The sequence below is a fragment of the Lycium barbarum genome, chromosome 1, assembly GCF_019175385.1.
Source record: "Lycium barbarum isolate Lr01 chromosome 1, ASM1917538v2, whole genome shotgun sequence".
NCBI classification, from domain to species: Eukaryota; Viridiplantae; Streptophyta; class Magnoliopsida; order Solanales; family Solanaceae; genus Lycium; species Lycium barbarum.
The window spans coordinates 123,807,318-123,879,406 of record NC_083337.1 but is presented as its reverse complement, the minus strand read 5'-3'; the positions used below and the strand labels follow the sequence as shown (position 1 = coordinate 123,879,406).

General features: G+C 38.2%; 1 protein-coding gene and 1 long non-coding RNA gene across 3 annotated transcripts; both read right to left on the bottom strand.

Annotated features, from left to right (window-relative positions):
* Positions 1-38,157: 38,157 nt before the first annotated feature.
* LOC132598520 (uncharacterized) lies at positions 38,158-45,498 on the bottom strand. Its single transcript, XM_060311486.1, has 2 exons — positions 44,947-45,498; positions 38,158-38,429 (listed from the first exon to the last, which is right to left on the bottom strand). The coding sequence occupies exons 1-2, from the start codon at positions 45,488-45,490 to the stop codon at positions 38,395-38,397; spliced, it is 579 nt and encodes a 192-aa protein (XP_060167469.1). The 5' UTR covers positions 45,491-45,498; the 3' UTR covers positions 38,158-38,394.
* Positions 45,499-53,784: 8,286 nt separating this feature from the next.
* On the bottom strand, positions 53,785-58,228 carry LOC132598455 (uncharacterized). Of its 2 annotated transcripts, none has more exons than XR_009566581.1 (3): positions 58,044-58,228; positions 54,863-54,937; positions 53,785-54,067 (listed from the first exon to the last, which is right to left on the bottom strand). It is a non-coding gene; the product is annotated as an uncharacterized LOC132598455 (long non-coding RNA). The 2 variants fall into 2 exon arrangements; XR_009566585.1 differs by lacking the exon at positions 58,044-58,228 and adding an exon at positions 56,349-57,551.
* Positions 58,229-72,089: the final 13,861 nt, after the last annotated feature.

Here is a 72,089-nt window from a genome sequence, read left to right as displayed (position 1 = left end):
TCTCCTCGTTGGAGTACTTATAGTACTTATCATTTGGTAACGAAATCGGGATCAAAAGATTCCCGTGGATTCAACTTCTAGTAAGTACAACAAGACTATAAGGAAAATCCGAGAGTAATGGGCCCACCTCGGGCCGGATGAGGTAGCGTATACTATTTGTATATGATACATGTCGTAACGTTACTTGTGAGGGTTCTAGGGTAATCGGGTCCCATTTGTACAAGTTCTAAGGGTGTAGGAGGTTTTTCCAACAATTGGCACACTTTCTAGTTCAATTCTATTGAACAAAAAGTGGAAAACTTTAGGTGCGGATTCCGGGAAACCGAGTTGTCCCCGAGGCTCGTACCCAACTTATTACAACTAAGACATGCCATAGAAAGAAGGGTGAAGCCTTACATACCTCTTTCCGCTCCTTTAGCTATTCCAAATTCACGTTGCAATCTCGTCGAAATCTGCAAATTGGTCATTTTTACCCAAAACTCTCATTAGCATACTACAACACATATAAACCATGTATAACACATAAAGCAAGATCAAACTCACCTTTCTTCTTCAACTTCTCACTTGCCTATACCTTGGCAACTTGTATGATAATGAGTCTTTCTTGCTCCAACAACAACTCCACCTTGTTAAGCACCCTCTACTTGGTAGAAAATGATTTTGAAAGAATTTTTATCAATTTTTCCTTGAAAATTTTACTATGGCCGAAGGCCTTGAGGGTTTTCTCCTTCTTTGTTTTGTTCTTATTTTCTTGAAAATTCTAGAGATTATGAGATAAAGATGACTTAGTCATCTTATTTATTGACCAAATTTAGTTCAATGTGGGCTTGGACCCTATGCATGGCCGGTTGGGCCTTCCATTTCTTTACAAAAATAATATGTCAAGCCCACTTTGTATTCTTGGCAAATTCTTTTAATTTATGAAACATTTTTCCAACTTCCAAATTTGCCCTTCGCCTTTCTCTATATTTCCACTTCTAGACTTTTCATAGGCAACTCACGTACCAAACAAAATAAAATATGGCCTTACTTGTTATCTTCCCGCGATTGTCTTGAATTGTCCGATTGCACGAAATGCGGGATATAACACTTAGGCCCAATGGGTGGGCTTGATTTGGACCCGAATGGTCATACAAGGAGGAGGAGGAAAGAAGAAAAGACACCGGTTAGTTTATAATCACTGAACTTTTCACTATAATAATCAACTATATATATATATGTGCACATATCAAACAAGATCATATAAAGTCTATACTTACCCCATACCAGTCCCAAAAATGGAGTTTTACTAGTTTGAGACTCGACATGGTATGAGGACTGGGTCCTTGCCCCGTATACCCGATGTCGTACAAGTTCCAAGGGGTTTCTAGGAAGCCCAAGCATGGCTAACACCGGGAAAGGCTCGGACAACCCAAAACTACCATGACTCATCTCAAAAACTAATAAAATCCCCAAGTGAGGCAGTAGAGAGTATAGATTTTTTTAGACTTAAAGGGACCAACTAAGATCACATATAGCAGAAACAACAACACTGGACAAAATACAAAAGGCATAATGTAAGGCATAACCATGAAGTGAGCTGACAAGGTTCAGCAGATCAGACAATGCCCAACATGATAGTGTTATAAGCATTACATAGCAGAGTTAAAAGAAGCAGGGACTACTGATAATATGGCTATATGGGTGAAACAAGATCAATACAAGAAAGAGAGGAACTCAGGCCCATTAATGGTCAGACATGTTTACACAGAGTTAAGAGGCATACAAGACAGTCCTCAGGAAGATTTCATAAGCAGAGGCAGTTGGCATCGGAATATATTTTAAGCAAGATAATGTAGCAGATTGTACACATAGGAACAACAGTAGTTGATCACATGAAAAGATCAATCCAAGAAGGATCACACATAGACAAGAGTCCAAGCATAATATTGGCTTGGGCAAATTGTCATTTTAAGATCAATAATCAGTCAAACAGAATAAGCATACTCAAGTGATATAGAAAGACATAGCACAAACAAAGATAGGCATCATACTGAATTACAGCAATCATCAGCATTCATTCAAAGGGAAATTCAGGCAAGCCGGGCAAAGTAGAGGGCTTAACAGAGAAGTTTATAATCAGCAGAGATATGCTATATGGTTACAGGTTCATCAAAGTCAAAAAGGTAATGTAAGTACCAGGTCATATGACCATTATACAGCCCGATACCAGCTATAATAACATGCAGAGGGTGGATACTCAAGGCTATATGATCAAAGTGGTACAGATGCAAGCAAGATGATGCACTCAAAAGAAATCAAGGGCCAAGAACAAGCTATATAGTATGATAGAAAAGGGGGGAAGGTTCATGGATACTATTACAATAGAGGAAGAAAGCCAACAGACATGGAGTAATGTTGGCAAGGGCAATGGTGGCAAACAGGCAAGTCATAATTCATGTAAAAGAACAGGTCATGGCAGCTTCTGCATAGGTAGATTAATGTAGGGAAAGACAAACAAGGATAAGGCCAATGCATATGATCAATTACTATAGCCAAACAAGGACTGTAATACGTCACAGAACTCAGAAAAAGGGGACTGATCATATGGTCATAAACTAGTAGAGATAATCTGCACACAGAGGAGTCAAAATTCCAAACACATATCAAAGCACTATCCTTTCCTCAGGTCAAGGTATAAACTGTAGTATGCACATATGGTTAAGCATGAGTCAAGTTAGAGTAACATAAGCATGGTCTGAAATCGGAAAGCTATGACATGGCTTTAGAGGAACAAGATTGGAAAGTAGTGATTAAAAGAGAAATATGTACAACATCTAGCAGAGCCAAGTAGTGTACAAAGGGAGAGACAGGCTGAGTGCATAGAATTCAATGAGAATAAAGGATGGTACAGACACATTGTACACACATAGTCAGGATGAGAGAAGGGAAATGAGAGTATGCCGGATGATTGAGGTTTTAGACAGGGTAAGGGTATACCTACACATATATTTCCCAGGCAGGCTAATCAAAAGAAGGAAATTACACACATGGACAGTGATATACACATAATGCACCAATTATCATTTCAAATTCACACACTAATGCAAACAGGACAAGGGAGGAAACTGAAGCAATCAGGTCCTTCCTGCTCTCAAAAGAGACGACTTGCACAAATTTAACCTCTTTCAACATTATATAGTAAACAGAGACAGTCATAGGTCATGATTTTAGCAAACTAAACAAGATTTTAAGCACTTCTCTACATATAACTGGGTGAAGGAACTCTGAACCAAGAGATATCATGCTAATACCAGATCACAAACTTTCATTAATGCTAGGATAGGACAAGAAACAAGCTTCACATTTAAATTTTTTGCTGAAACTACTAACACAAGAATATTAAGATAAGGCCTAGTTGAAACCATATAACATATATTAACATAGGTGATGCTATACCATGGACAAGAAATCAAACACATGAAGCAATATAACCAAGATGAAGGGCTAAGCAATATGTTCAGGGATCCAAACAACAACATAGATAACTAAACCCAGGTTCATTATTCTCACTCATGGGCATAAACTAAGTAAGACTACATTCTTACAACATTTAAATGGGATGGAACATGCTAGCATAAATGGACAACAGTACAATACATTATCAGAAACTAAAGCAACTCACTATACTGATCAACATTTAAGCATTTAAGGGATTTCATCACACATTGGCAGATCTGTAGCCTCACAACCAAACAAAACACATATGAACCACTAAATTTCTACATTGTTCTAAACTATCAATCCCAAACTTCAATCTACAGTTAATATCACCGATTAAACTATATAACTAAGCATATACAAAACTAAACTACATAACTAAAATATAAAACAAAATAAGCTAAAAATAGAAACTATGCAAAAATTAAAGGAGAAAAGAAATAAATAAGTAAAAGATTACCTTTTGTGGGTGCAACCTTGATCAAGAATTAACTTGCAAGCACTTCCACTCCGAACTCAGCCAAAATAAACAAGAAACAATTTTTTTTTTTACTTAAGAGCAGATTTTTGAAGCTCTAAAAATATACTAAAATTTTAACTAATGCTTTTAACTCAAAATTTCAAGTATAAAGCTTTGTTTTCCAGGTTTAATCACTTTAAACCTTTCAAAACTAATTGAAAACCTTCCTTTTTTTTTCTTTGAAACTTGTCTTTCAACTTACTATGGGGCTCTATTTATAGAAACCCCCAAAAATAACATACCCTCTCCACCCCGATGTGGGATGGAAGAGTTTTATCCTAACGTTAACATGGTCAAAGGTCAGATTTCAACAAAAAAAAGCAATCAATGGCTATAAATAAATGCAAACAACTGTAAAATGAAAGTTTTAAAGATAAATCACAAGGATTGTACCTTAAGGGTTTGTTTGGATTAGGTTTTGAGCAAAACATATGAGAAAAGGACGAAGATTTTAATGCTTCGTCCTCTTCTCACCACCCCGACGACGTCACAGTGTCAGCGTCACCAAGAAATGACAATTTTACCCATCAAGTAGAGGGGAAGGGGTAGGTAAAGTGGACGAGAGTAGTAGGGGGCGGCTTGGGTGAAAAGAGAAAATAACAAATGAGACCCTCAGTTGTAACGTTTTATCTAAAGGAGTATATCATGTTTCATGGGTTGGACCTGGTCCATGTATTTTAAAAAAAAAAAATTGAAGGCGTTTTTTTGTACATTATACGAATATATACGTGTATATCACGCGTATATACACCCGTAGGGGAAAAATGGGTATTTTCCTAAAATAGGCTAACATTTATAATAATTAGTCGTAGCAAAAAATAATTAAAACAAGGTAAAATAAATGGCGCAATTAAATCAACAAGCAACTTTAAAACTATTTTTTTTTTTGCAAGAAATAGCCTTTAATTGACCTCTAATTGAATGAGGGCTGCAATTGTGGCCAATCACTGTAATTAATCGCAGAAATACCCTTGCAATTAATCATTTGCAAACATAGCCTCACTTTGGTTTTAATTTAACCAATTAAGACTAATTTGCATTAATGTCCCTAATTAATTTGCCCATGGTTTGGACATTTCAATTAAAGCCATTAGGAATTCAGAATTTGCGAAATTGACCCCAGCTATCTTGAACCATGAATTGGTCAATTATGAGGCGGTCATTTATGCAAGAATACAAATGAGATTAAGCAAGATCACAATTTTAAAACAATTTTACCAAAATTGGCACATGTATGCACACATAGTAATAATTCAAAGCTTGAGGGGTAAAATTGTAAATTCTTTTAATTACTTAAATTCCTCTGATATAAAATAAAATAAATTGCTTTCTATCTAATTTTCTTTGATTTTGCTGGATTAAATGAACAATTGTTTAAAATTGTCCTATTGTGGACAAATTATAAAAACGCTGTAAGACGCTGTAAAGATGTCGATAATTTTTTGAATAATTAATAGAGCCTCGAAGGTTCCCCTATTAATTTATAGAAGTAAAATATTAACCTGAATAATTGTTTAAAATTATTCAGAATTTTTGTGAGTGTGCAAAATTATCTTATTTATTATCCAAGAACCCTAAGTAAATAAATAAATTACGGGAGGTTAAAATCAGATGTCAACATCCATCTTTTTGTAAATGATACAAAATTTGTCTTTTGATTAGAGATTATCCGTGGGACGAGGCCCAACATTTATTTCAAATAGTTGTAAAAAGAATCTCTTTTGTATAAACTTAAGGAAAAACAAGTTTGTTTGAAGAGGAGTTTGTAATCTTATTAAGCTCTAAAAAAATGCTTTTGTTATCAATAAATGGCTTTATCTGTTTGGAGTTTAAAACATCAAGTTATTTTAAAAGGAGTTTATAAAATCTCATTTTTTGCACTTAACCTCAAAAACTGTTGAATTTGCTCGGGGTTTTAAAAATTCGTTGGGGACCTAAAGTTATCTAAACGGTATAAGCATCGTTGTCCTAAGACCGCTAATTCTAACCATAACTTTTTCCACTATAATATGAGTTTGATACAAATTACAAGTACATCAAAAGCTTTAAACAAATAATGTAAAATGAGATTATAATGGAATAGAGTTAGACTAGGGGCTTACCAAGCCCCTAGTTTAACCATTTTCACCTATGGTTGGGCTTTCTGCGCGCCTCGCTATTTGGTTCGCCTTCGCGGACTCGATTTTGAATTAATTTCCTATTGGGACTTTGGCCCAGTAGATAGACATTGACTGGACTCGAGTGGCCATATGAGTGAGGAGAAGGGGGAAAAAGAAAAAAAGAGCCCAGTTAGTTTATAAACATTGATTTTATTACTAAAATAACAAAACTATGCATAGTATAAAACATGAAAAGTACTCATATTGTTCTATACTTACCCCATTTCTCCTTGAGTGGATTTACTTTGGTTGGAGATTTTGCAATGGCATGGGGACTAAGTCTTTGCCTTATATTCCCGATGTCGCACAAGTTTCAAGGGGCTTCTAAGAACCCCAGGCATGACTAACACCGAGAAGGCCTGGACGACCTCGAACTACCATAGTTTATCTCAACCAATGCATCCAAGAAAGAAGAAAATAGAGTGTAGAACTTAGGAGTGGCAACAAATTTCAAGCAGGCTGACAAACAAATGGCAAGCAAGTGTCATACTCTAAAAACAAACATTCATATCAAACATCGCAAATAATAACATCTAAGTGAGACTAGATAATCACCAAGTATAGAAGTAATAAGGGGGCAGACTCAGTTTCATGATTGGATGATAACAAAAGTAATGCACACAACTGCTTTAGAGGGAACACAGATAATGGTCAGCCAAGACATGGACTTGTTAAGACAATCATGGTAACATGAGGAATAAGCTGGAAAAATTCAGACATATCAAAGCAAATACAGTGGGGTTTATGGTCAAATACAAGCTTGTTTCTTTTCAGACAATCACTCAGCCCAGGACTCCCTATGGAAAATTCCAAATGTACCCATCCAGACAGCCAAACTTACTCATTTATTAAGGTTCAAGCCACTGCCTAGAGGAAACAAGACCTAGTTACAATAATTCAAGTGATGGCATTCACCCTATCCCAACTAAGCTCAAGACTAAACACCACCAAGTCCAAAAACAAGCACAGTATTCAAAGAAAAAAGGATCTAGGAAGACCTCACGGACAGCCAAGGCTCATGGCCATGTTTAGAACTTTAGAGTACACATTCAGAACTGGCATCCTCCAAAACTTACCCCTCTTTACTAACTTGAAGACACCACAAGCTGGTGCACAAATCAAGGCTATTAGTTAATAGACAAGTGAGCTTTGAAAACCTTTGTTAAAGAAAGGGAAATCCCAATGGAAAAGTCATATGGACACTCAACCAAAAAGCCTTACAATAATTTTTGTTCCTAAAGGCGGTCTTTCAACATATTTTAGACTAATTCAAGGCTTTTCCCAAAGAACAGAAGGGGAGGAAGAGAAAAGCGAGAAATGGATTTACAACATGATCATAGTTTTGGCAAACAGGGAAACCAAACATCACATAAAGAACAAGTCTAAATCAATAAACCAAGTGGCAAGTCTCAGACATCAGTTATGGATGAACAAGTTAGGAAAAATGGACAAAGACACATGGTCAGCAGTGAAAGTAAAATGGCACATAACGCACTTGACCCTCAGTTTGCTCATTGGTGAACTTATGCCTATATAATACACTCACTAGCCCCATATTCCCTTACACACAACTAACTCTAAACAATAAGGCTTAAAACAAACAGACCCCTCAGAAAAAGAAACTCTTAGAAGGCAAGGTAGGAATCATATAACACCTAGGCTTTGACAAGTATTAATAGTAGCTTATTTGGTTCTAGGTGTATCTTTCCCTCCCTTTTAGACATGGTTAGACTGTTCTTCTCTACCTGAGACTTTTATGAGTCCCAATATCATGAAGAGAAGGTCAAGAAGATGAAAGAAAAAGTTTCAAGCCTCTGGAAGGGAAACGGGATAGGGTGGGGTCATCACCTCACCATCTCCTTTTCCTGAGTCTCTTTTAAGCAAAAAGGGTTCCCGGGCCCCACTGGTCACTACCTCCAGTTCATGCCTAGGCTCACCTTTTCCTCTCCTAAAACCCTTTCCCCTATCCTATGGCCTCACCCTAATCATCTAGTGACACACTAGTGGTCCTAGGCAGATTCACAACCATCCTACTCTGTCATAACTTCTTTTAATATATTCATGAAACTAAAGTCCAGCCTTTAAGACTCTTGTGCCCAAAATCAGTTGTAAGTACTAGGGACAGACCTCCCATAAACACCTATCAAACAATAGCAGGCTAGTTGAACTCGTGAAGACTATGTCCAGATTATAAAAGTAAACCTTATTATCAAGTTCAAATGTATCAAGTTCAAATGTGATATAATGGGAACAGGCCCACTCTGAACATATAAAAAAAAACAAGCTAGTGTTTCCTGAACAACTTCAATACTGAAAATTATGATCATAAAAAGGCCTTTGTTTTTAACTACATTATATTTCAAAAGAGAAAGAGAGCAGACTCCCCTATTCGATCAGGGTTAGCCCACACAAAGAAAACAATCAACAGACTTCAAACACCATCATTTTAGCCTTATCACCACTCTTTTTAAACAAACTTAGCTCTCAACATCAAAGGGAAACACAACAGTCTCTAAGAAAGCCACACGAGGACAAGCTAAGCAAGACTTATAACAAGGACCCCATTATCCTTCCTTCTTTTATCCTTTCCTTACCTATTAGTATAACTAGGTGATAAGTCCTCAAAAAAAGAAAAAGGTTTTCCTTCACACAGACATGACTCATGGGCAACTTCTACATATGAGGAACCAAAAGACTCACACACATACACACTCCTTGCCAAACTACCAGTCTTTAAATCTTTCTTTTGTGCCATTTTTTTATCAGAATAGACATATTTCATTTCTAGGTGAGAACAAACATGACAATCACCTCTTAACCAACCTATTAGACTAGGTCATTTGCCCCTTTTTCTTAATCAAACCTAGACCATCTTAGAGCTGCTCTGAACCTAGTTTATTATAGCAATATTAGAAACCTTTTAGACTCAAACACTTCACAACCACACACTCCACATGTACTACTCAGAGGCATTTTAACAAATTCCCACACTTACCACAAGCAGGACAATCAGACAAAAGGCAGAGCCAAGTGAAATACTGTGGTTAAGTTAAAATCCTTCCCCTCCCCGGGATTATTTTAAAGACCTGTATCTCAATGTACATTAATGTGACTCAAAATGCCTAGTTTTCAACCAAATAGGCATGACTTAGCAGGGATCAGGCCAAACAAAGGCACTTGATTCCATTGTGACCACCAACACCCTTAAGGCCAAGCAGGTTACCAAGTAAAACAAGTAGAATTCCACAAAACACACAGTATACTTTCACTTTCTAGAATCAAAACACCATTAGATAGGACAGACATGATCAGGCTGGGTCGAGTACATGAAAGGCTTCAACTGCCAAACAAACAACATGTTTAAGCAAGACAAGTAATGACCAGACTAGGTCTAGTTCCTATTAGACCTTCAACTTTTCAAACAAGTACATGATCAGGTGAGACAACAATAACCAGACTGAGCTCAAGACTTTAAACTTCCAAATTAACACATGATCACATAGGACAAACAATAACCAGACTAGAGTTCAACATAACAAGACTTCAACCTCCCAACTGATACATGATCACAAAGACGCATAGGACAGACAATAACCAGACTAAGGTCTTTCATAACAAGACTTCAATTTCCCAATTGACACATAACCACATAAGACAAGTAATAATCAGACTAGGTCCGACATAACAAGACTTCAACTTCCCTAAGACAAACGTATGATCAAATAGGACAAACCATGATCAAATTAGATTCAAGACTTCAAACTCCCAACTAACACATGATCAGGTAGGACACACAATAACCAGATCAGATAACATACTTTAAACTGACCTCTTGACCCCTTCCTTAATTGACCTCCAGACCAAGACATACCTCCAAGTGAACAATAACAAGAACATAAGGCAAATCAGTCATCCGAAGAGTTTGTGACATCAAACTAACCCTATGAACCAAGCTTATCACTTGGGACTAGACCACTCATGACTTTAACAGACCTACCTTGACCCTAATTCAGAACACAGGACTTTCATCAAGCTAACATATTAACTCGAACTACATCCCAGACCCTCACATAGAGCATTTAAGGGTGTTTAGACAATCATGATAGAACAGAAAGTCCAGGGGAAAGTCCATATCAAACAAACTCCTCAATTCAAAAGCCATAGTCTAAACCACACTTAGAGACTCTTAGTCACAACTAAACAAGCAGGGGGCACAAACAGGAAAGCTAGGTGGAAGTCCAAGTCAAGCAAGTTCATCAGCTTAGTGCTATAGTCTAAATTATATGTAAAAAAACATAACTAGTCACAAGGCATGAACAGAAATTCTGAATACAAGATTGAGTCAAAACAACATATCAATTTGAAGCTACCCTTTAACCCACATGAAACACCTTAAATAAGCACAATGCAGACAGAATCTAAAAAGGAATCACAACAAGCATGTCAGGTTTGAGCTTTGTCCTAAACCACAAACAATCATATTAACCAACATAGTATGGACATAAACTGAAAAGAAAGGTAATAGACCAGCATAATAACTCAAACCTCTATCCTAAACCTCACACAATCAACTTGACTAAGTATAATGTAGACAGAATCTAAGTATAGAAGCAATAAACTAAAACACTAGCTTACAATTCATCATAAAACCACACATAATCTTATTAATTAAACATAGCATAAGCAGAATCAAAGTATGAAAGCAATGAACTAAAACACTAAATTAAACCACACATAATCTTATTAGTTAAACATAACATAAATCAGAATCTAAGTATAAACACAATGAACTAAAATACTAACTTAAAGCTTCATCATGAAACCAACATAATCTTATCAACTAAACATAATATAAATCTAGATATAAAACAATAAACTAAAAGGCATTTACCTTTTGTGAGTGCAACCGGGGTCAAGCAATGGACTTGGAGGATTTTGTGCTCCAATGCCAGACTCAAACCACAAAAACACCACACAAACAAATGAAAGACCAATTTTTAGAACTAGAAAACTGAAACCCTTGGGTTTAAAACTAATTTTTTTTTAATTATGGGACTCTTAAGACTAAAAAATAGTAATTTTTAGCCTCCTTTTGGTTTCCTACCTTTTTCTCGAACACATGGGGGTTCCTATTTATAGAAACCCCAGAATGCCTCTTAGAATTGCAACCAACGATGTGGAACTTGCAAATTTATGCAAGTCTCACTCACAAATCCAACACACGGTTAGATTCAAGGTACGAAATGAAATCAACGGTCTACAAGCCTCAATACTAATAATATGACAGAAAAAATATAAAAAGGGGGGATTGTACCTTCAAGGGCCTATTTGGAAAGATTTTGTGGAGAGAAGGTCGAAGCATTAATGGCTCCACCTTCTCTCCGCACGCTACATACCCACTACAATAGGACGTGGTTGAGAATAGGTGGGGTGGGTGGTGGAACAGGGGGCGGTGCTAGGGTTTTACCCCTGGCTGCCTCCTCTCTTATTTCTTTGCTAACAGACCCTTAGGGTCTTGGAAATGGACGGGTGAGAGGAGTATATACTCCCTCCCTTTAATTAACTTAGTGGACCGGGTCCTGGTCCATATTGGACTGTGCCTGGTTCTTTAAAAAACACTGGGCCTATCCTTTCATTATATATATATATATATATATATATATATATATATATATATATATATATATATAGAGAGAGAGAGAGAGAGAGAGAGAGAGATAGAGAGAGAGAGGGAGAGAGGGAGAGAGAGAGACGGTAGTTTTGAAGGATGGGGAGCAGTACTAAAAGCAAAACATAATAAGTATAGTAATAAAAATGAAGAAAAGATATGTGCTTATCAAAGTGGTAAGTATAAAGAAAAAGGAAATATGAGTAGTATAGATACGGAAATTTTAGCTGTAATATATGGATTAAATAGTTTTAGACTATATATTCTAAATAAACCAGAAGTACTAGTTAGAACAGACTGCGAAGCTATAGTTAAATTCTATCAAAAGATAAATGATAAAAATAGCAGTAGAAGACGATGGCTAAATTTTTTAGATACCATTTCAATTTATAATTTAAAATTTGAACATATAAAAGGAAAAAATAATAATTTAGAAGACCAATTAAGTAGACTAAAGATTACTACTAACTAATTTTTTATTTGGACAGCATGAGACCTTCCAGTTCTCAGACAGCAGACAAGGGGAAAGGCATAGCCTCAACCCAAGACACAAACAGACAGACAGTATTAGGTAACCTTCATTTTAGACCTACATCTTTATTAGAGAGAAATACTATAGAAAGAATACAATTCGGAGCCAATAACTTAGTAGCTTTCCAGCCATCAAATTGGACTTTTAAAGTATTACTAGAACACGTAATAGACAGACAACAAAGATGCTTAGTGGATAATTTATGGATTTCGCATAATGGAAAAGACGCTAAACATTTTGTAGCTACTATAAATTCTCTTTGTCAGTATTTTACAGACCGAAATTTAGACAAAAAATTTATTTACTCGTCTTTTAGCTGATCTGTCCATTTACTGTGGATGCTTTATTAAAGTTGTTTTTAATAAAGCCTTCTTTTTCTGCCAATGTCTGCTAGCCGTTGCTTTTTTCAACGAATCTTTCAGCCTTTTGTCTCATCATAACTATTTCTTCCACTAAGTCTGTCTGATTATTTTACATACACACACATATATATAAATTTTTTTATTTTTATTTTTTATTTTTTTATGTGTCTAAATTATGTAGTACAATAGAATCAAAACTCATGCTTGAGTCTACATCATTTGAATCTTCAGAGTCTTGAAATGCACTGTCTTGGAAATTAATATCATCTCCTTCGAAATCTGAACTATGGACTGGTGACATCCCTTGACTTGGAGATAATTCTGGACTAGGATTTTTAACTATATGTTTATCTTGTTCCTTTTTCTGGAAAAAATTTTCTAGTGTCTTTTTTACTATACTTTCTATTTTTTCATTCTTTTTCTTTTTTGCAAGTGTGCTTTTCTTTGTAGAAGTTGCTCCTTGCGTAAGTGTCTTTGGTATTCTCCGTCTTGAACATCCCTCATCTTCACTTTATGGCAAAGTGACAGCCATCAACGGATTTGATAAGTCTTTACCGGCTACCGTTTGAACCGGACTAGCTGTATCCTTACCCGATACAGTGGGTCTGACTGAATTCATTGGGGAATGCACACCCGTATCATCCATTTTTCTCTGAGATGGAGAACTCTGAGATTGCATCAATTCGAACTTAATAGCTTGTAGTCTTTGTTCTAATATCTTCACTTGATCCAAGAGTTTCATTTTTTCTTGAACCAATGTATCTTTCTACTGGTTTAATAGTTTGACCACGTCGGTCATAGTAGAGCAGTGATCACAAAAAAGTTTCTTTTGAAAACGTTCACGTGACGATAGGGCCCAAAGAGCACCCGGCTGAACTTAAGAGATTCTTTAGCATTTTGAAATCCAAAGTTGAAGTCTGCCAGACACTTATAAATAGCAGCATTTGTGAAGAAGGAAATACATCACCAACAAGAGCATCAACCAACTCTCTCTAGAAAATTTCCATATTCCCCTTCTCTTTCATCAAATGCTCCAATCCTTTGCCCAGTCAAAAACCTGTGTAATATAAACCCTATTGTAAATCAGTATTAAGCCTTTAATAACTACCCCCTAGTGTGAAGTAGTTTTTGGGGTTCCCCGAAAGGGAAACCTCTCTCATTCTTCAAACCATGTAAGTTTATTTACTATGATTTCTGTACTAATCTCCCTATTATGTAAATTATTTTGTGATTATTATGCTTAAGTAATTACTTCCTTATCATTATGAATTTGTTATTCTTAGTATATGGTTATTCTCTTAACCTCTTAATAACCTCGATGGATTAACCTGTAAATTCTTAGGTTTTAAAGAGGCCTTTTAATGTCTGGATAATAAAGGACGATATTGGCCGTGGTTACCGGAGCGTGGTTAAAGAAGACTGTTATTACGAACAAAGGTTAGGAGAAAGAGATGAAAAGTATAACAAGGTTCGTGATTGCACAAAGTTAAAAAAAAAAAGGTAACTGTTCAAAAAAGTACTGTTCACTTTTTATTGTTCATAAAATAATAATAATAATAATAATAATAATAATAATAATAATCTGGGAGATAGACAGAAAATTAATTATAACTACATGATTAGAAGAAATATAGGAGTGAGGAAGTAACGAGTAGGATTGTTAAAAATTTATTTGAAAACAATATAAATTTCCTGCTTTGTCCTTTGAACTTTTCTTATTGAAAAATTTACTACCCCCCTTTATATTGGTATCAGAGCGAGAAGATGTTTGGACCTATACCTGTTTAAAGACAAGATTATATGAGACAACATAGTTTTACTCAATATATAAGTTATAATTATCGTATGATATATTTCACCCAAAGAAGACTTGCAAATCTTAGACAAACAAGAAAGTTTTTAACTGAATACAGTAGATACATAGACATAGTCCATCGCCGAGACTCTTTATATTGGTATCAGAGCACCATAAGGAGGCTTGTAAAATAACAATCCCGTTATATATAGATATATATATGTATATATATATATATCTGTGTGTGTGTGTGTGTATAGAGGGTCGGGGAAAAATAAAATAATAAATAAATGAATTATTAGTCCATGAGGACTTAATTAATTTAAAACATGACTCATAAATAAAATAAAAATCATTTTTCAGATACTGGTTTTGAATTAATTAATCAGATAAAAGAAAATTAATCAGGTATGCAAACACACACAGAATCAAGATTTAAAGGGTAAAATGGTCAATTATTTTAATTACTCAAAGTGCCTTGGACAATAAAATGGAATAAAATTACGCATTAATCTAATTTTCCTTGATTTAATTAATTAAGAAAATAATTATCCAAAAAGGGTTTTATTGTTTTTTGTATTTTCCCTTTGATTAATTTCAATAAAAATATTCCTTGAATTTCATCAATTTCCACAAAAATTTAAAAATACCCCTGGAGATTTCTTTATCAATTCAAAAGGGTGAAATATTATCCTAAATGATTTCATAAAAATTACCTAAACCCTTTAAGGTGCACAACTGATTTTATTTATTGTCCAAGGGCTCCAAGCACTTAAAATAAATTACGGGAGGTTAAAAATTAGGTGTCAACAACTGTGCCTTCGGTGTTTGGGGATAGCGAGACTATGCCTGAGCAACAAAATTTGACTAACCCTAATTTTTGACCTATCCGACTCATCTTGCCTTCAAATTTCAAGTAATTCACACATGTGTGGCCGAACACTGGCTACCGGGTTTCCTACATATCTCGGGCTGTACGAGAATTTCAGCCACCTGTAGTTCGACTCGATTAAAGACTTTGAGTAACCGAGGGGGAAAATCCTGAGACTCCTGGTGTTGTGATCGGGGTTTCCCTAGATGGTGGTTAGAGTACGGCCGAATCTTGGGTTTTGAGTCTACCTACATTTCCCTGGTCTTTGGGAATCAGGCCACATGTAGTTGACTTACTGGAGAAGAGCACCCCGCTTTTTGCAGGAATACCTTCGGATTTTACCTGTGTGTATCCGACCGGTGGCTCTTTTTTTTTTAGATAGACAGTGACTAAGTCTGAGATTGGATGGCTTCCAAGTCTTGACCAGAGAGCTTGACTCTTATGGGCACCCTAGCTTGGCCGGTTGCATAAGAAAAAGTTCCAGGTTTGCTCCGTAATTTATCCAGATCCGGTTAAGCAGGTTGGCTTTCTCTTGGGGGCTATGCACCTGTTTTCGAAATTTGACAATATTGCAGATATCTTTATGATATTTGTGTGAATGGCCCTCTCGGCAGTAGAAAAGTAAACATGCAATGGCTATCTCGGCTGTATGAATAAATGAATGGCCCTATCGGCTGTATGTATGAATGATTTGCCCTCTCGGCAGTATGAATGAATGAATGGGCCTCTCGGCAGTATGAATGAATGAATGTCCCTCTCAGCAGTATGTATAAATGAATAGCCCTCTGGGTAGTATGTATGAATGGCCCTCTCGGCAGTAGAAAAGTAAACGTGCAATGGCCCTCTCGGTAGTAGAAAGTAAACGTGAAATGGCTCTTATGGCAGTAGAAAAGTAAACATGCAATAGCCCTCTCGGCAGCAGAAAAGTAAACGTGCAATGGCCCTCTCGGAAACAGAAATTAAACGTGCAATGGCCCTCGCGACAACAGAAAGTAAATGTGTAATGGCCCTCTCGGCAGTAGAAAAGTAAACATGCAATGGCCCTCTCAGCAGCAGAAAAGGAAATGACAGATATGGCCCTTTTGGCTGGATATTTTTCTTTCGTTCGTTGTGTTGGCTGTTAACCCTTGTGGTTAGATATGCCTCTATTGTTTTTGTGCGATCCTTTTCGTTGGATATGCCCTTTAGGCTCGTTCATTACCCTTCTTGATTGGATGTATCTTTTGCTTGTTGCGGCCCTGACAGTCAAACAAGTTGTTCTTGCTCGACTGGCTCTTCATAGTTCTTTCGCTCACCTGTTAAACCTGCATCCACAGAAAAATTGTGAGTTTCCTAAAAGGCTGATTAACATTGTTGTTCTCCCGTCTGGTGGCTCCTCTTGACGTTCTTCCGAACCCTCTTGGGCTTGATATTTTGAGAGATGGTTTTTAGAACGTACTCATACTAATGTGTGCATATATATTTTTCTGAAAATCTATAGTAAATTTTTTTAAAGCGCATTGTTCTTGTCACGACCCGACCAGGGGCCGCGACGGGTACCCGGGGCTAACCACCGAGCACCCCTTATTCTACTGCTTATCATACCCATTAAACGTTTCTTTTATCAAAATTATACTCAAATTATGAGAAAATCATCTTTCATTCGAAGACATAAATACTTTTATATGCACAAGCCTTTTGGTCATCTGAAATAACATATACACACATATATATATATATACATGGTAGAAACCTCGTGAGACCATACCACCCACACTGCGTATCTACGAGCCTCTGCTAGAGTACTAGACATATGGACGGGACAGGATCCCGTCGTGCCCAAAACATACATGTACATAAAAGTATAACCATGAGCACCTCCGGAACAATATAGTGCTCTCAAAACAGCTAACAGCTCCTACGAGTCTGGATCAAGATCACCTCCCTGTCTACCTGTGGGCATGAACACAGCGTCCAAAGAAAACGGACGTCAGTACGAACATTGTACTGAGTATGAGAGGCATAAACAATAATATCACATCAATGAAATAAAGAAAGCATCAATAAGGAACATCTGTATCTGATTGTCAAATAGAAAGGAAGTGATGCATGCTGGCTTACTCATAATCATCATCATATCATATATATGCATAAATATATAAGCTGCCCGTCCATATCAGATTAGTGTAATAATCATTAGCCTGCGTCCATAGAAGGAAAGGACTAGCCTCACATACCTTTTGCGCTTAACTAATCTATCGTTCTCTTGGTTTCCTTTGGTGCCCACGTTTCTACTTTCAAGAGGAATCGCATTAACATTAGTTACTCGACTATAAGAACATTTCACTATTTCTAGGGAAAATTTAGCAGCACTTCCTTTGTTTATACTACTTTTTCAACATTCTATATCAACTCCCAACGTTAATAACAACATTCACAATATAGCAACAACAATCATCATTTATCTATACTTATCACAATTCACCATTTCTCTTCGATTTCTCCACAATTATGATTATAACTCGTTATCGCGTTTTCTCATATATAATACTTATTCCATGGTCTAAATGTCACTTATAACATATTCACAGTACCAACATTCATGATTCATCCCAATCACTATTTAACAATGACACTATTCACACATTCATGACCCAATTTCTATGTCTTTCCACAATCCAAGTGTTTCAACTTTTAACCACTCAAACCATATAAAAGGGTCATAAAACTCACCTTAGATGATGGATGAACAACACTCAAGTGGAGCTCCTCTTCTTGCACCAAAACCCTAACTCACTTTTCCTGAGTTTTCTTGGCTTAGATGAACTTTTAATGGGTTTCCTACACTTTATTTCATGGATTTGGTATAGTAAATCTTGGTTTTCCCTTAGTTTCTTGTGGATGAATGATGGAGAAGGTTCTAGAGGGTTCTTGGAGAGAGGAGAGTGGAAGATGAAATGAAATAAAATGAAGGACGGGTCCTTATAGTAATTTATGAAATCAGTCCCGACCAAGATATACGGTACGATCGATGGAGTGTCAATCGGATCGACGGAGCGTCGATCTGGTCGTCAAAGTCGTTAAATTTCCAGCGAGCAATCTATCGTTTCTTTTCATTCGACGGTGAGAAGAACGGTCCGTCGAACTGATTGACGGAGTGTCGACCTATTCGTCGAATGGTATTCGCTCCAGCTCAATTTTACGGCACGATCGATGAAGCGTCGACTCGTCCGACGGTACAATGAACGATCGTCGAACCCCCTTTCGCAGAACTGCGGTGAACTTTCATTTAACGAGCTTTTCTCCCTTGCCTTTAACTTCTTTGGAATCTTAATTAAAATTATTAAGTATCCTTTCTTACTTGTAGGGACATCATGTCCACCTTAACTTACGTTAGTCCCTTCACCGCTCAGCAAACGCAAAGTTCCGAGGTGTAACAGTTCTATATCTATATATATGTTTGTGTGTGTGTGTGTATTATTTTTTATTTTTTGAAAAATCTTTTGTCATGACATGTGACTTTGAGTGCAATCTTCCGGATCCCCCGGGAGGTATGACTGCTGATTTTGGAACTTGATAGAGGAATCTTAAGACCTTTCTCAAAAATCCGGTCTTAGTTTTGATTGCCTTGAGCGGCCCCTTCTACTTCTCATCATGCGGGAATTTATAAGGTTCCCTAAAAAATTCTGCCCCAGTGTAGGGTCTTGTTTTACTATCTCCCTGTTGATTGTTCCTAATAGGAATTTTTGAGATCCTCTCAAAATTCTACCCCAGTGTGGGGTTGATGCTGGCTAGTTCTTGTATCGATTCTTGTAGTTTAATGTCATCGCTTCTATCCTGTTTTATTGTCTCTGGGGTTTTAGTAATGGCTTCTGAGTTTTTCTTTTATGATGACCGAGCTCGAAAGTTCCTATGTATCCTATGGCAGTGGGAATTTAGGTCGAACGTAGTTCGAGATAAAGTAATTGAGTTTGGTTTTACTAATAATGCGAACGGGTTGGATATGGACTGCCTATGTATCCCACCGTGGGGAAGTCAGGTCATTGTGTAGTTCATTATATAGATGATTTGTTTTTCTCCTATTTTAGTATGATTACAAGAAGAAGGTATGATTACATGCGATTACAAGCAAATGACATCCTAAATGTAGTATCTCTTAAGCGCATATGCATTGATGGCCTTGGGAAACTCTTGTCCATCCATCTCGGCTAGGAATACGGCTCCTCTTGAGAGTACTTTCATGATCATGTATGGTCCTTACCAATTTGGCGTGAATTTCCCTTTATATTCCTCTTGGTGAGGGAAGAATCGCTTGAGCATGAGTTGTCCGATCTGGAAAAGTCGGGTTCTAACCCTCTTGTTGAAGGCTCGAGACATTCTTTGTCTGTATAGCTATCCGTGGCACACTGCCACCATTCTCTTTTCCTTTATCATGGCTAGTTGCTCATAACGATTTCTAACGTACTCTGCATCTTGCAGCTCCTCATCTTGGATTATCCGGAGTGAGGGAATTTCCTCTTCTGCGGGTATGACCGCTTCTGTACCATAGACAAGGAGTACGGGTCGTCGTCCGGTACCCCAACAAGGCATAAGGCAGCTGTTCGTGCCAATTCCTGTAGTTGTCGATCATCTTCCTTAGGATTCTCTTGATGTTTTTGTTGGCAGCTTCTACGGCTCCATTCATCTGTGACAGATAGGCGGTAGAGTTCATGTGGGTTATCTTGAATTGATCGCAAATGTCCTTCATCAAATGATTGTTTAAATTAGCACCATTTTCTGTGATAATGGATTTCGGTACACCAAAGCGGCATGTCAGATTGTTTTTGCCAAAATCAGCCACGACCTTCTTGGTTACTGACTTGTGCGAGGTGGCTTCCACCCATTTAGTAAAGTAGTCGGTGGTGACTAAGATGAAATGATGCCCATTAGAGGCCAGGGTCTTAATGGGTCCTATGACGTCCATCCCCTGTGCCACCAAGGGCTATGGAGAGCTCATCACATGCAATTCGATAGGAGGAACTTTGAATAAATCGTCGTGTATCTAGCATTGGTGGCACTTCTGTACGAATTTGCACGAATCATACTCCATGGTCATATAGTAATATACTATCCATAGGATTTTCTTCACGAGGATGAACCCATTCATGTGAGGAGCGCATGCCCCTGCGTGCACCTCTCTCAGTAGTTTTGTAGCCTCTTCGACATCCACACACCTGAGCAACCCAAGTTCGGGTGTCCTTTTGTACATTACTTTTTTGTTCAGGAAGAAACCATTGGCCAGCCTCCTCATAGTCTTTCTCTAATTTGCTGAACTTGCTGGGGTATTCTCCCTTCTGTAAGTATATCTTAATGTCGGCGTACCACGATTGGCCATCCGGCTCAACCTCGAAGTGGGCGAGTGAGCCTGTTCTTCCCTTAATGTGATCTCCAGAGGGTCAATGTGAGCACTTTCGAGGTGCTGGATCATGGAGGCTATCGTAGCCAGTGCATCCACAAACGCAGTTTAGGCTCTCGAGGTATGCTTGAAATCGATGTTCTTGAATTTCCCACACAGTATTTGCACTAGATTTACAAACGGGAGTATATTATCGTTTTTGGTCGCCCAACTTCCTTTTACCTAATTTATGAGTAAATCAGAATCCCCTATCACCAACAACTCTGGTATGTTTATGTCCAATGCCATCATGAGGCTGAGGACACATGGTTCGTACTCCGCTATGTTGTTGGTACATCTGAAGTTGAGGTTCGCGGCCATCGGATAGTGCTGTCCTGTCTCTAATATCAACACCGCCCTGATACCTGAACCATTGTAATTGACTGCCCCATCAAAGAACAGTCTCCATCCTTAGTATGGTTTCGTCAACTCTTCTTCCATAGCCATTACTTCCTCATCTGGGAAGAAAGTTCATAGAGGCTCGAGTTTGTTATCGATGGGACTTTCTGCCATTAAGTTGGCCAGGGCTTATCGTTTGATCGCCTTTTGTGCTACGTATACAATGTTGAATTCACTTAGCAGCATCTGCCATTTAGCCAATTTCCCCACGAGTATCGGTTACCTGAATATGTATCTCAATGGATCCATTCGGGATATGAGGTGGGTGGTGAACACTGATAGGTAGTGTCTTAGCTTTTGAGCGACCCAAGTCAAAGCGCAACAGGTCTTCTCTACGGGCATGTACTGCACCTTACAGGATATAAACTTCTTGCTCAAATAGTAAATTACATTCTTCTTTTTGCCTTCTTCATCATGCTGGGCTAGCATACAACAAAAAGCATTCTCTAATACCGATAGTTACAGTAAGAGAGGACTCGCTTGCCTGGGTGGTACCAGAACGGGGGGATTGGAGAGATATCTTTTGATTTTGTCGAATGCCCCTTGGCATTCCTCCGTCCAGTTTATGGAAGCTTCTTTCTTGAGCAATTTAAGGATTGGCTCCATGATCACAATTTACTGGGCTATGAACCGCCCAATGTAGTTCAACCTTCCTAAGAAACTCATGACTTCCTTCTTGGTCTTGGATGGTAGTAAATCTTGAATTGCTTTGATTTTGGTGGATCTAGTTCAATGCCCCTGCGGTTGACTATGAATCCTGACAACCTTTCGGCAGGCGCTCTAAATGAGCACTTAGCGGGGTTCAGCCACAGATTGAATTTGCGAAGCCTGTCCAAGAACTTGCGCAAGTGCGTGGTATTTTCTGAGCTTTCTTTTGATTTTATGATGACATCATCTGCATAGACTGTGATCTCTCGATGCATTATATCATGGAATAAGGTAGTCATGGCTCTCATGTATGTGGCGCTGTCATTTTTGAGACCGAGCGGCATCTGTAATGGTAGACCCCCCAAGGGGTGATAAAGGCTATCTTCTTAGCGTCTTCCTTACTCATGAGTATTTGGTGGCACCCGACGAAACAGTCCACAACTGACTGCAGCTCGTGCTTGGCGCAGTTATCTATTAGGATTTGGATGTTCGGGAGAGGGAAGTTATCCTTCAGACTGGCCCAGCTGAGATCTCGGCAGTCCACACAGATTCAAATCTTCCTATCTTTCTTGGGTACCGGCACTATGTTGGCTACCCAAGTGGGGGTACGATGTTACTTCCACTATCCCCGACTCGATCTGTTTTTCTACTTCGTCCTTTATCCTATGTCTGGTTTAAACGTTTGCGTCTTTTGTTTGATCGAGGAAAAACCCTATTTGATATATGTGGGCCACTATTTCAGTGCTTAACCCTGGCATATCTGCTACGACCAAGCGAATACATCTACATACTCCTTTAATAAAACTACAAGCTCTTCCCTTTATGGGGTTCCTAAGTGAGCACTGATTCGTGTCTCCTTGATATCCTCGTCATTACTGAGGTCGATCACCTCAGTCTTATCCATATTCTACTTCTTCTTTTCTTCCAATTCTTCCAACTCCTTTACCAGCCCTTCTGCCATTATTGTCGACTCATTGTACTCCTCGTACTCCTGCTGGTTGCTTTCTTCATTTGTTTCGTAACATGTCATGACATTTTTGGTTGTTTTATTATGATTATTACTGAAAAAATGAGGCAAAGTAAAATTAGGCTTATTAACCGGTAAAGGCAGTGATTTGCGTGGATCAAGGCTTTCATTGATTCAAAGGTAATTGATTACAACTGTGGTCTTGGTTCGGAACAACGTCAAACCATTTCCTTTTTTAAACACCGCAAAATAAATTTTAGATAAAGGTAATCATTCAGGCCCCAGCCGATGTCGCTACTTTTAGGAAAAGGTTTTGTTTTTCAAGAAAAGTCCATCTCTCTACCAAGGAGTCAAGAGGGGGTGGATGCCCAATTGCATAGGCGCTCTCCCGGCCTCAGACTGCATATGTAACGCATCTCTTGACTTTCTTCAGCGATCGCGTAGCATCCCTCTTCTTGGAACAATGACGCAAGACCCCTATCAGCTTCCTCTTCATTTGGCATCGACATCTTTCTAGGGAATGACTGGTACATGCCCAGAATCGGACGAGGGAGATTCCTTGTTCTGGGCTCTCTCCTGATTACCCTCGTGAGCTTATCTTCATTAAGGGTATACCCTCGACTGAAGTGGTAGTTTTCTTTCGAGACTGACACATGCTCTGTTATCCCCTCGAGGTCCCTTCCTAGACTTTCCCTGTTTCAAATCCGTTTCTTAGCATAGTAGAGGCGCAAATCGCTGTTTCCATGATTCCCAATGGATTCATGTTTACATTAGGAGCAAATGTTTCCAAGATAATTTCCCTTTTGTCGATCAGATCCTGGATTTTGTGGCATAAGTCTGGTCGGCCCTATAGAACCTACTTCCGGGCTGTGCCAGCTTTGGCGGGGCTTTTTGAATTAACCCTGCTGTCAGTAGCCTTTTCAATAGTCAAGTCCTTAGTTCGAGGAGCGTCATGAATTCCCTCGTAGGTCTTTTCCCAAAAGCTGGACGTGGCACATTATATATTGGGGATGGTGGCTGATTTTGGTAATTTTGGGGTTGATAGGCTTGTAGGGGGTTGTTTTATGGTGGGCGATAGTTTTGCTGAAGTGGTGGCTGATAAGTTTGTTGTGGTGGTGGTTGATAAGCAGATGCGGATACACGAACACTGGGTGGAGCCGTGTATGCTGGTACAACAGTGGTAAAAGCTGGTTGTGTGTAATACACGGGTGTTGAGCAGTACGGAGGGGCGGAATAATTCAAAAGGGGTGGAGCTTGGTGGGAAGGTGATGGTCCTTTCGGGTTTTGGTTTAAAATGTGGGATATACTTGCTACGTTCTCTTTCTTTTTACATAAGATTCCCGTAGCAGCCTGCACAGGCACTTAGTTGAAGATACTGATGATCTTTCTAGATTTGAGGCCATCTTCTATGGCATCTCTCATTTTTACTAATTCGGAGAACGGCTTCCCGACCATGGACATCATCCTATCATAGAAATCCGGCTCCTGTGACCTGATGAATATGGAAACGAGTTCTCCCTCACTCATTGGTGGATGCACACGGGCCACTTTGGCCCTCCATCTGCTGGCGAATTCCCTATAATTTGTTGTCGACTTTTGCTTGACCTTCTCGAGGTAGTAACGGTCTCGTACGGTCTTGATATTGAACCGAAACCTTTCTATTAAGGATTCTGCCATGTCTTCCTAGCAAAGCCATTGGCGCATGTCCTGTGTTGTGAACCATTCGGCGGCCTCACCGGTTAGGCTAATAGCTGCATGATTGGGGTTTCATTCCTTTTCACTCCGACTAACTGGTCGTAGCACGAGCGGAGGTGGGCTTTGGGGTTTCCTGTCCCGTTGAACATTTTGAACTTCGGGATTTTAAACCCCTCTAGCAGATCTAGATCCGGGTGCATACATAAGTTGTCATATCTCAGGCCCGTGGCCTTCCTCGTGAACCTGTTGGACTTTTCAATAATTCCTCCATCTTTCTCTCCATATCTTTCTCTTACCTGTCTTGTTTAGCCCTCCAAATCCTCTCCACCTTCTCGTAATGATCCAACTCTTTGTGTCTCAGGAAAGATTCATTCGGGATGTTGGGAGTGAAGAATGATACTTAGGGGGTGATACGGTTAAACAGGATAGTGGTTGTTTGCCCAGCCGGTGGAGCTGGTGCGTGTGTTTGGCTTGTCGGACTGAAGAATACCGGCTGAGGGACTTGGTACGAGGGGACTGAGTTGATGGTCCCTGGGACTTGAGCGTTTTTAACCGGCGGTGGTATACAATAAGAGGGGCCAGCATAGTTTGGGTTGGCGATGTTCAATGGAGGGGGTATGGTTCCTGGCGGGTAGACAGGAAAATGACCGGGTACTATAGAGCTTAACTAGGGAAAAGGAGCAGGGGCTTCCTTCCTTTGGTGGAGGCATTCTTTTCTGCATCGGCTACCTCCCTTTTGGCTACCTTTTTCCCGGAGAGTAGCGATAGTAGTTAACAATGTTGCAATCACAACCTCCTGGGATGCTGCCTCTTGTTTCTTCGGCGGAACCAGTCATTTTGTCCTTTCCTTTATGGAAAAGGGATGCTAACGCGACCTTGGATCTTGTGAAACATGCCAGCATTCGAAGTCACACTAATTGTCCCCTTTCTGTAAGATAAGAATAACTCAACGGCAAAAAAAGTTAGTTTTCTGGATACCAAATATAAAGTCAAAATATCACATATGTGTATTTAAAGTGCAGATAGCGCATAAAAAATCGCATATTGAAGCTTGAGTACTCTCTATCCGACGCTCTAAAGTCTTGGATATCACGAGCTTTTATGTTCGAGTGGATCTTGGTTCGGCGGTCTCGTGGCTGACTTACCACGGTGAACCTTTTAACTTGTCACTTAAGCGAACGGGGAATTTATAATTCGAAGTAGGATGGGATCGAGTCTTACATAGACTGCTTACATATTTCGTCGTGGGAAATCATGCCCTACGTAGTTCAATTACAAAGAAGGATATACATTTTTTCCTAAATATCGTTTGACTAATCCCAGCTACAGAAATCCCCAGACTAGGCCCGACTAGGGCTTCCAGCGTATCACCATTAGGACATCAAGTCGGCGCGGTTGTTTTACATTTTTTTATGAGGGTGGGTGTAACATTTGGGCAAAAGACGGGACACCTAATATCTACCCAAAAGTATAGCTTCTATAAGCCGATGTCCTTACGAGCTTGCTATCTCATGTCGAATCTTTCTTTGCTCAGAACCAAGGTGGGAGCAGGACCAAGATTTGTTCGGTCCTGATAATATTTTCAAGCTCAAGCTTGAAAGCATGGCATCCTTCAATATCATGCCCCTGACTCCAGTATGGTACAGGCAGAACTTGTTTCTGTTAGGCCCTAACGGTGCGGGCTTGTGGACAGGTTCCACAGGCCTGATTTTGTTCAGTGAAGCCAAATCGAGAAGAGGCCAGCATACGACTCCTTGAAAATTTAGAAATCGTACCGCCACACTTGGGTCTCGGAGGTAACTCCCTCTCCTGGGGTGATGGGGTCATGGACCAGCAAAGTATGCGGCGCTCAAGTCTCGATGATCTTGTCGTCGATTAAACTAACGATCCTTCTTCTCAATGCTAGACATTCATTCAAGGTGTGGCCTGCCTGATTGAGATGAAATGGGCATCTTTTGTAGGCGTACACCAAGTCAAGGACCGCTAATGTAGCCCTAGTGGTGCAATCCATTCCAGCGGCCATCATTTTACTAAATACTTCTTTACAAGTGACGGGCAACGGAGCTATTATGAATGGGAAAGATCGAGCCCTGAAAGCTATGCTTTATGAAGTCGGCGTAGGGATATTTTCCCTTCCAAAGTTCCTCAAAGCCACAGTATAGGCGGCAGGAATCAGCATGGGTAAAGGTGCATAGAAATCTATTCCCTCCTCAGTGGGGGCATAATAACCAGATTCGTCATCCGCATTATTCCCTTGAAATTCGGGGAACACCGCAAATGGGTTCTCCTCTCCTTCGGCCCCTATGTCGACAGGCTCTGTTTCTTCCATGTCTTGAAGCTTTTCCTCTTTTTCTTCCGACTCTTCTTCTTCCTCTTCTGGCTCTTTTTCTTCGTCCGACTGTTCTTCGTCAATGGGTTCGGGGTCTCTTTTTAGGGCTCTGTTCCTTTCTGTGGGTCTGGTGTGAACACCCACGGGTCTGAACCGACCCCTTGTTCCTCATTGGCTCCCCCCCCCCTGGGGCTCCTTCTCTGGGTGTTACAGGCCTTTTTTCTAGCTGTATGTAATTTAGCACCAACTCCCTCACCTCTTCTGGGACATTTTCATAGTACTGTTCTTGGGGTACACCATCTGGCAGGTTCCCAACCATGCCTAGTAATCTGTCTACTTCCTCAATCGTTTTCCCTATTTCTTGGAGGTGTTTTTCCATTTGAACACTTTGCCTCGTAGCATCTCAGCTGTCTCCCCTAGAGTCCGTGCTTCCTGCCCTCCTTGGTTCGCCATTGTAAGTCAACCTTTAATGGAGATAAATTCGGGTAAGTTTCAAGCTTCATGGTTTTTCTTCTGGGTATGTAGTTTAGATTATCAGATCAATTGTACTCAAGCTTAATTTATGACCATACACATGGCAGGTAAGCATGTGAAGCACGTAGCAGATAGGCACGTAATTTACAGACATTTATTCTACTCGCATTCCTAAAGCCTCTTGAGTCAAGGTTTTCCTAGTCATTTGAAACATGTAGGTTCCATTTATGAAGGTGAACCATTGCCTCGAGAAAGCCATTAGAATTAATAATAATATCTTTCCCAAAGGGCTTACAAAAGTGATGACAAAGCCGACATGGGGCTTATATGTATATAAAAAAAAATAGGAAAATTAGTAATGAAGGAAGTCCTCCGGCGGCCGATGTCGAGGCTTGGCTCGTCCTGGACTTCTTGACCCTTCGAAGGGTAGATTGGATACGGAGGCGTGCTTGATATAGCACTATTCTGACAATCACCGGGTCTGTCTCTTCCACGATCCTAACCAAATGCTCGTCTATACCTTCTAGGCATTCTTTCATACGCTCCTCTTCTTGGGCTTCTTGGGGAGGTGCGGGCTCTGGCGCAGGTGTGAGAGCCAAGTATGCCTATAGCCATGGACTATACCCCAGGTCGCACCCTGCTTTGAGCCTATTTGGAGCTAGAGTATCTGGGCCCCAGCTCACACGGCCATTCCATTCTCCGAAGATCACCCCAGCGTGCCTGATTTTTTGTTCGGTGTGCTCAATGATGAACTGCTCAGAGTTTTCCACCTGAGGTATCACTTGCCTCCTGCCGAATTATTTTAAAACCCTAGATGGATAGTAAGGAAGCATTTCTCGAACCCTAACTAGCGGCACAAATAGGAAATTCTTTCCTCAGACTAGCACAGTCTCAGATATAAAATCACGGAACATCCAACGGATCTGATCTTCGGTCAAGTCGGTGAGGAATTCAACCCAGGATTGTTTGGACATAAACTCGAGATTTGGACAGTAATTCACGAGGTGATCTACCCAGTTCTGTCGCCGCCAGCCTTGAACTTCTTTGGCCATGTTAAGATGTTTGATGATCCACCATTGCAGCAACATATTGCACCCTTGGAAGTATCGGAAATGATTTCGACATTTGTCTAGAGCTCGGAAGATGTCGGCCAATATGATAGGTTCAAGGACAAAATACCTCGTTTCTTAGTCTTTGGTTATGCCGTGGAAGATCGCGTGAGCCAGGTATATCACCTTGGTGTCTATGGCCAATGACCCGTCTTATGGGAAAACCATAGTGCCTAAAAAGGCTATGGTGAAGGCTAGAGGTCTAGTGGTTTCCCACTCTTCTCGACTCCCAAATTCATTTTGATATAGAGTGTACCTGGTGACATCTCCGAATCTCCGGTATGGATCTCTGAAGCCTACAGTGGGCCCTTGCGCCCAAGGCGCTTCGGTCAAAGCAAGAAATCTCATGATCTGGCTGACGGTGGGCTTATACGGACACAACATATTGTGGTCCGACTTATGTCATCTCCTCAGACCGATTTCATTGCCGAAATGGAACAACATTTCTTTATCATCCCAATACCCTGCCAATACCTCTATCAGCTCTAGGCGACCTTTCATTGTCAAAATGGAGGGCAAATGTCCTAAAGTGCAGTTGATCGTTCTTTGGTGAGTATCACACAACCATTCATACCAGGCCCTCAACAATTCTGGAGCCTCAGTGACGATGTCAAAACGGATCCTTCATTCCATCTACAAAAAAAAAACACGGTTAAGATTCCTCCATCCTCGTAGGATCAATGGTTCATCACATAGGCACAAACATGTTTCCACATAGGACATAAATGAGATGCGGTGCTTCTCGGGTCATAGACCGTCCGAACACAGGATTGTCACTCTTAATGGGCCTTAGGTAGGTCTGAGATACCCAAGGCCCATCTAGGTATAAATGCTCTAGTTCAGTAGGGATTTGGCTTAGCTCTATCTTTGTTTTACTAGAGTGATTTTTCATGAATGATCGGGGACCCGAGCTGACAACCGGGGCTGAACCGTTAGGGCTGTTGGACAATCACGTGCCAACCCCGCCTAATAACGGTTCCAAAATAAAATTTTAGTTTTATGGTGAAGGAGCGACCGTGTCCTCAGCGATGTCGCCTTTGGAACAAAGTGTAAAATAAATACCAGGAGTAGCGGAGTCAAGATATGCATACAATGGCAGTTAATAATTGCGAGGAAGTAAATACATAGACAATTAAGGCAACACATAGACAGTTAAGGCAAATAAGACTCATATTATTTTGGAATCCTTATGGTTAGAACCACTCAGTCCCCAGCGGAGTCTCCATCTGTAGCGTTTTTCTTTTTATGCGGTATTAAGGCGTTAAAGGCTACAATGAACTCGTTGGTGTTCTTTCGGACTTTGTTTTAAAAGAGGCGCCGCCTAATTTTTAGGAAATTAGGAAAATCGATTCTGAAGGGTTTATTCAAACATCGTGAAAAAAACTTTATAATTCAGAGTTATAGGTAAGGGTTCTGATGATCCCTTGGGGAAGGTGTTAGACACCCCAATATTAAGGATCTGTACTATCCGGTTAACCTTCAAATTTCAAAGTATGAGTATTTTCTTGAACTGTCTATTTAGTGCTTATTCTAGCGAAACGAAACTGTCTTTTTTGTAAATTGCATATCGTTATTTTGGAAAGAATTTGAATATGTTCCCCTTATATACAGGGTGTTGTAGTTTTCAGATTTCTAATATCCGTGTATAAATAGTCTCCTTATATAAATATGTTCCCCTTATATACAGGGTGTTGTAGTTTTCGGATTTATAATATCCGTGTATAAATAGTCCCCTTATATATACAAGGAGTATAGTTATTTCATAACTGAAGGGAAAAGAGAGGTTTTGCTTTTTATGGAATTAAGTTTATGTCATACTCATACTTTGGCTCGTGTCGATCCGTTTCGGTACGTTCAGTCTTATCTGGAACTTTACATTATGATTTTGGTTTTTTATGTTATAAAGAGCATTTTATGTGTCCAAAGGAGTATATCTTGGTTGTATATTCTCGTTTTTTTGGCCTTTTTCTTGGCCCAAACTGCAAACATAAGACAAAGCTTGGTTTTGTTTTAATTTAGAAAAACTGAGTTATAACATATTTCTTTATCAAATTTGGCCCCTGTTCGTTTTTAAATGGTTTAAGTATGGAATTGGTCCATCTTTTTGTAAATTATACAAAATTTTCCTTTTGATTAGAGATTATCTGTGGGCAGAGGCCCAAAATTTATTTCAAGTAGTTGTAAAAAGAATCTCTTTTGTATAAGCTTAAGAAAAAAACGAGTTTGTTTGAAGAGGAGTTTGTAATCTTATTAAGCTCTAAAAAATGATTTTGTTATCAATAAAAGTCTTTATCCGTTTGGAGTTTAAAACATCAAGTTATTTTGAAAGGAGTTTATAAAATCTCTTTTTTTTGCACTTAAGCTCAAAAACCGTTGAATTTTCTCGGGGTTTTGAAAAATCGTTGGGGTCCTAAAGTCATCTAAACGGTATAAGCACCATTGTCCTAGGATGGCTAATTCTAACCATAACATTTTCCACTATAATATGAGTTTGATACAAATTACAAGTACATCAAAAGGTTTAAACAAATAATGTAAAATGAAATTATAATGGAATAGGTTAGACTAGGGGCGCATCAAGCCCCTAGTTTAACAATTTTCACCCATGGTTGGGCCTTCTGTGAGCCTCGCCATTTGCTTCGCCTTCGCGGACTCTATTTTGAATTAATTTCCTATTGTCTAATAGGTAGGCTCTGACTGGACCCGAGTGGCCATGCAAGTAGGGAGAAGGTGGAAAAGAAAAATGAATCCATTTAGTTTATAAACACTGATTTTATCACTAAAATAACAAAACTATGCATACTATCAAACAGGAAAAGTACTCATATTGTTCTATACTTACCCCATTTCTCCTTGAGTGGATTTGCTTTGGTTGGAGATTTTGCAATGGCATGGGGACTAAGCCCTTGCCTTATATTCCCAATGTCGCACAAGTTCTAAGGGACTTCTAAGAACCCCATGTCACGACCCGACTAGGGGCCATGACGAGTACCCGAAGCTGACTACCGAGCACCACTCATTATGCTAATCATCATACCTAACCTGAACATACACAATCTCCAAGGCAACACATATATATACATAAGCCCTCACGACTGCAAAAATGATATACAAAAATATACACTGATGCATCCATGAGACAACTATTACCCACGCATATGTATCTACGAGCCTCTACTAGAGTGGTGAGACATAAGGACAGGACCCCGTCGTGCCCAAATATGCACACAAAATAATGTATCAACAAATGGCACCTCCAGAGTAGTGGAGTGCTCCTGTGAATCTGCTGAGTAGCCCCTAAGAATCTGGGCGGCCTCCCTGCCTACCTGTGGGCATGAACACAACATCCAAAAAGAAAGGACGTCAGTACGAACAATGTACAGAGTATGTAAGGCATATGTGATAACATGATAAGGAAATATAGAAAACATAATGAGAAAGTATAACTACAACTGCTTACCTCTTGAGGAGGAATCATGCATGCTCCTTCTTATCCTTAAAACAAATCACACATACATACATAAGCTGTCCGAATCAATAACATCATTAGCCGGCGTTCGGGCCTCCCGTGTCCAGGGTAAACATCTCACGCCGCCCACTAGTGGTGTCATGTCCGGCCAAATAGGCACGGTGTTATCATAAGCCGCCCGCCTTAGCGGTGTCATGGCCGGCCATCTCGACACGATGTGATCTCATCATCATATACTTATCACAAAGCATGCATTAGAACTCCATTAAAATCTACAACTCTATCGAGGTGACGTAAGGTTGAGAACCCCCGATTCCATTATGGAGTAGTCATGATCATCGTGTCTCACCTTGAAGGAACTAGCATTATAAGGTGAGCCTAACAACAATGAATAACATCAACGAATCATATAAGGATCATTGGCTTCATAAGACTATCATATCATAAGATTTGGGGTCTCTAGACTTAGATCCACCATCATCATTGCCATATTCATAACACATCTCTTATCTTTATCTCATGAGAAGCTCTTGATAATCATAGACTTTTAGTTTACGGAATAAAAGAAAGTTATGGAAAGATAGAGGAAGTCATAATATAAGGATCATGCCTAAGAAAAAGAAGGGGCTAGCCTTACATACCTTTACGTCGCTCTAGCTTTATCGACTAATTGCTTCCCTCCAATACTCACAATTCTACATTCAAGAGAATTTGTACTAAGATTAGATAACCGGAAACATACTTGAAGCTAAACTAAGGAGACTAAGGGCTAACGAAAATTGGGCAGCACTTCCTTCGTTTCTATAACATTCTCCATATAATAACTAACTTCCAAACATCAATAACAACACTACAATATCGTAATCAATGATCTTCATCGAGCTATACATCATTCAATTCTCACAATTCTATTTCAAAGTCATCCATAACCATAGCTATAATATAACACCTTATTCATCCTCATATAATACTTCTTTAATATGATCTATATCATTTATAACAAGATTATACTCATAACATGTCAAGAACTATGATTCAAGTCAAGTTACTATTCAAGAATACCATTATTCCCATATTTGAACTCCATATTCTACTTTCTTCCTCAATCCCAGTCTTTTAACCATTCAATATTCTTAACAACATGGAATGTTCATAAAACTCACCTTTGATTATGTAGGAATAGGCTTTGGATGGAAATATTTCATTTGGAGAAAACCCTAACTTCAATTCCAAGGAAATTACTAGCTTCCATGGACCCTAGAAAGCACCCATATACTTGATTTCCCTTGATTAGTGGTGTTTGATATTTGATTTCTCTTGAGTTTATGTTGGTGAAGAGTATGGGATATTCTAGAGTTCTTGAGAGAAGTGGAGAAGTTGGAAAAATGAGAAATTAGAAGTGGGAACTTATATTTATACTTGGAAAATAATTCAGCCCGATGGGATTATACCGACCCTTATACGGTCCGTATAATAATATACGGTATAACTGACCTTATTCCACCATCAGGGATTTTCCCTTTCTGTAAGGTTATACGGACCATATAAAGTTATATGGACTATATAAGAGGTTGTATAACTCCATTTTTCCGAAGTTAATATCGTCATTTCGTTTGATCTCCAATCCTTATGGACCTTCTTAACACTTGTTTAACACTTCATTGACAATCTAAATATCCTCATAACTCTTCTCCAAGGCATTAAGAATTACTCCTAGACTCGATAGTTGCAAAATCTTGCCCAAACACCACTTATACCTCACCTTCCTTTGACGAACTTAGTCTCGCTAATTCATATCACTTCAAAGTCTTATCATATGCACTTTTAGGCCACCAAATACCCTTCTTATAATCATAAGGGCCTTATGTTCACCTTAAGCTTGCGTTAGTCTATTTACCGCACAACGACATGAAATTTCCGAGGTGTAACACTCCCCCCCCCCCCCCCTTTTAAGAGCATTCATCCTAGAATGTTAAGTTCTCGGGAATTCTTTAGAAATTTCAGCAGAGTTTCCCCTGTATTATAGTGCTACCATCCTGTCACAACAATCCACAATAACAATGCCTCACAGGGCTACAATACAATTGGCAAGAAAAATATGGCCACACACGACCAAAATCACTAAAAAGAAAGCATTACATACCTTATGATAATGGAGTCTCATCTTGAATCTCCTCCGGGGGTGGAAACAATTGCAGATATTTGGACTTCATGTCTTCTTCCACTTCCCAAGTCATTTCTTCTCGGTTATTGTTTCTCCATAAGACCTTGACTGAAGCTACTTCTTTGTTCCAGAGCTTCCACACTTGCGTATCTAGTATGGCAATGGCACCTCTTCATAAGCCAACTTCTCAGTAATCTGGACATCATCTGTTGGCATAATTCTGGAGGGATCTCCAACGCACTTACAGAGCATCGACACATGGAAAACCGGGTGGACTGATTAAAGCTCTAGAGGTAAATCCAGTTTATAATCTACTTGGCCCACCTTGTGTACAATCTTATAAGGTCCAATATATCGGGGACTAAGCTTGCCCTTCTTGCCAAATCTCATTACGCCCTTCATCGGTGACACTTTCAAGAACACCCAATAATCGATTTGGAATTCCAAGTCTCGTCGGAGGTTGTCCGCATAAGATTTTTAGCGACTTTGAGATGTCAACAATCGGTCTCTCATAAGATTGATCTTTTCCACTGCTTGCTCAATTAATTCTGGACCTATTAATTGTGTCTCCCCGACTTCGAACCATCCAATTAGCGACCTACACTTCCTTCCATACAAAGCTTCATACGGGGCCATCTGGATGCTGGAATGATAACTATTATCATAGGAAAATTCAATAAGTGGCAAATGATCATCCCAATTACCTCCGAAGTCTAATATACATGCCTACAACATATCTTTCAGGGTCTGAATAGTGCGCTCAGCTTGTCCGTCAGTCTGGGATGGAATGCTATGCTGAGCCTCACTTGAGTCCCCAAACCTTCTTGAAAGGACTTCCAGAATTTAGCAGTAAATTGTGCTCCTTGGTCTCAGATAATAGACACTGGGACACCATGGAGTCGCACTATCTCCTTAAGATACAACCTTGCATAATCTTCTGCTGAATATGTGGTTCTGATTGGAAGAAAATGGACTGATTTTGTGAGTCTATCAACAATCACCCATATGGAGGCATACTTATGCCGGGAACGAGGAAAACCTAAAATAAAATCCATGTTGATTACTTCCCACTTCCAGGTTGGAATTTCCATGGCTTGCAATAATCCTCTTGGCTTCTGATGTTCAATTTTCACTTGTTGGCAATTTGGGCACTGAGCCACAAATTCTGCTACATCCTTCTTGATTCCATCCCACCAATACATTAACTTGAGATCATGGTGCATCTTTGTCGCTCCTGGGTGAATAGAATAACGGGAGTGATGAGCTTCTTCTAGAATCTGACGACGTAGTTCTGCCACATCTGGCACACATAGCCTGCCTCGATACCTGAGAACTCCATTTGCAGAAACCTCAAACGGTGACTTCTCTTTTTGAGGAAGTGTATCTTTATAGTGACTCAACTGGGGATCTTCATATTAGTGCCTTTTCACTTCCGTGTCTAAGGATGAAACAGCTGGGTTATGAATATCAATTCTTGCATTGCCTGAATCAATTAAACAAACTCCGAGGCTAGCTAGCTGGTGGAGCTCGCGAACTAATTCTTTCTTCTTCGATTAAACATTACATAGGTTGCCCACAGATTTACGGCTAGAAGCATTGGCCACCACATTTGCTTTTCTGGGTTGATATAAAATACTCACATCATAATCCTTCAGCAATTCTAACCATCGCCTCTGTCGTAGATTCAACTCCTTCTACCTGAAAATATATTGGAGACTCTTATGATCGGTGTAAATATCAACATGAATACCATACAAATAATGTCTCCACATCTTCAAAGCATGAATAACCGCTGCTAACTCAAGATCATGGGTCGGGTAGTTCTTCTCATGCTTCCGCAATTGCCTAGAAGCATAGGCTATAACCTTCCCATGTTGCATTAATACACAGTTTAACCCAACACCGGAGGCATCGAAATAAACAACATAGCCTTCTGACCCTTCTAGAAGCGTCAGGACTAGGACCGAAGTCAATCTATCTTTCAATTCCTGGAAACTATGCTCACAGGCATCAGTCCATTGAAATTTTGTTGATTTCTGAGTTAACTTTGTCAAAGGTGCTGAAATAGAAGAAAACACTTCCACAAATCTCCTATAGTTACCTGCCAAACCTAGAAAGCTTCGAACCTCTGTAGGAATTATAGACCTCGGCCAACTCATCACAGCCTCAATCTTTTGAGTATCAACTCGAATGCCGTCAGCTGAAATGATATGGCCTAAAAAAGTTACCGAATTCAACCAAAATTCGCATTTCGAAAATTTAGCATACAATTCACGAGCCCGAAGAATTTCGAGGACAGTACGCAGATGATCTGCATGTTCTGCTTCAGTTCGAGAATATACTAGAATGTCATCAATGAACACTATCACAAATATATCTAGAAAGTGCCTGAATACATTATTCATCAAATTCATAAACACTCTCGGGGCATTAGTTAACCCACATGACATCATCCGAAATTCATAATGGCCATATCTAGTTTTGAAAGCCGTTTTCGGAATATCCTCTTCTCTAACCCTTACTTGATGATACCCTAATCTCAGATCAATCTTGAAAAACCATTTAGCACCCTGTAGTTGATCAAACAAATCGTCGATTCTTGGAAGTGGATATTTATTCTTTATCGTCACCTTGTTCAACAGCCTATAGTCAATGCATATTCATAAAGAACCATCCTTCTTTCTTATGAACAAGACCGGTGCTCCCCATGGCGATGAACTGGGTCTAATGAATCCCTTCTCGAGCAAATCTTGCAGTTGTGCCTTTAGCTCTTTCAATTCTGCAGGGGCTATTCTATAAGGAGGTATAGATATAGGCTTGGTGTCCGGCAACACATCAATAGTAAAATCAATTTCCCATTTCGGGGGAAGGCCTGAAAGTTCATCTGGAAATATATCCGGAAACTCATTTACTACCAGGACAGATTAAAAAGTCGGCAGCTTAGCTTCAATGTCATGAACCCGGACTAGATGATAAATATAGCCTTTCGCAATCATCTTTCTCACCTTAAGGTAGGAAATAAACCTACCTCTTGGAGACGCTGTATTACCTTTTCATTCAAGCACGGGTTCTCCCGGGAATTGGAATCTAACTATTTTCATTCTGCAATCAACATTAGCATGACAAGAGGCCAACCAATCCATGCCCATAATCACATCAAAATCTACCATTTCCAGTTCAATCAAATCGGTTGTAGTCGGGCGATCGCATACTACAATCACACAATTTTTATACACTTGCCTAGCTATTACCGGATCACCAACAGGAGTGGATACCTCAAAAGGCTTTATTGACTTGGGTTTCACTCTAATACGATCAACAATATACGGAGTAATATACGACAAGGTAGAACCCGGATCAATCAATGCATAAACATTATGAGAGAATATGGATAATATACTTGTAACCACGTCAGGGGAGGACTCAAGATCCTGATGTACGGCTAAAGCATAAATACGGGGTTGGGTGCCACCTGAACTGGATGTTACCCCTCTGCCTCTACCACGGCCTGCTGAAACCTGGGGAGTCTATCCTACGGGGCGCACAGATGAAGAAGAACCGACTACTGATCTTGTGGGCTGAACCCCACCTCTACCGTACACCGAGGGACTCACGCATCACATACCCAGTCTATCCACAAACATAACAACATTTGAACCTTGGCGACACGGGCCCGAATGTAAACCGAGTGGATAAAGACACATGGTCAGCAATGAGAGTAAAATGGCACATAACACACTTGACCCTCATCCTGTTCATTGGTGAACTTACGCCAATATAATACACTCACCAGCCGCATTTTCTCTTACACACAACTAACTTTAAACAATAAGGCTCAAAACAAACAGACCCCTAAGAAAAAAGAAACTCTTAGAGGGAAAGGTGGGAATCATTTAACACCTAGGCTTTGACAAGTATTAATGGTAGTTTATTTGGTTATAGGTGTATTTTCCCCTCCCTTTTAGAGATGGTTAGACTGTTTGTCACGACCCAACCCCGTAGGCCGCGACTAGTGTCCGAGCTGGACACTCGTACGTACCCAATAACCCAAACCAGCATATAAACAAAGTATACAGATGTAGAAGTCGAACGACGTTATTAACTATCACAGATAAACAGATATAGCGTGTGGAAGCCGATAAGGCTATCACAGAGTATCAACCCAAAACATATACACAACCCACATGTATGTCTACAGACCTCTACGAACAATACAGGATTATAAGACGGGACAGGGCCCCGTCGTATCCCTGAATAAACATGTACATATATAACAGAAAAGTCTATACCAAACGTGGGCTCCGGACAAAGGAGCACTCCAAGACCGCAGGGTAGCCGTCCTAAGCGGGCAGATCTCCAAAGCTGGTATCTGTACCTGCGCGGCATGAAACGCAGCCCCCCCGAAGAAAGGGGGTCAGTACGGAATATGTACTGAGTATGTAAAGCAGGAAGTATAATAAATAGAATCATAACCGGAACAGGAAGTACAGAAAATGAATGCAATGACCAGAATATCAAGGATGCTTACTTACAAAACATAGATAATGCATGTCAAACATATGCCATATCCGGCCCCATTAGGGGACTCGGTGAACAGAACGTGGTCGCCACCCCGTCACTGGCGCCACAACACAGCATACCCCAGAGTAGGGAATAGCTCCGTAACATATCATAACATATCAGATGGCCATATCACATCATATCATATCATATCATCAAATATCAGAATATATGTACATGGCACAGGATACTCCAGAACCCACGAACATGTCATACATGCCCCCTCACATCGAGGCACGGCGAACAATGCAGTGCAATACATTTAAAAAAGACTCGACAAAGTAATCTGAATGATAGGTCATTTAGAAAAAGAATCAGACGATAGTCACAGTACGTACCTTTCGGATGTTACGATGGATTATGTTAAAACAAAACTTCTGAGATCGTTTGTACATATCAAAATTCATCACGGGACTCAATGGAATAGTTAAAACAACTATCGTTTAGTAGCCGGTACAATAGCCAAAAGTTTCCTTTGATTACCATACGGAAATAAGTCAATAGAATAATACAAAAATGTCTCAGAAATTGTGGGCCCACCTCGGGTCAAGTCGAGGTGGTGTACATAAATTACGAACATTAGACTTTATGGAGTCATCCACAAAAGTTTTAGGGCAATCCGGTTCTGTTTGTGAGAGTTACGGATGTTTAAACTATTTTTCTATCAAAGCATAAAGTACCTAATTCAATTACATTGAATGAATAAGGGTCAAAATTAGGATCGGATTTCTAGGAATAGAGTTTCCCCCGAGGCTCGTATCATAGCCTATTATGTCTAGGACATGCCAAAAGAAGGAAAGGTAAAGCTTTACATACCTTATTCGCTCCTTAAGCTAATCCAAACTCAAGTTCCGCGCTTCACAAAATCTACAATTGGTCACAAATACCAAACATTAACTATAGGCATTTAGGAATCCAATCTTAAGTTAACACTTGCCTACAAAAATTTCGGCAGCATCTCCTCTGCAAATACAACATCCCCGAGAATTCAACTCGGCTAAACATACAACAACAAATCCGAGAATTTAACTCGGCCAACTTAGCAACAACAATGCCAACAATGTCGACAATCAATTCCAAACACATTCCAATGCTCATAACTTCTCTCTACAACTTTGACGATTTTCCATTTATGTTCAATTCATAATTGTTTACATATTCAAATACTAGCCCGCAACCATTCACACACAACATCCAAGAATATTACAAACAATCCGTACAACATTTAAACAATTCAACCAACACTCTTCTTCATCCGAAACCTTCTAAATGTAACAAAAACCATAACAACACATTTCCTTCATTCAAGTTCATAAACTACCCCAACAATTACACACTAACAATATTATCTTCCATAAATACAAAAAGTGACATTAAAATCACATTAGCTTCTAAAACAATTCTCTAACACTTACAACTTCAATTAAAATCATTAAACTTTCATTTCCATCATAGATGCCATTGCAACAATAATCAAAATACTTAAGAAAAATTGTTTCATTCTTTCCATACCATACCATAACTCACACGGCCCATCTCCAACATTCACATCTTCAACCGAAATCATCAAACTTCCATTTTCAATTTAGAATCCGCAACAACGACCACTAGAATGCTATGTAGAAATCAATTAATCTTGCCTACACAACACATGCATACACACGGCTATACCATGCAAACTTCCATATTTTCATGAATTCTCTCCATTTCTACATACTACAACATAAACAACCCTTCATAACATATAGAAAGGGGATTAATTCTTACCTTTTCTTCCTAACTTCTTCACTTGGCTAGAATTGTAGATTGCAAGAATAAATGTTTTTCTTGCTTCAATGACCTCTTCACCTTGCTAGGGACCTTTCAATTGATAGGAAAATAATTTTTGAACAATTTTTCCTCCAAGGTTCTTGCTCCACACCTATGGCCGAATTTGCTTCTTCTTTTTTCTTCTTTTTCTCAAGTTTCTTTTTCTCTTGAAAGTTCTTGAAAGTATGATGAATAATATGGTGGCCACCTCTTTTTATCACATGGATTTAATTCTCCATGGGTTTGGGCCATACTCCATGGCCGGCCACCTTTGGGCCTTTTTTTTTTTCCAAGCCCAATTACTTCATGTTCATTTCTTGTAATTCATGGAACTATATTTCCAAAATTCAAATTTTTCCCTTAGCCTTCCTCGATATCTCCGCATCAATATTTTTCATGAACAACATATATATTAAATTAGATCAAATATGGCCTTAACTCTTACTAGTCACAATTATTTCAAATTTTTCCGAATACGAAAAATACGGGATATAACATCCTCCCCCCTTTAAAACATTCGTCCTCGAATGTTGGATTGGCCTTATGGGGTATTACAATGCTTTGGGGAGGTTTCCTTTGCCGCACACGATCATTTAACACATCCATTTTAGAAGCATATTGTTTGGCCGCAATACTTTAACCGAAACCATGTCGTTGGTATATAACTTTCTCACCTGACCATCCGTTGTAGACACAGATCAATTGGATAAAGCCTACTATATTTCAAATTGAGTTTCTCCTTTTAATCTTACATTCTAAGCATTTGTCCCATCATGACTTTGTCGCTGACGAGCATAATGGTCATATTTCCCTTCAAGGCTAGTTATATCCACATCCAAAACGTATACGTGATATTGCTTTGCCGTTTCTTGCCCTCTGCAGTTCGACTATACTCATAATGACTTGTGATTCGAGTCCAGTTAATTTCTTAACTCGTAACATCTCTGGATTCCTGCCGCAACTCTTCCTTATCCCCTCTCCTCACATTCCCTAATGCCAGTATACTCGTCTATAACTTCCTTGGATTAGTACTCGCTTCATTGATCGTTATTCCTTGTTGACTTTCTGGCGTGGACTTCTTATAATCGTAATTGAGCATAGCTTCAGGTTAATCATTCTTTTAGTTCTATAGTGTTTACCCCCATGTTCAGTGTGGTTAATGGTCCACGAACTATCTTCTACCACCCGATGGGTTCTTTTATCTTTCATTCATATAAGCAGTGTGCTTCCTTTCTTCGAGAAGTTATTAACTGCCAACCGTGGTTACTTTATTGTGATAGTTGTTATCCGAGGCGCCCTTTGGTTTTGTTGTCCTCTTCATTGACCTTGTGGATTTAACTTGTATACTTTTCTTGCTCTCTTTATTACCTCCTTGGGCACATCTTTATATATCTAGATACTACGCAAGTTCCCCTCTATACAAGAAATTAAATTATGATTAAGGAATATCGAGGTTCGTGTCAGCATGAAGTATCTTTTCTAAGTGTCTTCCATATTTTTTTTCCATGTCTACCTCATGGTACGCTTGTTGTTGAGTCATTTCTACGTCCTCTGTACCCTTCACGGTATGCCAACATCCCTCGAACTCTGGCCCCGAGCTGATAAGTCTCCTTTTCTGGAGCTTGAATTGTCATAATTCATTTGATCCTAGTATATTCTCCCCCACTTTATTAAGAGGGGGCATACACGTCTATGCCCTTTAAGTAACTGTCGCTTTCCGCGATCCTCTTACAATTGGAGTTCTTTTATGGCGGAGTCTGTCTTGTCTATCTCTTTACTAACTACGTTCTCGTATCTAATCGATATATTTATAAGGGCATCTATTTCCAACCTTTACTTTCCTTCCCATTCCGATATATCCCTGTCCTTTATGTCTGACGGTGTCATTACCTCTTTTGGTGCGTAATCATTTCTAGTTACTTTCTCTCCAAATACTTTCATTTTCCTTCGATCGAGCCATTAGTATCCCTGATCGTTTCTTAGGGGGTAGCTTTCTTCTCTTACTGCTTATAGCATTAGCCCTAAGGTTCGTAAAGTATTCTTTATATACGCGGATCGGTTCCATTCTTAGATCCCCCTTTCTCTTTTCAAGCACCCACTTCTTGATATCCTATTACTCAAGGTCTTTACCAATAATCCTCAGCACTACCTTAAATATCATCTTAGCTCCTATCCGTTTGTTGTCGGTTTCCGAATTTCGCTAACCGATTTCCGCATGGGATTTCATTAGAAATTTAAGTGTTCACAACCCGCCTGCTGTAATGTCAGTCGATTCTATCTTACCCTCGCATTTCTCTTATCCGCTTCCCCCTTTAGGGTGTTCCCATAGCATTACCTATTTATATTCCTTTCTATGTCTCCGTTTAAATTCTTCAACTCATATAATTCTTTTCCAATCTATTTTGTACACTGTACCATATCCACGTCCTCCTTTATATCACCTGTAACTTAGATTATCCCTGTATAAAGTCCTAACACAATCACGAGGAGACAAGAACTCTCGATATCTCGTACAACATCTAACCTGATGGTTAGTGCTCGAGTAATGTCATTGTGGTAGTAATATGTCCAGGCCATACTCCATTAGTTCCCGTCTATAGGTAGTTAGTGCCTATAATCGTCTCAAATCCTCCATCTAGTAACTTTTATATTTTGACAATAAATGTTCCAAGCTTTCTTATAACACCATCTTCCTCCCAATGGATATCGTCTGTTCTTTCTGATACTTACAACATATCAGTTGTTTCGTAAATTCCCAATCCTTGTCTCTTAAGGATTTCATTACTCCCGAGGTGAGGTCATATATACGCAGTATGTAGGATTCCTTTATGTCTCATGCCCTTTCACTCTTCTCGTATACTCATTACTGACTTCCAATCTCACTCGAAATCATGCTAACCTCACCTTAGTAGTGGTCTTGTTTTATAACCCTTTGTCGTGCTGCACCTTTAGTCCGTAACTATATAATTCCCATTCCATTTCCAATTAGTTGATCACAATTTAATAAGCTGTGATTATGGGACCTGCTTCAACCCCCCATCCGAAGAAGCTAGAATCTGACAAGCACCACAGGACATCCTAGTGCTTGATTCGCATGGTTTACCTTTAGATTCATTCTTGAGCCATGAATGAACCATTTAGGTTGCAACTACTGGTTGTATACTTTGCACTCCTTCAATATGGTAACACTCGATCACCGGACGTTATTGCCCATCAATATAAGCCTCCTTCTACAGTACAATGTGGTTGGAACGTACTTTAGCCCGTTTAAATGACTTGCTAATTCATTGCTCATATACGCTTCTTCAAGCAAGATTTCCCCAAATAAAAATGTTACCTCTTATGGATGATGTGGGAAGTGTCTCTTAAAGCTTTGGTCCAACATAGCCTATTACTCTTTCCTTTCCTGTTCTTATCGTTATTTCCCATTAACATATAACCTTCATTCCCCACTTTCCCTACCGAACTTAATAAGTCCTTTTTGTTCATTCTATAGCTCGCTTACAAACTTGTTCTTCAAATTTTTACGCAAATGGTTTCATGCTTCGCCTGTCGGCTCTTTTAAGGCTTTGCTTCATTATGTCTCTTACTTGTCACCTTTCTGACATTCTGATTTCCTTGCCTTCCGTTTACTCACTCATTTCCCTTTCCAAATATTATTGTGTTGGAATTTTTCCGACCTTAACTTGTAGTGAAATCAGCGTTCGTTTGTTTCATAACATCTGTACCTTACCTTTCGCTTTGTCCCTTGAATTCCGTTCAGTTAACGTTTTCCGTATATCGCAACATTAGTTGCTGGAACTCACTTCTCAATCAATACAGTCACCGGTGGAAGGTCATACGCATACATATACATTTACTACCATTTTGCTTACAAACATTTCCAACCGCTATTTAAATTTACTCTGATTCCCGAGCTGTGTTGCGCTTTCTCCCTTTTCACCAATCTAATCCGACTCAACCTACGCGACCTCTATAAGTGTTCCTAGCCACTCCGCACACTCTAATTTCCTTTAGGTTACCCCAAATTCTCATTTATCTCTTATACCTATACTTACGAAAATTTTAGCATATTTCCCAGGGGGTCACCCATTCCAGAATTATTCTGATCCTAGCACGCTTAACCTTAGAACTTCAGTGCATTCAGATGCGTTAATGCCGGTATAATAGCGTCGACTGTCTCGCACGACCTTTATCACGTAATTTAAGGCAAGTCGGGGTTCTAACAACTTCCAAAACGTTTCTCGTAGCGGGTCCCACCCCGATCTAGAGAGGATCTTTTTACTTTCCTGGTCATACAATTACCATATTGCCCTTCTGAATCCTCAACATTCACTCTCATCTGTACACAGGATTATCTTTTATCCGAGGTTTTCTAGATTCACACTGGTGGCGGAGACATCCCAGTCGCCATTACTCATAACTACTGGGTCTCTGGCCCTTTTTAAATTTCTGTTTGCCGTCATTAAATAGTACTCTACAGAAGTTACACATACATAGAAAATGCCAAGAAACTCATGTACCTGTAGCTGATTGGTCTCGGGTCTGATCTGGGGAGCTGCCATGTGAAATGTGTTCCTCCTCGACATCTCTTTGCCATCCGCTCGTCTGACTCTCGCCATTACCCACATCTGAATCGAAGGAATATAGATGACCAGGCAATTCCTGGTTTACTGACGACCAGGATAAGGGACTGGAGTAGTCCGTAACACTCACCGGGGAGGCCTTTCTAACATAATGCTCTACCACAGGAGCAGCTGGCATGTCCCCGGAAATCTCTTCCTCCGGTGTCCCAGAAGAATGCTCTGATAGATCTGTATTATGACTATCCTCCTCCCTAGAGGTAAGAAACTCTGGAGGAATCGTCGCCGGATCCTCCGAGGGATCTGTATCATAGCTGCCCTCCGTGGGATCCTCTGCTCTGGGGGTCAGAAACTCCGAAGGAATTGTTGCTGGGTCCTCCGACGGATCAGTTTCAATCGAATAGCTGAGGCTCCTCTTACTCGGCTCTGGAGATACTCTAGGGGCCTTCTTAGCACCACCACTAGTTGAAGCTGCCCTCTTCATCTTTTGTCAACCTACAATCACCTGCAGGAAGAGGATCAGAAACAATTTCCCAAAATACTGACGCTATCGCTATTTTGGAGCCTCGCTGTAGACACAGCAATTTGTCGGAAGGAAACCATCCTAATATTACAGCTCTATCGCACAATCTAAGATCCAAAGAAAGGTAACATCCTAAATGTCCTGTAGCCTCCTGTTTATAGATGTACTGCACAACACACCGATAAACAGGACTCTACTAGACACGGTCTATAGACACTCCGAGGACGAAGCGCTCTGATACCACTTTTGTCACGACCCAACCCCGTAGGCCGCGACTAGTGTCCGAGCTGGACACCCGTACGTACCCAATAACCCAAACCAGCATATAAACAAAGTATACAGATGTAGAAGTCGAACGACGTTATTAACTATCGCAGATAAACAGATATAGCGTGTGGAAGCCGATAAGGCTATCACAGAGTATCAACCCAAAACATATACACAACCCACATGTATGTCTACAGACCTCTACGAACAATACAGGATTATAAGACGGGACAGGGCCCCGTCGTACCCCTGAATAAACATGTACATATATAACAGAAAAGTCTATACCAAACGTGGGCTCCGGACAAAGGAGCACTCCAAGACCGCAGGGTAGCCGTCCTAAGCGGGCGGATCTCCAAAGCTGGTCTCTGTACCTGCGCGGCATGAAACGCAGCCCCCCCCCCCCCCGAAGAAAGGGGGTCAGTATGGAATATGTACTGAGTATGTAAAGCAGGAAGTATAATAAACAGAATCATAACCGGAACAGGAAGTACAGAAAATGAATGCAATGACCAGAATATCAAGGATGCTTACTTACAAAACATAGATAATGCATGTCAAACATATGCCATATCCGGCCCCATTAGGGGACTCGGTGAACAGAACGTGGTCGCCACCCCGTCACTGGCGCCACAACACAGCATACCCCAGAGTAGGGAATAGCTCCGTAACATATCATAACATATTAGATGGCCATATCACATCATATCATATCATATCATCAAATATCAGAATATATGTACATGGCACAGCATACTCCAGAACCCACGTACATGTCATACCTGCCCCCTCACATCGAGGCACGGCGAACAATGCAGTGGAATACATTTAAAAAAGACTCGACAAAGTAATCCGAATGATAGGTCATTTAGAAAAAGAATCAGACGATAGTCACAGTACGTACCTTTCGGATGTTACGATGGATTATGTTAAAACAAAACTTCTGAGATCGTTTGTACATATCAAAATTCATCACGGGACTCAATGGAATAGTTAAAACAACTATCGTTTAGTAGCCGGTACAATAGCCAAAAGTTTCCTTTGATTACCATACGGAAATAAGTCAATAGAATAATACAAAAATGTCTCAGAAATTGTGGGCCCACCTCGGGTCAAGTCGAGGTGGTGTACATAAATTACGAACATTAGACTTTATGGAGTCATCCACAAAAGTTTTAGGGCAATCCGGTTCTGTTTGTGAGAGTTACGGATGTTTAAACTATTTTTCTATCAAAGCATAAAGTACCTAATTCAATTACATTGAATGAATAAGGGTCAAAATTAGGATCGGATTTCTAGGAATAGAGTTTCCCCCGAGGCTCGTATCATAGCCTATTATGTCTAGGACATGCCAAAAGAAGGAAAGGTAAAGCTTTACATACCTTATTCGCTCCTTAAGCTAATCCAAACTCAAGTTCCGCGCTTCACAAAATCTACAATTGGTCACAAATACCAAACATTAACTATAGGCATTTAGGAATCCAATCTTAAGTTAACACTTGCCTACAGAAATTTCGGCAGCATCTCCTCTGCAAATACAACATCCCCGAGAATTCAACTCGGCTAAACATACAACAACAAATCCGAGAATTTAACTCGGCCAACTTAGCAACAACAATGCCAACAATGTCTACAATCAATTCCAAACACATTCCAATGCTCATAACTTCTCTCTACAACTTTGACGATTTTCCATTTATGTTCAATTCATAATTGTTTACATATTCAAATACTAGCCCGCAACCATTCACACACAACATCCAAGAATATTACAAACAATCCGTACAACATTTAAACAATTCAACCAACACTCTTCTTCATCCGAAACCTTCTAAATGTAACAAAAACCATAACAACACATTTCCTTCATTCAAATTCATAAACTACCCCAACAATTACACACTAACAATAGTATCTTCCATAAATACAAAAAGTGACATTAAAATCACATTAGCTTCTAAAACAATTCTCTAACACTTACAACTTCAATTAAAATCATTAAACTTTCATTTCCATCATAGATGCCATTGCAACAATAATCAAAATACTTAAGAAAAATTGTTCATTCTTTCCATACCATACCATAACTCACACGGCCCATCTCCAACATTCACATCTTCAACCGAAATCATCAAACTTCCATTTTCAATTTAGAATCCGCAACAACGACCACTAGAATGCTATGTAGAAATCAATTAATCTTGCCTACACAACACATGCATACACACGGCTATACCATGCAAACTTCCATATTTTCATGAATTCTCTCCATTTCTACATACTACAACATAAACAACCCTTCATAACATATAGAAAGGGGATTAATTCTTACCTTTTCTTCCTAGCTTCTTCACTTGGCTAGAATTGTAGATTGCAAGAATAAATGTTTTTCTTGCTTCAATGACCTCTTCACCTTGCTAGGGACCTTTCAATTGATAAGAAAATAATTTTTGAACAATTTTTCCTCCAAGGTTCTTGCTCCACACCTATGGCCGAATTTGCTTCTTCTTTTTTCTTCTTTTTCTCAAGTTTCTTTTTCTCTTGAAAGTTCTTGAAAGTATGATGAATAATATGGTGGCCACCTCTTTTTATCACATGGATTTAATTCTCCATGGGTTTGGGCCATACTCCATGGCCGGCCACCTTTGGGCCTTTTTTATTTTTTTTTTATTTTTCCAAGCCCAATTACTTCATGTTCATTTCTTGTAATTCATGGAACTATATTTTCAAAATTTCAACTTTGCCCTTAGCCTTCCTCGATATCTCCGCATCAATATTTTTCATGAACAACATATATATTAAATTAGATCAAATATGGCCTTACCTCTTACTAGTCACAATTATTTTAAATTTTTCCGAATACGCAAAATACGGGATATAACATTGTTCTTCTCTACCTGAGACCTTTATGAGTCCTAAGATCATGAGGAGAAGGTCAAGGAGATGAAAGAAAAAGTTTCAGGCCCCTGAAAGGGAAATAGGATAGGGTGGGGTCATCACCTCCCTATCTCTTTTTCCTGAGTCTCTTTTTAGCAAAAAAGGATCCTGGGCCTCACTGGTCACTACCTCCAGTTCATGCCCAGGCTCACCTTTTCCTCTCCCAAAACCCTTTCGCCCATCCTATGGCCTTACCCTAATCATCCAGTGATACACTAGAGGTCCTAGGAAGATTTACAACCATCCAACTCTATCATAACTTCTTTTAATAAATTCATGAAACTAAATTCCAACCTTTAAGACTCTTGTGCCCAAAATTAGTTGTAAGTACTAGGGCCAGACCTCTCATAAACACTTATCAAACAATAGCAAGCTAGTTGAACTCATGAAGACTATGTCCAAATTATAAAAGTAAACCTTAGTCATCAAGTTCAAATGTGATATACTGGGAACAGGCCCACTCTGAACATATAACAAACTGCGACAAGCTAGTGTTTCCTTAACAACTTCATTACTGAAAATTATGATCATAAAAAGGTCTTTGTTTTTAACTACATTATATTTCAAAAGAGAAAGAGAGCATACTCCCTTTTTCCATCAGGGTCAGACCACACAAAGGAAATAATCAACAGACTTCAAACACCATCATTTTAGCCTTATCGCCACTCTGTTTAAACGAACTTAGCTCTCATTATTAAAGCGAAACACAACAGTATCCAGGAAAGTCGCACAAGGACAAGCTAAGCAAGATTTATAACACGGGCCCCGTTATCCTTCCTTCTTTTATCCGTTCCTTACCTATTAGTATAACTAGGTGATAAGTCCTCAAAAAAATAACAAGGTTTTCCTTCACACAGACATGACTCATGGGCAACTTCTACACATGAGGTCACACATACACACATTTTTACCAAACTACCAATCTTTAAATCCTTCTTTTGTGCCATTTTTTATCAGAATAGACATATTTCATGGCTAGGTGAGAACAAACATGGCAATCACCTCTTAACCAACCTGTTAGACTAGGTGATTTGCCCCTTTTTTTTTAATCAAACATAGACCATCTTAGAGCTGCTCTGAACCTAGTTTATTATAGCAATATTAGAAACCTTTTAGACTCAAACACGTCAAAACCACACACTCCACATGTACTACTCAGAGGCATTTTAACAAATTCCCACACTTACCACAAGCAGGACAATCAGACAAAAGGCAGAGCCAAGTGAAATACTGTGGTTAAGTTAAAATCCTTCCCCTCCCCAGGATTATTTTAAAGACCTTTATCTCAATGTACATTAATGTGACTCAAATTGCCTAGTTTTCAACCAAACAGGTATCACTTAGCAGGGATCAGGCCAAACAAAGGCACTTGATTCCATTGTGACCCCCAACACCCTTAAGGCCAAGCAGTTTACCAAGTAAAACAAGTAGAATTCCACAAAACACACAGTACACTTTCACTTTCTAAAATCAAAACACCAGTAGATAGGACAGACATGATCAGACTAGGTCTAGTACATGAAAGGCTTCAACTGCCAAACAAACAACATGTTTAAGAGAGACAAGTAATGACCAGACTAGGTCCAGTTCCCATTAGACCTTCAACTTTTCAAACAAGTACATGATCAGGTGAGACAACAATAACCAAACTGAGTTCAAGACTTTAAACTTCCAAATTAACACATGATCACATAGGATAAACAATAACCAGACTAGAGTTTAACATAACAAGACTTCAACCTCCCAACTGATACATGATCACAAAGACACATAATGTTATACCTCAAAAAAATTCTCGTTAACGTAAAGTCAATAGACTAACGAAGGGCACGAGGTATACGATGTTTCAATAAGTAAGAAATAGCATTTGATGATCCTAATTGAGATTTCAAAGACATTCGAAGTAAGAGAAGAAAGTTTTCCAAGAAAGACAAGGTATACGTTATGTATTGAGAAGGATTTATGAGTGCCGAGTTAGTGATGGCTTAAGGATGTTTTGCAGAAGAGTTATAACGTCCCTTAGATTGGTAATGAGGTGTTAAGCAGGTGTTAAGAGGATTCCATAAGAATTGGAGATCAAACGAGTCGACGAGAATGAATTCCGGAAGGTTGGGCAACATACGGTCCAACATACCGGCCGTATAAAACATACTGGCCGTATGTTCTGCCCAGAATGGGTCTTTCACTGGACCAAATATACGGCCATACATACGGCCAGTAGAAAAGATACAGACTGTATGTTGGTCCGTAGATTGGTGTCGGGACAGATTTTTAAAAATGATATAAGGACCCAACCCCATCCAATTTATTTCATTTCTCCTCTCCACACTTCAAGAACATTCTAGAGAGCTCTCCACTCTTCATCCACAAGAACTCAAGAGAGATTTGTGATCAACTTCATCAAACCAACAAAATCAATTGTATGAAACTCATTGATGTTCATCCAAGCCAAGAAATTCCAATAGAAGTGAACTAGAGTTTTGGTGTAAGAGGAGTATTTCTGCTCAAGGCTTATTCCTACACTATCTAAGGCAAGTTTTATGATCTTTCCATGTTGTTTAAGGTAATGAGAGGTTGAAATACTTAGATTATGAAAGGAGATAGAAAACGAGTCACAAAGATGAGAATAATGAGATTTTGAGTAGCAGTTTGGAATGAGTCATGAATATTGATATGTTGTGATTGTAAGTATGCTATAAGTGACATTTAGAACATGGGATAAGTATTATATGTGAGAAAACGCAATAGTGAACTATGACCATGATTATGGAAGAATTGAAGTGAAATTGTGAAATGTGGATAATGTAGATGAATGATGATTGTTGCTTATAATATTGTGAACGTTGTTATGGATGTTTGGGAGTTGATATGTAATATGAGAAAAGTTGTATAAACAAAGGACATGCTGCCCAATTTTCTCTAGCATTAGTAAGTACGTTCATATAATCGATTAGCTAATATTGATGCGAATTCCCTTGAAGGTAGAAACGTGAGCGTTGAAGGAGAACGATCAAGCGATAGAATAGCTAAGCAAAAAGGTATGTAAGGCTAATCCTTTCCTTCTATGGCATGACTCCTATGGCATGAATCCTCCTATTCTCCCATAATCTTCCTAAATAAAGGAAACTATGAGTCCATGACTGTAACGAGCTATATATGTATAAGATAAAGAAAAGAGATACGATACGAGCATGATAATGATGATGATGAGTTTAAGTATAAAGAATCCTAGAGTAATATAAGATGTCCATGAAGTTAATGATCCTAAGTATGGTTCCATTGATGCATTTCCTTGTGTACACTCACCTTAAAATGTTAGTCCCTTCAGGGTGAGATATGATGATTATGATCACTCCATAATGTAATCGGGGGTTCACGACCTTATGTCACCCCGACAGAGCCATAGTTGCCTTCAAGTTCTAATGAATGTTTTGATGATAAATGTATAATGATGCTAAGTTATGATAAGGTCATGATATGACTATGGGATGTATAATAATGATAAGTCTATGATGTACACACGATGATACAATTCCACAGTGCCTAAATGGCCGGACATGTCACCGCAAAGACGGCTGCTTGTGATACCACCGTGTCCAAATGGCCGGACATGTCACCGCTAAGGCGGGCTGCTTATGATTCCACCGTGCCTAGAAGGACGGACATGATCACCACTAGTGGGCGGCGTATGATGGTTACCCGGACGCGGGTTAACGATGATGGTATATATGATATGGGGATGTATGTGCTATGATGATATATGTAATACGATTATTTATGATATATGTATGAAATGCATCCATTCTTAAAGGTTAAGCAGGTTATATCTTCATCTTATGTTTTATGATTTCTCTATTATATCCATTTCATTCATGCCTTACATACTCAGTACAATGTTAGTACTGACGTCCGTTTTCTTTGGACCCTGTGTTCATGCCCATATGTAGACAGGGAGGTGATCCAGACTCGTAGGAGCTACTAGCATACTTTGAGAGCACTCCATTTTTCCGGAGGTGCCATTGATTTATTCTTTTGTGTATATATATGTTTTGGGCATGACGGGGTCCTGTCCAGTCCATATGTCTAGTACTCTAGTAGAGGCTCGTAGACACGCATGTGTGGGTAGTATGGTCTCACAATGTCCTTATCGTATGTATATTATTTTGATAGCTGAAGGCCTTATGTATATAAAGGTAATTATGTTTCAAGGTGAAAAATGGTTTTCCTATGATTTGAGTATAAGATTAATGAATGAACGCTTGATGTGTACGATGGGTAAAGGTATGAGCGGTGCTCGGTGGTTAGCCCCGGGTACCCGTCATGGCCCCTACTCGGGTCGTGACACATAGGACACACAATAACTAGACTAAGGTCTTTCATAACAAGACTTCAATTTCCCAACTGACACATAACCACACAAGACGAGCAATAATCAGACTAGGTCTAACATAACAAGACTTCAACTTCCCTATGACAAACATATGATCAAACATGACAAACCATGATCAAACTAGATTGAAGACTTTAAACTCCCAACTAACACATGGTCAGGTAGAAGACACAATAACCAGATCAGACAACTTACTTCAAACTGACCTTTTGACCCCTTCCTTAATTGACCTCCAGACCAAGACATATCTCCAAGTGACCAATAGTAAGAACATAAGGCAAATCAGTCATTCAAAGAGCTCGTGACTTCAAACTAACCCCCATGAACCAAGCTTATCACCTGGGACATATAGGACTAGGCCACTCATGACTTTAACAGACCTCTATTGACCCTAATTCAGAACACAAGACTTTCATCAAGCTAACATATTAACTCAAACTACATCCCAGACCCTCACATAGAGTATTTAATGGTGTTTAGACAATCATGATAGAACAGAAAGTCTAGGGGAAAGTCCATATCAAACAAACTCCTTAACTCAAAAGCCATATTCTAAACCACACTTAGTGTCACGACCCAATTTCGCGAGTCGTGGTGGCACCTACACTATCCCTCCGAGTAGGCGAACCACATTACTAATAACAAGTTAAATAAGCGGAAAATTAATTTAAGAATAAGTTATCAAGTCTTAAATACTTATCATAACTAGAAATGTCACGACAACCCCAAAAATCTGGTCAAAGGGTACAAGAGCGCTAACATATTACCGAATAGAAGTCTGAAAATGCCAGAAGGCTACATATTGTCTGTAGAATACAAAAACAGAATAAATAGAGGAGGTCCTTCAGGGGCCACGGATGACCAAGTAGCTCACCCTGAATGACTGAAAGATGTCACCCTCGCGTATCAGCCACAGGGTGTAGAACTGGAACCTGGATCGTACTCTGCACTCAACAATAGTGCAGTAAGAGTAGTATCAGTACAACACTTGTACCGGTAAGCATCATAGGCCGACAATGATTAGATAACGCATGAAGAAGTCGAAACCAACAAGTAGTACATAGAGCAAACAGGTATGGTCACGTATCATATACAAGTAAGGTGTAAAGGAATCATGAAATCAACCAAGACAGATATAATTCACCAAATGATCAGTCAAGTATATGAGTGGATGAATGCAATACAATGCAATAGTCACCTCTCTCACTCCACTCTCGTACACACATGCTAAGGGCAGTGCCTCAAAGTCATGACCCATGGGGGACCCGCGAAGTCCATGTACCACTCGTGCTCTCCGGCAGAAACCTCGGAGGCTCTCAATCACTCTCAATCTCCGGCAAAGACCTCGGAGTCCCTCTGTCACTCTCAATCTCCGGCAAAAACCTCGGAGTCTCTCAATCACTTAACTCACCATCATCCCAAGAATAATATGAAAGGCATGCCATGCATGATATCAGTCTCAACAATAATACTAATATACAATCAACAAATACAAGTCATATTAATGTTACCATTCCTTTTCATATAATGAGTGAGCTAGTATGTGACAGAGATACAAACAGGTGATAATCACAGAAAATAACACATATGGCGACAAGCCCACATAACAGCTGACAGAGCCAACCTAATTGGAATCCACCTCCACTTCATGCCCGAAGGCCTATATGCTATCCCCGTCACTTTCTACAACTACATGCGATTCTCTAATCAGAGTCTAACTAAAGCAGACCGTAACCTACCTCAATGCCGAGCGGGTGCCACGAACAATCAAACTAATGTCTTCCCTTTGCGTAGAGCCTCTGAACGATCAAAATCTATAAAATATGCGATCTACGTTAGAATACGAATCTAATGACACCCATATTTCTATAATTCGAAGCCCAAAAATGCACCCCAAAAGTGGCCTTGGGCCCACAAGGGCAAGATTGGAATTTTATTTGAAAAATAATTTCGCCCATTATCTAAGGATTATATATTATTAAAATTGGTCAATTTCATCCATAAATATACTATTCAATCATTAATTCTCCTTTCTTAGGACTAAGACTCAAAACCTTTAATTACTCCAATATCTTTAACTTCGGACAAAATCTGACTTTTCGTAATTCAAATACCATGATTCCGAAGGTATTCATATTATTCACTACCAAAATATTCAATTACATATGCCTTATGTATTTAAAATTAAAGTGGCAAACTAATAATACAAAGACAAAATTCAAAAATGGGAGTGAAATAATGAAGCCGAGGACCTTCAGCAAAAGAATACGAACAGAATTAAACATAAGACTTAATATGTAAGGATTTAAATATTGGCAAGACAAACATAAAGGATACTTTCTAAAGCAAAAGCAAATCTGAAAATTCCCTACAAAAGCATACAAAAACGTGTGAAGTAATCATTTCATTTTTTTTTTAAGATAACAATGAGGAAAAGAGAACAAGACAAAACTTGTTAATTCTCTATACCCTCATTCTCAATTCTATAAAAACCAGAAGCTTTTAATAAGTAGCCACATGTATTATTTTATTTTTATAATCACTTGTATCATCATACCTATTTATAGCATATGTGAGGACATCATTATGACATCCACTAACTTTCACCTAATTTTAATACCCAAAAACGTGAGATTGGTCTAACTGAAATCAAATTGCATCCCATGTGCACAAAATGGAATTCTAACGTACATATATATCATCCAAGAAATACAACATCAATACTCAGTTATATTTCACACGATATTAAACAATTGGAATATATAATATGAACTAAACCCAAGTAAAAGAAATGGACCTTTAATTATATTTTAACTTCATTTTCATATTCCTAACAACTACCTTGATTATTAATTTATTAAATCCTTATCAATTCTTAGTGTTCAAACATTTCTAAATAAACCACTAAATCATTTAATGGCTGGGAAGGAAACGTGACCATCATTACAGATGTGATGATTTTCTCTAAGTTCATGTATGCTTCACTTGGGCTCTATAATAGCTATTGTCTTCTAGCATATCCTTATCAAACTAAATAAAGAACCAATTTTTATAATGACTAAATCATGGGCCACTTTTCAAAGCTTGTAGAAAGCTGGAAATTGCTACAGTGTATTCAAGAAAAGCAAGAAAATGTGAGTCATAGATTGCCATAACTACCATACTAAACTAAACTTCCTGCAACACATTCTCTTGTAGGAGTGTATAAAACTAATTGTACCATACCTGATTGCCTTTGTATTTGGTGGAAATAAAATAAAGCTTCACTGCTCCTTCAACATTAATTGACAAAGCTCCTTCTGTTCGTCCTTTTTCTCCCCTCTAGGTTAGAAATAAGTGAATAATTTTTCCTTCTATTTTTTCCTCTTTCTTTCGTAATATATCTTGCACAGAACAAGATTTTTCCTTCTACGTTTTTCCTCCTTTTGGAATATAACGTGCACAACACAAGGTTATGATGACTAAATGCACAAAACAAGGATGCATAAAACAAGGAATGGTGGGCTAGCCTACTTTATTATTATTATTTTTTTTATTTCAAATGCCACTCATTCCTGGCATCATAATGAAAGTGGCCTTCTTTATTTATTTTTCCTTTTACATATCAAATGCCTTCCTAAGACATCAATTGCCCTTTCACCGGATGAAATATATCATTAGTCCTCAGATTACTTCGCTCTATTCATCATCTCATATAAACTATAACATGTATTCAAATCATATAACTAAATACAATATAGTCCCATACCATTTTCGTAGTTTTAAAGTGCTAAACGACCAAATGGGTCGTTACACTTAGAGACCCTTAGTCACAGCTAAACAAGCAAAGGCATAAACAGGAAAGCTAAGTGCAAGTCCAAGTTAAGCAAGTTAATCAACTTAGTGCTATAATCTAAATTATATGTAAAAACAACTAGTCACAAGGCATGAACAGAAATTCTGAATACAAGATTGAGTCAAAACAGCCTATCAACTTGAAACTACCCTCTAACCCACATAAAACACCTTAAATAAGCATAATGCAGACATAATCTAAAAAGGAATCACAACAAGCATGTCAGGTTTGAGCTTTGTCCTAAACCACAAACAATCATATTAACCAAGCATAGTATGGCAATAAATGGAAAAGAAAGGTAATAGACCAGCATATTAACTCAAACCTCTATCATAAACCACACACAATCACCTTGACTAAGTATAATGTAGACAAAATCTAAGTATAGAAGCAATAAACTAAGACACGAGCTTAAGCTTCATCATAAAACCACACATAATCTTATTAATTAAACATAACATAAGCAGAATCTCAGTATGAAAGCAATGAACTACTAACTTAAACCACACATAATCTTATTAGCTAAACATAACATAAATCAGAATCTAAGTATAAAAGCAATGAACTAAAATACTAACTTAAAGCTTCATTATGAAACCAGCATAATCTTATCAACTAAACATAATATAAATATAAATATAAAACAATAAACTAAAGGTATTTACCTTTTGTGAGTGCAATCGGGGCAAGCAATGGACTTGGAGGCTTTTGTGCTCCAATGCCAAACTCAGGCCACCAAAACACCACACAAACAAATGAAAGACAAATTTTAGAACTAGAAAACTGAAATCCTTCGGTTTAAAACTAAAATTTTTACTTGTAGAACTCTTAAGACTAAAAAAATAGTAATTTTCAACCTCTTTTTAGTTTCAAACCTCCTTTCTCAAACAAATAGGGGCTCCTATTTATAGAAACCCCCGAATGCCTCTTAGAATTGCAACCAACGATATGGGACTTGCAAATTTATGCAAGTCTCAATCACAAATCCAACACACAGTCAGATTCAAGGTACAAAATGAAATCAACGATCTACAAGTCTCAATACTAATAATAATGACAGAAAGAATATAAAAAGGGGATTGCACCTTCAAGGGCCTGTTTGGCCTAATTTTGTGGAGAGAAGGATGAAGCAGTAATGGCTTGACCTTCTCTCCTCATGCTACATGCCCACTATAATGGGACGTGGTTGAGAATAGGTGGGGTGGGTGGTGGAACCGAAGGCGGCGCTAGGGTTTTACCTCTAGTCACCTCCTCTCTTATTTCTTTGCTAACAGACCCTTAGGGTCTTGGAAATGGACGGGTGAGAGGAGTATATATTCCTTCCCTTTAATTCGCTTTGTGAACCGGGTCCTGGTCTATAGTGGACTGGGCCTGGTCCTTTAAAAAATGTCGGGCCCATCCTTTCATTATATATATATATACGCACCATCTATATTGGGTCAGGGAAAAATAAAATAAAATAATAAATAAATAAATAAAAACTAATTATTAGTCCATTAGGAATTAATTTATTTAAAACATGACTCATAAGTAAAATAAATATCATTTTACGGATACTGGTTTTGAATTAATTAACCAGATAAAGAAAAATTAATCAGCTATGCAAACGCACACAAAATCATGATTTAAAGGGTAAAATGATCAATTCTTTTAATTACTCAAAGTGCCTTGGACAATAAAATGGAATAAAATTACCCATTAATCTAATTTTCCTTGATTTAATTAATTAAGAAAATAATTATCCAAAAAGGGTTTTATTGTTTTGTATTTTCCCTTTGATTAATTTCAATAAAAATATTCCTTGAATATCATAAATTTCCACAAAAACTTAAAAATACCCTTGGAGATTTCTTTATCAATTTAAAAGGGTGAAATATTATCCCAAATGATTTCATAAAAATTACCTAGACCCTTTAAGGTGCACAACTGATTTTATTTATTGTCCAAGGGCTCCAAGCACTTAAAATAAATTACGGGAGGTCAAAAATTAGGTGTCAACACCTAGGACTAGGAGGGAAAGGGATAGGGCTTAGAGTTTCTAGCCAAACTCGGTCTAGTCTTTTTCACTCTAGGTTTTTGGGGTTTCCCCTGTGAAAAATCACACATCATGGGACCCTTTAAAGTTAAAATAAACGGAACCTATGCATAAAAACTATATGGAATATTAGTAGTTCATGCTCTATGACTATAATATGCCCTGTATGTCTATTTCTGTGATGTGAAAGTCTTGTTCTTGGAGGTCTTCACCGCCTAAAAGTAACTTTTGTGTATAATTTGCTATTTGAATAGTATATGTATTAAGAATGTTGTGTATGTCTAGCATCATGCTTCTTTTAAACACTGCCTGAGTATGTTTAAATGAGGAAGTGTAAAGTTTTTTCCCTTAGTCTAATATTTATTGTATTCAGAGGAAGTATTGTATATCAGAGGATATACTTGAGGTATCCTCTATGTATATTCAAGTTTTTGGATACTTACAATATATAAGAATTTATCTATCCTATATATTTGTGGTATATCACCTGCATAAGTCTAAAATTGTAATGTTTTTCTGCATATAATGGCCTTAGTATGGGCCCATTTCCCTTGAATTTTCACACATTTGGCCTTTTACTTGCATGTCACATTTAAGTGTATATTTCGGCCAGTTGGTCTTGAATCTCGAGTGGTCTGTTTTTTTGGTTTATTTTTCTGTCAATTAAATTGGAGATCTATTATTGCCAGTATTTACATGATCATATGCATAAACTATATACATTTAATTTTCTTTTTCTTTGTATCTGGTATAAATGTCCTCTAATCCTTACCCTTTTGTGCTTCACGTGATAATGATCAGGCCATTTCTCTACATCTGAAAACCTATTGGGCTTAAAGCCCAACTACCTCTACTTGTTAATCGAGTCTGATAAAAAGAAAGGGAAGCTAATATTTGCATGAAGGCCCAACCATAGGTGGAAATGGTTTGAAGGCCCAGCTATGAGTAAAAATAGCCAACTGGTGAGCTTAGGTAGGCCCACCAGCCTAACCCTCCCTTTTATATTCATTTTTTTTGTGTATGTATATGTAATTGTAAAAACATGTGAAATATTGGAACCCTTATGCATGCTTAGAATTAGGAAAACATAGCATTATTAGGAATACTACCTAAATGCTTTCAAAACTCGGCTAATTTTTACTTTGCATTAATATGGTGCTTAACCAAATTTTTCTAAGATTTAAAATTGGTTCAACGTTCGGACAAATTAAATCGTTTCAAAGAATGACCAAGTAATAACTGATTTGGGCCCTTTTGTAGAATTTGGAAATAAAAAGTGGATATTTTAAAGGGAAAATGACCTAATAATACTACTTAATACTCTATATTACAAAATATAAGAATACTTTTCCTTATCTATAAAACATACCAACAAAATTATAAAATATACCAGATCTAAAAAAATTAAAGGCTAAGCCCACCCTTCCCCTTTTCCTATTCTCTGTTTCAACAGATCTGCCCCCCCCCCCCCCCCCCCCCCTCTTTCCTATTCTCTGTTTCAACAGATCTCCCCCACCCCTCCCTCCCCCTTTTCCCTATTCTTTTCCTATTCTCTGTTTCAACAGATCTGCCCCACCCTTCCCCACCTTTCCCTATTCTCTGTTTCAACATATCCGCCCCACACTTCCCTTCCCCTTCTCCCGTTCTGTCTCCTCCGAGAACTCTACCACCCCACCCTTTTCTTCCCCTTCTCCCAGTTCTCTGTGTCCGTTAGAGCATATATTGATGAATCCAGCTGCATATCTAAAGAACACAGATTTGAAAAAACATCAATTTCGTCATTTTTGTCAAAGACTTTTGATTTGGTTGATGACCCTTCATTGGATTCAGTTATTTCTTAGGGTAGAGTGAGAAAGCTTTTTAATTGCATCACTACGTGAGATTTGAAGCGTGATTCTTTTTCAAATTTCGAAGCGAGATTCAAATTTGTATTAAAGTTGTATGATAATTGTATGCTGCGTTTGTATGAAAATTGTAAATTAAGTTTTTTATGTTGTTGTTGTATAAATTTGTATGAATATTGGATAAAAGTTGTATACAATGTTATTGTAGTTGTTTTAAATTTCCAAAAATCTAACATGAACTTAACAAAATTTACACAGTTATATACATATTTCATACAGTTTTCACATACGAAAAATGTGAGAATTCTAAGCGTTGAGCGAGATATACACATTTCATACAGTTTTCATACACAAAAATTTGAGCGAACTTAAGCCTTGAGCGAGATATACACATTTCATACAGTTTTCATACACAAAATTTTGAGCGAAAATTTTCGTATATGTTTTGTAATAAATCTATTGTCATATTTTGTAAACTGAAAAGTATAGTCATATTTTATAAATATACTCTATTCTTATGTATATATAGGTTATTCTCCCTATTTTAAAACTGTTTGGGGCCTTAAGCCCAACTGTTGAAAACTATAGTTGCCTCGTTGAACTTCTAAAAAATGAAATTTGAGGCAAGTATTTAAAGGTTGCTGGGTAGAATCATTTCTGGTTTAAACACTTCAATCACTTGGGATAAAATTTTGAAAATTTGAAGTCAAAGACTTGTGATTTTTTCGGAGACAGAATTGGACTTTGAATTTGGATTTAAACGATTTTTGAATTGTATTAGGCTGAGAAAGCCCAAAATGCGGTGGACTGAAAATAAAGGGAATCCTGTTTGGACCAAGTTTGAAGTAAGATGGAATTTGGACGGGACTATGAGTTGGCTCGTGAGCTTCAAATAAATAAAATTGGATTTGAATAAAAAAATACTCTCATTTTTCTATATATATATATATAACCCATGGGTACTAAATTCATTTTATTAGGACTAAAATAGTAGTGACTATACTCAGGAGAAATCCCGATGTGTCTTAGTTTGGCAATAAAGTGAGTTGAACACTTATGCAGATTTTTCAAATCCAGAACCCCTTTTTCAGGGGACTTTTTTGCCAAAATCTTTCTTGAGTTATGATATGATTAAATGACATTTGCGGAAACCTAAACATTTTTAAGCAAATAATACAATAATCACACATTAAAGCTCGTAGATCAACCGTATTCTACGGATCCTTAATACTAGGATGCTTAAAACCTTTTCTAGGGGATCACCAGAACCCTTATCTCAAACTCTGGTCCAAAAGGATTTTTCTCTTGTTTGAATAAATCCTTTTAACTTGGTTTTCCTAGTTTTACTTAATAAATTAGGTGGTGACTCTAAAATACATAAAATCCAATTAGAGCACCAACAACCTCCTAGCAGCTTTTATGCGCCCTCGTAAAACTGAATCGTAACACAAACTTATTATTTGTGTATAATTTGAGTATGTATAACTCTCAATCACAATCTTATTTGGAGAGAAAAAGCCTATTTGATTGATACATTTCTCTTTTATTGTAACAACAAACTTTTTAGGAAATAAATCCTTCAAATTTGTACAACTTTTTGACTGGCCGACTTAGAGCTTGGCCAACAGTTATCTAAGAAAACTGTATCAGTCTTTTGATTTAAAAGCTTTAACTTCTTTGGACATTTCCTTCATCAGTTGTCACGACCCAACGGGAGGGCCATGACGGGCACCCGGAGCTAACCCACCGGGCACCTCTCATCGTACATTCACATTCATATCTAGGTGAGCCACGTGGCCTACTCATGATTTCTATACATCAATCATACTAATCTCATTGGGCAACAATACATTTATATCATCATCAACAACTATGACCATATCCATATACACAAGACGACGAGGCTAACAAAATAATATATAAAATATCAGCCGACAAGGCTAAAATACATCTAACTATACACCACTGTCTACGTGCCTCTAAAAAGAGTATGTAACATCATATAGATGGGACAGGACCCCGCCATGCCCATATGTATGTACATAAAAGAATAATACCAACAGCTCCGGATCAAATGGAGCTCCCCTATGCAGTCCCTGAACAAGTAATCTATGGATCAAGTCTGTCTCTCTGTCCGCCTGTGGGCATGACGCAGCGTCCACAAACAAAAGGACGTTAGTGCGAATAATGTACTGAGTACGTAAAGCATAATCAACATCATAATAGAAGCATAAGAAATAACATAAGATAGGAGAGTCATGAGATAATAGAGCCATTTGTACCTCTAGTGGCAATCATCATGTTTTCTTACCCTTTTTCTAATAGGAACCTTCCATTTCTAATGCTTACATATATATTAGTACCATACCCGACCATAAAGGTTTGGTGTCTCCCATACCAGGCCATGACAAGGCTCGGTGTTATACATACCTGACCCTACCAAGGCTCAGTGTTATTCGTACCCAACTGCAATGGTGTGCGCGCGATAGATATCATACCCCGCCATATAAGCCTGGTGTTACATAATGGCCATACATAGATATACATGTATACATAAGAGTCCATAAGTATCATCACCATTGTTGTTTTCACTATATCCTTCCTTAGAGAATCAACTATCATACCATAAAGGTAATGGCATCGTGAGAATATCGAGAATCATGAGCTTTAGTAATTCTAGGGATGGAGTAATTTGGAAGACATTATGGAACTCATGAGAAGGTATATAGTAATGGAATCATGCCGTAATGAAAGAAAGGTTAGCCTTACATACCTCGTCGTCTTCTTAACTACTTAACATTCACCGTCGAAGCTTGAGAAATCTACATTTAGAAGGATTCATACCATAGTTAAGCCTTTAAACACACTCTTAAATTGAAACTAGAATAATTCATGAGCTAACAAAAATTGGGCTGCATTTCCCCTATTTCATCGACTTCCACCATATTACAAACAATCCCCAAACAACAATAACAACATCCACAATATCATAATCAAGTGATCACGTTCCATTAAGTCTTCCATATTCATTCTCATATTCAACTTACACAAACAACTTCACACCAACCCTTTGCACATTTTTATACAACGCTTCCTCATCACCATTATTACCTTCCATAACAAGATTATATCCATATTATACTAAGAATCATAACTCAAGTTAGCTTACTACTCAAAACATTATGAAATCTATATTTAAGCTTCACTTTCTACTTCCTTTCCTTATCCAAGTTATTCAAACTATAAACACGCTTAAAAACATGTAATGAAAACTAATCTTTTATCTCCTAGGAATGAGCTTTGGACCAACATATCAACTTGTGCAAAACCCTAGCAACAATACCCAAGTAAATCTTGAAGCCTACTAACCCTAGTGAGCCTTCTAACACATGAGCACTTCAATTCTTGCTATTTGATCTTTGTTTTCTCTTGGGTTTGAGTGATTTATGCTTGGGGAAGAGTTTTGGAGCTCTCAAGACTTGTGGAAATGTTGGAAATGAAATAAAAGAACAAGGGTCGTCTATTATACAAAAATAAAAAAGCTGCCCGATGGACTTATACGGACCACTTATACTGTCAGTATAACTTATACAGTCCGTATAAGTGGAGTGTAATAATCCCACCCTAAAAATACCCTTCTCTGGAAGGGTTTATACGGACCGTATAATTGGTCATATAACCCACTATTTTCCAAAACTTTCTCTCGTTGATTCGTTTGACTTCAAATCCTTGTGGAACCTCCTTTGCACTTATATAACACTTTATTAACCATAAAATAGGCCCTATATCAGCCCCTCAATACATTTCTAAATACATATCAATTCAACTATCGCGCAAACTCTTCCAAACATGACTTGCATTGCGCTTCCTTGAACAAATTAGTTCCATCGACTCATATAACTTCAAAATCTTATGGTATTCACTTAAAACTATTAGATACCCTTCTTAATCTCATAATAACCTCGTGTTCATCGTAAGCTCGCATTAGTCGACTCACAAGGCAATAAAATCTGAAATATCCGAGATGTAACATCAGTCCCCAGTATATCGCCCTGATTCTTCTTCTCGAAAGTTTTTTGAATCATTCTTAATTTCCTGAACCTTCAATGTTTGACCAACCCAATATATTTAAGGTAACATGTTTGTTGCTGTTTCATTGAAAAACTTGCCGGAAAAAAACCTTTCTTTGTTTTCAGGGATAAAAACTAGACGAGGGGAAATAAAGTGCAGCACGCGCTTTCTAAGTCCTCAGGGTAATTTTGTAATCTTCCCTTTCTTTTGAACTCATTTATTGTTGGGATTAACTTCCCTTCTGCTCCTGCAATAAATGTTGAAATTTTCTTAAAAAAAACATTCAAAGAAATAAAACTTAACTCGAGTGATATTGACTTTCTATCATTTGGTATGAATTTCTTCCCTATAATCTTATCTTGTTAAATACTCATTTTCTCATCCCTTCTGCTCACTTGATCTATTGATTTTTTTTTAATCCATAAACTCGCCTTGCATATGTCACCACCGGGCATTCCATTCATCGAAACCTTTTGCCGGGATGAGCTCTACTCTCTCCGGCATTTGAAATTCTAACCGTCTGAATGAAGCTGCGATTATGACATTTGTATCTTGAACCCAAGGTCTCCCTGATACAACCTTGAAATCTATGCCTCCATTTACTACTTGAGACTTAGTATTCCTTTCCCCTCCTCCGGTGACAACTAACAATTCTAGAATGTTACACCTCAGAAATTTCTCCGTGAACGTACAATGAATAGACCAACGAAGAGTATGAGTGTACGATGTTTTACTAAGAAGGGGATGACTACTTATGAGTTTTGAAAATGCGAAAGTTGCAGATTTGCACTTCAGCCCAGTTGGTCGTAAAATAGAATACGGCCCATAAACTGCTATCGTCTTTCAACATTCCAAAACTTCAACTTTCTGCCAAATGTCTAAATGGTTAAATACGACTCAGAATACGGACCGTAAATTGAAATACGGCCCGTAAACTGTGACCGTAAACCACCATGACTCCAGCAAACCTTTCCGGTTCTGTTATGCTTAAATACGGTCGTGAAGGACGGACCGTAAACCAGAATACGGCCCGTAAACTGGGTTTACGGCCACTGTGCACTTCGACTACTGTTCATAAAAATCAGATTTTAAGTTAAGTATAAGGGACCCTTTTTCATTCCATTCATTTCATTTTCACTCCACAATTCAAGAAACACCTAGAATACTCTCTAATATTCATCCACAAGAGAATAAAAGGAAAATCAAGATCAACAACACCAAATCCATGAAATCAAGAGTGTGAAACTCATCAAAGTTCATCTACACCAAGAAATTGCAAAGGAAGTGAAGTAGGGTTTTTGGTATAGAAGAGTATTGCTACTCAAGGCTTGTTCCTACCCTATCTAAGGTAATTTTTATGAATTTCTCATGATGATTGAAGTATTTATACGTTGAAACACTTGGATTATAGAAGAGTGTAGTAAATGGGTCACAAAATGTGAATAACCCCCTAGTTGAATGATAGTTGGATTGAATTATGAATGTTGATGAGTTGGGAGTATAAATATGTTATAAATGACGTGTAGACTATGAAATAGGTGTGATGTATGAGAAAATGTGATGATGAGCTAAAACCCATAAATGTGGGGAAATTGGAGAAAAATGGTGGAATGTGGTAAATGTTGATAAATGACAATTGTTGATATGATATGGTGAGTATTGTTGTGAATGTTTGGTAGTTGAAATGAAACACGGGAAAAGTAGTAGAAACAAAGGAAATGCTACCCAATTTTTCCCTAGAAATAGTAGCGTGTTCTTCTCATCGATTGACTAACGATGGTACGAATTCTCTCTTGAAGGTAGAGACGTGACATCAAAGGAAATCAAGCAAACGATAGCATAATTAAATGACAAAGGTATGTGAGGCTTATCTTTTCTTCCAAAAGGCATGAATCCTTCAAGTCTTATATAATCCTTCTACAAAACGAAGCTTATGAGTCCTTCAATAAATTGAATTACATATGAATATGATGGTGATGATAATGAGCTAGAGTATAGCGATTCAAGAAATTGTGGCATGATGTTCTTATAAGGCTAATGATGTTATCTTTGTTATCACTCTCCTTATGCTCTATTCCCTTCAAGACGAGGCACGATACTCATAAACATTCATAATATAATCGGGGGTTCACGACCTTACGTCACCCCGACATAGTGTGGTTGCCCTTAAAGCTTAACGTATGCTCTTAATGCTAATATATGATATGTCTATAAGATGATTAACAATGTTAGTTTGTAATGCGATGATGATATGTATAAGATACCAAGAAATGATAAGATGATGCTATGTTATGAGATGTGTAATAGTGATGTGTTATGATTGATTTTGTGATGATAAGATTCCACCGTGCCTATTTGGCCGGGCATGTCACCGCGAATGCGGGCTGCGTATGATTCCACCGCGCCTATATGGCCGGGCATGTCACCGCTAATGCGTGCTGCTATGATTACACCGAGCCTAGAGGGTCGGGCATTATCACCACTAATGGGCGGCATATGAGGATTACCCGGACGCGGGTACTGATGCGTAGTACGATGTGACGATGTACGTGATGAAATATGTGATGACGTTTGTGATGATAAATGTGATGATATATTAGATATGACAAAACACATACTATGATGATGTAAAATATGATATATGTAAAGAGTATGTTGCTTATAACACTCAAGCAGGTTATATCTTTTCTTATGATTCATGATGCTTCTATGACATTGTTCATTTCATTCCTGCCTTACATACTCAGTACAATGTTCGTACTGACGTCCGTTTTCTTTGGACGCTGTGTTCATGCCCACAGGTAGAAAGGGAGGAGATCTTGCTCCGGACTCTTAGAAGTTGTTAGCTGACTGAAAGCACTCCTTTGTTCCGGAGGTGCTCATGATGAATCTTTTGTGTACAGTTGCATGTGCAATCCAATAGAGGCTCGTAGATACTCAATGTGGGTTATGTGGTTTCACGACGTGGATATTGTGTAAATATATTGATATATGTTGTTGTATAAAAGCTTTATGCTTTTTAATGAAAAGCAGTTTCTTTTGAAAAATGAGCATGAAATAGATAAATGATCGTTGAATGAGCCTAGGAAGTAATAATACAAGCGGTGCTCGGTGGTTAGCCCCGGGTACCCGTCGCGGCCCCTAGCTGGGTCGTGACATAGAACTCCTTTCTAATTTCTCTGGATAGTTTTATTTCATCCATCATTGCCAACTGCTCTATGAATCCCCACTGAATAAAATTCACCGCACTTCTCGGAACAATGGCAACTCCAAAAATATGCAATTATTAATCAAAGCGAAAATCATCAAATCATTAGGTCGGGGTGAAATTTCTTCCACACTTCTGCTGCCAATAGAAAGTACTTTCTTTCGTTCATATTCGCAAACTCCGGACACCCCATCATTTCTACTCAGAGGAATTTCCTTGGTTTTCTCGGGCTCATCAATTATCATGTTAATAACATGACGTCGTTCGGTTTGAAGCTCTTACTTAACCAAATCCTTATTCTTTCTGTAATTGTCTTTGACCTTGTCACTTAAAAATTCTTTTAAGTGGTCATCTTTTAACAACGACGCAACCTCATCCCTGAGGTGCCTGTACTAAGCGAGTCGATGACCATGGGTCCCATGGTAATCGTAAAATAAGCTCATATCCCTTTGACTGGGATCTGATCTCATTAGTCAGGGCCGCTTCGCATCGTCAATCTTGCTTATTGCTGCGACCAACTCTACTAAACAAAAATTGAAATTATATTCTGATAACCTCAGATTTTCAATATTATTTGTAACTGAATCCACGATTGCAGATTTGGGCTGCAATCCTCGCCTATTTTGACTTGAATATCTTTCTATTAGAATTTGGACTTTCATATTGATTATTTCGATTCCATTCTGGTGTTGAATGGGATCTTTCCTGTTGACTATACGGTTGATATCTTTCTTTTTCAAATCTGAAATAGTGATTAACATTCCTTCTAGGTCTGTCATGGTTATGACTCCAGCCCATTGATCCAGCCGGTAACCCAAACTGGTCATCTTCCACTCAAATTTTTGCACTACTAAAAAACTGGCAAAATTCGACGGACAAAAAATCGACGGACTGCGTCGCTTTGAAAAACCGACGGAAAACTGACGCAGTGCGTCGGTTTTGTGTATTTCTAATTTTTTTAATTAAAAAACCGACGGACAACGTCGGTTTTTTCTGCAAAATTTTGAAATTATATTTCCGCCAATTGTTTTTGACAAAAACCGACGTCCCATGTCGGTTTTATTAAAAATATATATATATTAAATAATTTATAATTCATTTTGTTTTGTAAAATATTAATAAACGAATTTTTTTTTAAAGAAACCGACGGACTACGTCGGGTTTTAATTTATTTTTTTTGGTCAAGGGCTGGTCAACATTTTAAAAAAACGACGGACCGCGTCGGTTTTTCCGTCGGTTTTCTTTTAACAATATGATAGAAACGGGTTTGGCATATCATTTGCTATCTTTCCCAAAAAAAAAAAACCCCACTTCTCTCTAAAATAAAAAACCCTATCCCGCCGCCTACCCCCCTCCGCCCACGCCCGCCACCTGCTGCTACCGCCGCCCACCCGCCGCTACCTACGCAGCCCAACCCCACCTACTCCAGCCCCGTTTTAAACTTGTAATTTGAGGTAGTTTCTTTTAAATTAGGGCTTTTAAAATTCTTTCAATTTTAGTTTTATTTGTAGATTTTAGGCCTAATGTTAGTCTAATTAGCTTTGTTAAACATCATTTGTAATGTTATTAATGTTGAATTTGTGAAAAAATGTAAACTTTATTTGACTAGTTTACTTTTCATTTTTTTTTCTTGAGATTGTGCTATATTTTATGTTCATTGTCATTGTATTTGTGTTAGCTTAGTTATCATTGTTTTAATATTATTAATGTTGAATTCGTGCAAAAATGTATACTTTATTTGACTAGTTTTTTTTTTTTTTTTTTTGGAATTGTGCTTTTTGTTAGAATCCATAAGTTAGTAGAATTTTTATTGAGCATTCAAAATTGGAATTGATTGAGATTGTGTTTTTCAAAGTAGAATTGTTAACTTATAGTATTTCTATAACCTCAAAACTAAAGTGTAGACTTTATTTGCCTAGATTTACTTTTCAAAGTTATATTAAAGTTAGAATCCATAAGTTATTAAAGTTAGAATTGTTATTGAGAATTCAAAGTTAAAATTGGTTAGGATTGTGCTTTTCAAGGTTAGAATGTTAAGTTATAATATTTCTATAACAATATTATAACCTCAAAACTAAAATGTAGACTTTATTTGGCTAGATTTACTTTTTAATTTTTAGAATTGGTTGGGATTGTGCTTTTCAAAGTTATATTGAAGTTATAATCCATAAGTTGTTAAAGTTAGAATCCATAAGTTATTAAAGTTAGATTTGTTATTGAGAACTGAAAGTTAGAATTGGTTGGTGTTGTGCTTTCTTAAATTATTGTTAAATTTGTGAAAAAATGTAAACTTTATTTGACTAGTTTACTTTTCATATATATATATATATATATATATATATATATATATTTTTTTTTTTTCTTGAGATTGTGCTAATTTTTATGTTCATTGTCAATGTATTTGTGTTAGCTTAGTTAGAATTGGTTGGGATTGTGCTTCTCCAAGTTATATTAAAGTTAGAATTGTTATTGAGAATTCAAAGTGAGAATTGGCTGTGGTTGTGCTTTTCAAGGTTAGAATTGTTAAGTCATAATATTTCTATAACCTCAAAACTAAAATGTAGACTTTATTTGGCTAGATTTACTTTTCAATTTTTAGAATTGGTTGGGATTGTGATTTTCAAAGTTATATTGAAGTTATAATCCATAAGTTGTTAAAGTTAGAATCCATAAGTTATTAAAGTTAGAATTGTTATTGAGAATTGAAAGTTAGAATTGGTTGGGATTGTGCTTTTAAAAGTTATATTAAAGTTAGAATCCATAATTTATTAAAGTTAGATTTGTTATTGAGAATTCAAAGTTAGAATTGGTTGGGATTGTGCTTTTAAAAGTTATATTAAAGTTAGAATCCATAAGTTATTAAAGTTAGAATCCATAAGTTATTAAAGTTAGAATTGTTATTGAGAATTCAAAGTTAGAATTGGTTGAGATTGTGTTTTCTTAAGTTATATTTTAAGTTAGAATTCTTAAGTTAAAATATATTTCTATAACCTCAATAATTTGTGGGTATATTTTTGTAGATGGATCGTATGTGGATGTATAATATAAATAATAGTGATCGTGTGGTGTACACGATGAATTTGTTGACAAGTTTACACACATGCAATGTCACTTCACCCTTTTCAAAATGAAGGGGTAATTAGGTGTGCTTGTTCTCGTTGCCGGTGTAAGAAGTATGTGAAACCGGAAGCGGTTAGGGTTCATTTATATAGTCGTTGGGCTTATGTTTTAGTTTGGATTTCATAATGGACTTATGTTTTATGCTTTATGAAACTAGTTAATGGTACTTTTGGTTGGACATTTAAATATTTTTGAACTTTGAGTCTATTTAGATTGTATTTAATGTGTTTAGATAGTGTTTGATGTGTTTGATTGTTACTTAGGGTGATTTTATGTGTTGTAGCTCTTTTAGAATTGATTTGGAGAATTTTAATGCTAGTTTTTAGCAGCTTTTGGTACTGGTTTCTGTGAAGGTGTGGCTACAGAAAATGCATGAATTGCATGCAGGAAATTTTCTAGAAAACCAACGAAAAACCGATGCAGTCCGTCGATTTTCTGGAAATTAATTTTGGAAATTTTCCAGAAAACTGACGAAAAACCGACTCAGTCCGTCGGTTTTCTAGAAATTAATTCTTAAAATTTATTAAAAAACCGACGCACTGTGTTGGTTTTTTATTTTAAAATAAAAAAATTTAAATAAAAAACCGACGCAGTGCGTTGGTTTTTTCATAAAATATATATTGTTTTAATATAAGATCAAAAATCAGAAATTAAAAAAACTGACTCAGTCCGTCGGTTTTTTTATTTATTTTTTATTTTTTAAAATTATTGGATAAAACCCGACGGACCACGTAACCGACGCAGTCCGTCGGAAAAAACCTACGTGATCCGTCGGTTTCCAAAAAGCGAGGCTATGTAAACCGACGGACCGTAAAGGGTCGGTTTCCCGTCGGTTTCATTAAAAAAACCGACG

Coding starts and splice junctions, on each gene's coding strand:
- LOC132598520 (XM_060311486.1), bottom strand. CDS start 45,490: ATGAAGAGGGCAGCTTCAACTAGTGGTGGTGCTAAGAAGGCCCCTAGA. Junction 38,430..44,946: donor CCGAGACCAATCAGCTACAG/GTACATGAGTTT, acceptor CATGCCGCGCAG/GTACAGATACCAGCTTTGGA.